The 65,000-nt window shown below is 49.5% G+C and overlaps 1 protein-coding gene across 1 annotated transcript; it reads right to left on the reverse strand.

Annotated features, from left to right (window-relative positions):
* Positions 1-2,196: 2,196 nt before the first annotated feature.
* LOC149429391 (T-cell surface antigen CD2-like) lies at positions 2,197-25,814 on the reverse strand (the record flags this gene model as incomplete). Its single annotated transcript, XM_089666461.1, has 3 exons — positions 25,524-25,814; positions 10,445-10,693; positions 2,197-2,304 (listed from the first exon to the last, which is right to left on the reverse strand). Coding segments are annotated over exons 1-3 (631 nt in total), but the record flags the coding sequence as incomplete, so codon positions are not given.
* Between the last annotated feature and the right edge of the window lie 39,186 nt (positions 25,815-65,000).

Genomic DNA, 65,000 nt, shown 5'->3' on the forward strand with positions numbered 1-65,000 from the left:
GGTGTCATGCGGTGTCACAGGATGCGGTCTCTGCACCGGATATTCATGTTTTCTCTCTATGAGAATTCTTCTACATTTTATCAGTGGTCTCATCTCCAGCACCTGCTGCCCCTCCCCCGCCAATTCTTAGTAGCGGTGCCAAGATCCCCCAACAACTCTGCCATGCGGGGGGCTACGTGGCGGGATGTACACGGGATCGGTATGGGGGGCTATGTGGTGGGATGTACACGGGATCTATGGCAGATGATCTATGGAGGAAGGTCTATGGAGGAGGATCTGTAATGGAGGGTCTATGGTGGAGGGTCTATGGTGGAGGAAGATCTATGGAGGAGGCTCTATGAGGACGATCTATGGAGGAGGATCTATAGTGGATGATCCATGGAGGAGGATCTATGGTGGATGATCTATGGGGAGGATCTATGGTGGAGGATCTATGGTGGGTGATCTATGGTGGGTGATATATGGTGGGTGATCTATGGTGGGTGATCTATGGTGGGTGATCTATGGAGGAGGATCTATGGAGGAGGATCTATGGTGGAAAATATACAGTTGCAAGCAAAAGTATGTGACCCCCTTGGGGATTACGTGGAGTTTTGCATGAATTGGGCATAAAATGTGCTCTGAACGTCATCTAAGTCCACAACAATAGAAGAACACAGTCTGCTGAACATAATACTACACAAACATTAGATGTTGCCATGGTTTCATTGCACATAACATGTAAACATTCACAGTGCAGGGAGGAAAAGTATGTGAACCTTTGGACTTAATAACTGGTTGACCCTCCTTTGGCAGCAATAACCCCAACCAAACGTTTCCTGTAGTTGCAGATCAGACCTGCACAACGATCTGGAGTCATTTTGGACCACTCCTCTTCACAAAACTGTTTCAGTGTAGCAATATTCTTGGGATGTCTGGTGTGAATCGCTCTCTTAAGGTCATGCCACAGCATTTCAATGGGGTTGAGGTCAGGACTCTGACTGGGCCACTCCAGAAGGCGTATTCTGTGCTGTTGCAGCCATTGTTTTGTTGAATGACTTGTATGCTTTGGGTCATCATTGTCCTGTTGCATCACCCATCCTCTGCGGAGCTTCAGTTGGCGGACAGATGGTCGTACGTTTTCCTGCAAAATGTCTTGATAAACTCTGGAATTCATTTTTCCCATCAATGACAACAATCCGTCCAGGCCCTGAGGCAGCAAAGCAGCCCCAAAACCATGATGCTCCCTCCGCCATGTTTCACAGTGGGGATGAGGTTTTGATGTTGGTGTGCTGTGCCTTTTTTTTCTCCACACATAGTGTTGTGTGTTCTTCCCAAACAACTCAATCTTGGTGTCATCTGTCCACAGTATATTCTGCCAGTAGTGCTGTGGAACATCCAGGTGCTCTTTTGCAAACTTCAAACGTGCTGCAATATTCTTTTTGGACAGCAATGGCTTCCTCCGTGGTGTCCTCCCATGTACTCCATTCTTGTTTAATGTTTTCCTTATTGTAGATGTGTCAACAAAAATGTTAGCATGTGCCAGAGATTTCTGTAGGTCTTTAGCTGACACTCTGGGATTCTTCTTTACCTCATGCAGCATTCTGCGCTGAGCTCTTGCAGTCATTTTTACAGGACGACCACGCCTAGGGGAGAGTAGCAACAGTGCTAAACTTTCTCCATTTGTAGACAGTCTGTCTTACCGTGGACACATGAACATCAAGGCTCAAGGAGATACTTTTGTAACCCTTTCCAGCTTCATGCAAGTCAACAATTCTTGATGGTAGGTCTTCTGAGAGCTCTTTTCTGCGAGGCATGGTTCACATCAGACAGTGCTTCTTGAAACCAGTAAACCCAAAACAGGTGTCAGCAACGCACCCAATATCATCACACTGATTGGAGTCAAGGTTGGCTCACTCCTGGCTCCAATTAGCTCTGGGAGAAGTCATTAAGCTAGGGCCTCACATACTTTTTCCTCCCTGCGCTGTGAATGTTTACATGTTATGTGCAATTAAACCATGGCAACATCTAATGTTTGTGTAGTATTATGTTCAGCAGACTGTGTTCTTCTATTGTTGTGACTTAGATGACGTTCAGAGCACATTTTATGCCCAATTCATGCAAACTCCATGTAATCCCAAGGGGTTCACATACTTTTTCTTGCAACTGTATGGTGGATGATCTTTGGTGGCGGATCTATACACGGGTGGCGCTCACCTGGCCTTGGGCACGATCTCACGCTGTATATGATGAGGACGATAAAGATGATGAAGGCCACGCCTCCCGCCGCCACAGCCAGGTACAGGTACCAATCCCATCCTTCTGCTGGGAAAAAGTCGAGGGACAGAGATTGGAAAAACGCTAGTGTTATCAGGAGTCAGATCTTTATAAATCCCCCCCTACAGATCGCATTCCACTCCCCTCCCCCCTACAGATCGCATTCCACTCCCCCCCCCTCTACAGATCGCATTCCACTCCCCTCCCCCCTACAGATCGCATTCCACTCCCCTCCCCCCTACAGATCGCATTCCACTCCCCTCCCCCTCTACAGATCGCATTCCACTCCCTCCCCCCTACAGATCGCATTCCACTCCCCTCCCCCCTACAGATCGCATTCCACTCCCCTCCCCCCTACAGATCGCATTCCACTCCCCTCCCCCCTACAGATCGCATTCCGCTCCCCTCCCCCTCTACAGATTGCATTCCGCTCCCCTCCCCCCTACAGATCGCATTCCACTCCCCTCCCCCCTACAGATCGCATTCCACTCCCCTCCCCCTCTACAGATCGCATTCCGCTCCCCTCCCTCCTACAGATCGCATTCCACTCCCCTCCCCCCTACAGATCGCATTCCACTCCCCTCCCTCCTAAAGATCGCATTCCGCTCCCCTCTCCCTACAGATCGCATTCCGCTTCCCTCCCCCCTACAGATCGCATTCCACTTCCCTCCCCCCTACAGATCGCATTCCACTCCCCTCCCCCCTCCAGATTGCATTCCACTCCCCTCCCTCCTAAAGATCGCATTCCGCTCCCCTCTCCCTACAGATCGCATTCCACTCCCCTCCCCCCTACAGATCGCATTCCACTCCCCTCCCCCCTACAGATCGCATTCCACTCCCCTCCCCCCTACAGATCGCATTCCGCTCCCCTCCCCCTCTACAGATTGCATTCCGCTCCCCTCCCCCCTACAGATCGCATTCCACTCCCCTCCCCCCTACAGATCGCATTCCACTCCCCTCCCTCCTAAAGATCGCATTCCGCTCCCCTCTCCCTACAGATCGCATTCCGCTTCCCTCCCCCCTACAGATCGCATTCCACTTCCCTCCCCCCTACAGATCGCATTCCACTCCCTCCCCCCTCCAGATTGCATTCCACTCCCCTCCCTCCTAAAGATCGCATTCCGCTCCCTCTCCCTACAGATCGCATTCCACTCCCCTCCCCCCTACAGATCGCATTCCACTCCCCTCCCCCCTACAGATCGCATTCCACTCCCCTCCCCCCTACAGATCGCATTCCGCTCCCCTCCCCCTCTACAGATTGCATTCCGCTCCCCTCCCCCTACAGATCGCATTCCACTCCCCTCCCCCTACAGATCACATTCCACTCCCCTCCCCCTACAGATCGCATTCCACTCCCCTCCCTCCTAAAGATCGCATTCCGCTCCCCTCTCCCTACAGATCGCATTCCGCTTCCCTCCCCCTACAGATCGCATTCCACTCCCCTCCCCCCTACAGATCGCATTCCACTCCCCTCCCCCCCTACCGATCGCATTCCACTCCCCTCCCCCCTACAGATCGCATTCCGCTCCCCTCCCCCTACAGATCGCATTCCGCTGCCCTCCCATTAACATTACCCCACCACTGCGTCTACACTTCTCAAAATTCCCCCACCACTGCGTCTACACTCCTCAACATTCCCCCCACCCACTGCGTCTACACTCCTCAACATTAACCCACCACTGCATCTACACTCCTCCAACATTACCCCACCACTGCGTCTACACTCCTCAATGGTACCCCACCACTGCGTCTACACTCCTCAACATTCCCCCACCACTGCGTCTACACTCCTCAACATTCCCCCACCACTGCGTCTACACTCCTCAACATTACCCCACCACTGCATCTACACTCCTCCAACATTACCCCACCACTGCGTCTACACTCCTCAATGGTACCCCACCACTGCGTCTACACTCCTCAACATTCCCCACCACTGTGTCTACACTCCTCAACATTCCCCCACCACTGTGTCTACACTCCTCACATTACCCCACCACTGCATCTACACTCCTCCAACATTACCCCACCACTGCGTCTACACTCCTCAACATTACCCCACCACTGCGTCTACACTCCTCAACATTCCCCCACCACTGCGTCTACACTCCTCAACGTTACCCGACCACTGCGTCTACACTCCTCAACATTCCCCCACCACTGCGTCTACACTCCTCAACATTCCCCCAACACTGCGTCTACACTCCTCAACATTCCCCCACCACTGCGTCTACACTCCTCAACATTCCCCCACCACTGCGTCTACACTCCTCAACATTCCCCACCACTGCGTCTACACTCCTCAACATTACCTGACCACTGCATCTACACTCCTCAACGTTACCCGACCACTGCGTCTACACTTCTCCAACATTACCCTACCACTGCGTCTACACTCCTCAACATTACCCCACCACTGCGTCTACACTCCTCCAACATTACCCCACCACTGCGTCTACACTCCTCAACATTACCCCACCACTGCGTCTACACTCCTCAACATTACCCCACCACTGCGTCTACACTCCTCAACGTTACCCCACCACTGCGTCTACACTCCTCAACATTACCCCACCACTGCGTCTACACTCCTCAACGTTACCCCACCCACTGCGTCTACACTCCTCAACATTACCCCACCACTGCGTCTACACTCCTCAACATTCCCCCACCACTGCGTCTACACTCCTCAACATTCCCCCATCACTGCGTCTACACTCCTCAACATTACCCCACCACTGCGTCTACACTCCTCAACGTTACCCGACCACTGCGTCTACACTCCTCCAACATTACCCCACCACTGCGTCTACACTCCTCAACGTTACCCCACCACTGCGTCTACACTCCTCAACATTACCCCACCACTGCGTCTACACTCCTCAACATTACCCGACCACTGCATCTACACTCCTCAACATTACTGACCACTGCATCTACACTCCTCAACGTTACCCGACCACTGCGTCTACACTCCTCAACATTACCCCACCACTGCATCTACATTCCTCAACATTACCCCACCACTGCATCTACACTCCTCAACATTCCCCGACCACTGCGTCTACACTCCTCAATGTTACCCCACCACTGCGTCTACACTCCTCAACGTTACCCCACCCACTGCGTCTACACTCCTCATTCCCCGATGTGACGGGAGTGACTTTTGGGGGTGGGGGGACCTCTGTATCATCTCCCCAAATCATTATGTTTAAGGCACCCTGTGCCTGTTAAGGGGTATATATCCTGTGTTTTGTGTTAAATAAAGAAAGTTGGCTTTCTGTTTAAGAAGAGCTGGGTGCTGTCTATTTCCTGAGGGATTTCAGGGTGTGGTCCGTGGATAATGTTCAGACAGTGGAAGCTGCGGGATAACGGAATATACCCAAGTGTAGTCTGGGGTCGGTTCCGTTACATTGGTGGCAGCGGTGGGATTTTGCTTCCAAGCTGTGAACACATCCAAACCACCTCCGGATCTAAGATCAGGAAAGTAGACGTTGGTCACCCCAGTGGAGATATGGACCTGGTATCAGAGTTCCCAGGGCTGCTACAGACTGTTCTTGCATCATACCCCAGGACTGTGTCTACGGATCAGTACCTGGAGCTCAGGCAACGGATTTGGGAGGTGCTTTGGAGAGGGGCTGTCCAGGCTGCTGGTATGGACAAAGGCAAGTGCTATCCAACCCCAGGGGAACGGGTCAGCGACCATCGGAATTTTACGGATGCCATTCCTGGGAGAGCACCCCAGGAGCAATGGGTGACTGAGTTGGACAGGCTGGTCCAGCAGGAAATACAACTGGACAATAGATATTGGGCTCTGCGGTGCTACGCAGAGCAGGAAATATTTAGGGGTGTCAACAGAGTGCTCTCCTGAGGGACATGACTTTGGTGGGCCTGGATTGTTGTGGGAGAGCCTTACAGATCTTTTTGTGTTTGGCGATAGAGGAGAACCTACTCTGGAGGGAGTTGCGGGAAGGCAGAGAGGCTATGTTCGGTCTCAGAGGGGTCTCAGAGCTTGAGCCAGATCTGCAATACCTGCTGAAGAAAGAACTGGATCTAGAAAGGGCATACAGGCAGCTGCTAGGACATGTTCGGCAGCATGCCCAAGAGTCAGCAGTGGAAATTCCAGAGACTGGGGATCTGATAGACCTCTCAGCTGAGGAGAACCAGCAGTAGACCTGGCAACAGGGCCAAACAGTACTGAAGTCTGCCCAGCACTGGTAATGTCTCCTGAATTCCACAGACAGGAGATGGTGAGCCCCGATCCCCAAACCCCAGTTCCAGAGGCTGGGGATTTGATTGATTTTTTTTCTGAGGAGGAACCAGCCGGGGAGCCGCCAGCTGAAGCGCTGACAACCGGACAGAAGGTCCAGGACCTCTGCCCCATGCCTGTGGTAGTTTCAGAGGCCCAGGGTGAGAAGGTAGAGGAGGTTGTTGTCCTCTCTCCCACATAGTCAGCCAGAGCGGAGGAAACTGTTTTCCCTCCCAAGCCAGGATCTGTGCACCAGGGGGACAGTGACAGAGGAATGCCATCCCAGCAGCAGATCCACAGTCTGGGAGTGGAGGAAGCCGGCCTCCCTCCCCTATGGTTAGCCGGAGCAGATGTGGGGTCCCCAGCAGAAGCGCTGGCACCAGGGCAGAGCGCCACTGGCCTCTGCCTAGCAACTACAGCCACAACCTGGATACCCCAGGGATGCTGAGCAGTTGGCCCAGATCCCCCACAGAAGGATGGAGTCGGCCCAGCCACCCTGTCTTCTCTCCAGCGGCTGAGAGGACTTCAGGGAGAAGGACCAGTCCGTACTTCTTCCCAGCGGCGGGTATGTTATACAGGAGAGGCAGAGGTTGGCTGGGTGAGTAACGCTTGGTGTGGGACAATTTGCATGGGGTACTGTGTGGGTGCCGGCATTGAGGGACTGGAAGTACAGACTAACTTCAGAGTACATCCGTCTGGGATCTACTCCTGTGTTAGTCTCCTGCCGAAAGGGGAGATATGTGACGGGAGTGACTTTTGGGGGTGGGGGGACCTCTGTATCATCTCCCCAAATCATTATGTTTAACCCACCCTGTGCCTGTTAAGGGGTACAGGGTGTGTATGTGAATGTCTGAGTCTTGTGTATAGTGTGTTGTCCCTTGTTCTGAGTCACATGGTTGTCCATTGTCTGTTTGCCATGTGCTCCCCCCATTGTGCTGTGTCTTCCTGTCCAGCCAACTATTATGGGATGCACTGTTTGTGTATTGGTGTGGGGGTTGGTCAATGTCCTTTGCCATGTGCTTCATCCCATTGTTCTGTGTCTTGGTGGGATGGGGAGGGGTGATGATGTATTTCCTGTTCCTGGTTGTGTTTCCCCGCCCTCTGTATATATCCTGTGTTTTGTGTTAAATAAAGAAAGTTGGCTTCCTGTTTAAGAAGAGCTGGGTGCTGTCTATTTCCTGAGGGATTTCAGGGTGTGGTCCGTGGATGGTGTTCAGACAGTGGAAGCTGCGGGATAACGGAATATACCCAAGTGCGGTCGGGTACCGGTTCCGTTACACCCGACCACTGCGTCTACACTCCTCAACATTACCCCACCACTGCGTCTACACTCCTCAACATTACCCCACCACTGCATCTACACTCCTCAACATTACCCGACCACTGCGTCTACACTCCTCAACATTACCCCACCACTGCATCTACACTCCTCAACATTACCCGACCACTGCGTCTACACTCCTCAACATTCCCCGACCACTGCGTCTACACTCCTCAACATTACCTGACCACTGCATCTACACTCCTCATTGTTACCCGACCACTGCGTCTACACTCCTCCAACATTACCCCACCACTGTGTCTACACTCCTCAACATTACCCCACCACTGCATCTACACTCCTCAACATTACCCGACCACTGCATCTACATTCCTCAACATTACCCCACCACTGCATCTACACTCCTCAACATTACCCCACCACTGCGTCTACACTCCTCAACATTCCCCGACCACTGCGTCTACACTCCTCAACATTCCCCGACCACTGCGTCTACACTCCTCAACATTACCCCACCACTGCGTCTACACTCTTCAACATTACCCGACCACTGCATCTACACTCCTCAACATTACCCCACCACTGCGTCTACACTCCTCAACATTACCTGACCACTGCGTCTACACTCCTCAACATTCCCCCACCACTGCATCTACACTCCTCAACATTACCCGACCACTGCGTCTACACTCCTCAACATTACCCCACCACTGCATCTACACTCCTCAACATTACCCGACCACTGCGTCTACACTCCTCAACATTCCCCGACCACTGCGTCTACACTCCTCAACATTACCCGACCACTGCATCTACACTCCTCAACATTACCCGACCACTGCGTCTACACTCCTCAACATTCCCCGACCACTGCATCTACACTCCTCAACATTACCCCACCACTGCATCTACACTCCTCAACATTACCCGACCACTGCGTCTACACTCCTCAACATTCCCCGACCACTGCGTCTACACTCCTCAACATTCCCCGACCACTGCGTCTACACTCCTCAACATTCCCCGACCACTGCATCTACACTCCTCATCTTCCCCCCACCACTGTGTCTACACTCCTCAACATTACCCGACCACTGCGTCTACACTCCTCAACATCCCCCCACCACTGCGTCTACACTCCTCAACATTACCCCACCACTGCATCTACACTCCTCAACATTACCCGACCACTGCGTCTACACTCCTCAACATTCCCCGACCACTGCGTCTACACTCCTCAACGTTCCCCGACCACTGCGTCTACACTCCTCAACATCCCCCCACCACTGCGTCTACACTCCTCAACATTACCCGACCACTGCGTCTACACTCCTCATCTTCCCCCCACCACTGCGTCTACACTCCTCAACATTACCCGACCACTGCGTCTACACTCCTCAACATCCCCCCACCACTGCGTCTACACTCCTCAACATTACCCGACCACTGCGTCTACACTCCTCAACATTACCCGACCACTGCGTCTACACTCCTCAACATCCCCCCACCACTGCGTCTACACTCCTCAACATTACCCGACCACTGCGTCTACACTACTGCGTCTTCATCTGCTGGCTGAATCTTTTTTTTTTTCCTCCATTGGTCCATGTTCCCTATGGCAGTGCCCACCCCCAAGCTATTTTTTTACCACCCCCTCGCATTGTAGTCCACATTAGCCTTTTTTATCTGACAGATTTGGCTCCCATTGGGTTCAGTCAGGTTCAGATTCGGCATTTGAACGTCGTGAAATTTTATCAAATACCTGCCAGACTGAACTCAGAGCAGTTTAGGTCATCACTGGCTTCCATCAGCTATATAAAGGAATGGGCGTGGCCATGACCATATCTGGGTGGTGATGTCACTGCTATGTCACTGCTATCCCCGCCCCTTTTCATTACAGATTCCTGACCATGTAAGCAATCTTCGGTGATGTTGGCGGTTGCTAAGCATGCGGCGATTGCTAAGCATGCAGCAGTTGCTAGGGATGCAGCAGATTCCAGGGAAGCTGTTTATATAGAGAAGAGATAGAAATGCCGCTTCTATGTATGATGATCGGCTCCCGCCAGACAAGAGGTGGCCATTGTGGTAGGAGGAGCCATGATCAGACTGGTGTCAGAGGAGTACGTCAGGTTCACCTGACGCCTCAGCTTCCTCTATCCTGTTGCCTGGAAAGTTCATTGAATGCGATCAGCGGGGCCCCTAGGGTGAAGGGTCCCTGAATAAACACAGCCTGGGGCCCAAGGTACACCGTAACGAATGACGGAGTCCCCCTTATCATAGCTATAACATGGAAACAATGTAACAAATGACTGACTCCCCCTTATCACAGCTATAACGTGGAAACAATGTAACGAATGACTGACTCCCCCTTATCACAGCTATAACGTGGAAACAATGTAACGAATGACTGACTCCCCCTTATCACAGCTATAACGTGGAAACAATGTAACGAATGACTGACTCCCCCTTATCACAGCTATAACGTGGAAACAATGTAACGAATGACTGACTCCCCCTTATCACAGCTGTAACGTGGAAACAATGTAACGAATGACTGACTCCCCCTTATCACAGCTGTAACGTGGAAACAATGTAGCGAATGACTGACTCCCCCTTATCACAGCTGTAACGTGGAAACAATGTAGCGAATGCCTCACCCTTGTCACCACATTTGATTATGGTGGACTCCGTTGTTTCTCGGACGCGGTTCCTGGCGGTACACGTGACGTTCATATCTGGCTGGAAGGTGAATGAGGCGCTGAGGGATTTCCCTCCCCCCTTCCTCTGTAGTGCGCCATCTTGTTTCAGAGATAATTCCGGCTCCGTTCCCTGAGAGATCACGCAATACACCTCCACCCTTTTATTAGTTTTACACGTGTAATTCATGAATGGCGTGTCCACGGGATCTGCAACACATGAGAACATATCTGTCATCTGTTATGTACACGGTGCCTCCACCCATAACATGACCTGTACACAGAGCACACGCCTCGCCATCATGCATCTGCCCCATAACTCTACAGACACGGCATGAGTGGGAGAGCGACACCGAGCCACGATCTACACCATGAGAAGACACCGAGCCACGATCTACACCATGAGAAGACACCGAGCCACGATCTACACCATGAGAAGACACCGAGCCACGATCTACACCATGAGAAGACACCGAGCCACGATCTACACCATGAGAAGACACCGAGCCACGATCGACGCCATGGGAAGACACCGAGCCACGATCGACGCCATGGGAAGACACCGAGCCACGATCGACACCATGGGAAGACACCGAGCCACGATCGACGCCATGGGAAGACACCGAGCCACGATCGACACCATGAGAAGACACCGAGCCACGATCCACACCATGAGAAGACACCGAGCCACGATCCACACCAGAGGAGCTTGCACTCTAATGTCCCCTCCCCCCGCAGTCCCATCAGTCTCTGTACCAGAGGAGCTTACACTCTAATGTCCCCTCCCCCACAGTCCAATAAGTCTCTGTACCAGAGGAGCTTACACTCTAATGTTCCCTCCTCCACAGTCACATCAGTCTCTGTACCAGAGGAGCTTACACTCTAATGTCTCCTCCCCCACAGTCACATCAGTCTCTGTACCAGAGGAGCTTACATTCCAACTACAAATTTGGGAGGCAATGCAGACAACATACAGGCAGAATAAAAAAAATGTATCTGAAAGTACCCTATTGGCAATTTCTCCTGCCACAAAAAAATGTATAAACATCGATCAGACGGGAGATGGAGAGATACAAAGTAACATTGTTTATAAACATCGATCAGACGGGAGATGGAGAGATACAAAGTAACATTGTTTATAAACATCGATCAGACGGGAGATGGAGAGATACAAAGTAACATTGTTTATAAACATCGATCAGACGGGAGATGGAGATACAAAGTAACATTGTTTATAAACATCGATCAGACGGGAGATAGAGATACAAAGTAACATTGTTTATAAACATCGATCAGACGGGAGATAGAGAGATACAAAGTAACATTGTTTATAAACATCGATCAGACCGGAGAGAGAGATACAAAGTAACATTGTTTATAAACATCGATCAGACGGGAGATGGAGAGATACAAAGTAACATTGTTTATAAACATCGATCAGACGGGAGATAGAGAGATACAAAGTAACATTGTTTATAAACATCGATCAGACGGGGGATGGAGAGATACAAAGTAACATTGTTTATAAACATCGATCAGACGGGAGATAGAGATACAAAGTAACATTGTTTATAAACATTGATCAGACGGGAGATGGAGAGATACAAAGTAACATTGTTTATAAACATCGATCAGACGGGAGATGGAGAGATACAAAGTAACATTGTTTATAAACATCGATCAGACGGGAGATAGAGAGATACAAAGTAACATTGTTTATAAACATCGATCAGACGGGAGATGGAGAGATACAAAGTAACATTGTTTATAAACATCGATCAGACGGGAGATGGAGAGATACAAAGTAACATTGTTTATAAACATCGATCAGACGGGAGATGGAGAGATACAAAGTAACATTGTTTATAAACATCGATCAGACGGGAGATAGAGAGATACAAAGTAACATTGTTTATAAACATCGATCAGACCGGAGAGAGAGATACAAAGTAACATTGTTTATAAACATCGATCAGACGGGGGATGGAGAGATACAAAGTAACATTGTTTATAAACATCGATCAGACGGGAGATGGAGAGATACAAAGTAACATTGTTTATAAACATCGATCAGACGGGAGATAGAGAGATACAAAGTAACATTGTTTATAAACATCGATCAGACGGGGGATGGAGAGATACAAAGTAACATTGTTTATAAACATCGATCAGACGGGAGATAGAGATACAAAGTAACATTGTTTATAAACATCGATCAGACGGGAGATAGAGAGATACAAAGTAACATTGTTTATAAACATCGATCAGACGGGAGATAGAGGGATACAAAGTAACATTGTTTATAAACATCGATCAGACGGGAGATAGAGGGATACAAAGTAACATTGTTTATAAACATCGATCAGACGGGAGATAGAGGGATACAAAGTAACATTGTTTATAAACATCGATCAGACGGGAGATAGAGATACAAAGTAACATTGTTTATAAACATCGATCAGACGGGAGATAGAGAGATACAAAGTAACATTGTTTATAAACATCGATCAGACGGGAGATAGAGATACAAAGTAACATTGTTTATAAACATCGATCAGACGGGAGATAGAGAGATACAAAGTAACATTGTTTATAAACATCGATCAGACGGGAGATATAGAGATACAAAGTAACATTGTTTATAAACATCGATCAGACGGGAGATAGAGATACAAAGTAACATTGTTTATAAACATCGATCAGACGGGAGATATAGAGATACAAAGTAACATTGTTTATAAACATCGATCAGACGGGAGATATAGAGATACAAAGTAACATTGTTTATAAACATCGATCAGACGGGAGATGGAGAGATACAAAGTAACATTGTTTATAAACATCGATCAGACGGGAGATAGAGAGATACAAAGTAACATTGTTTATAAACATCGATCAGACGGGAGATAGAGATACAAAGTAACATTGTTTATAAACATCGATCAGACGGGAGATGGAGAGATACAAAGTAACATTGTTTATAAACATCAATCAGACGGGAGATGGAGAGATACAAAGTAACATTGTTTATAAACATCGATCAGACGGGAGATAGAGAGATACAAAGTAACATTGTTTATAAACATCAATCAGACGGGAGATGGAGAGATACAAAGTAACATTGTTTATAAACATCAATCAGACGGGGGATGGAGAGATACAAAGTAACATTGTTTATAAACATCGATCAGGCGGGGGATACAGAGACACAAAGTAACATGGCAGGTATTGATGTGCCATCCTGGAGGAGTTGGACTGCCTGTGTGACCTCTGTAGGGTCCAGGTATGGCCTCATGCTACCAGTAGTGACACTGACTCGAGCCAAATGCAAAACTAGTGAAAACCAATCAGAAAAGATGAGGAGGGAAAAAATGTCAGCAGCTTCCACCTGTAAAACCATTCCTGTTTTGGGGGTTGTCTCATTGTTTCCCATCTGTTGGTAATTTCATGAACACCAAAGCAGCCGAAACCGATGAACATCCCCCTCTACGACTTACCTGACCAGATCCATATCCTAGGAGGTTCATCGACTTGGTGCCAGACTCGGATTACAAAGTCGCCCTGTCATTGGTCGGAGCCGTGTATATAACTGATCAGGGAAGATGTATCTGGATGGTCCACAAAAGCCCAAAGCAGAATACGAAGGAAGGTCCATTGGCAAAGACAGCAGAAAGTTAGAAATCTTCAGCCACAACGAGTTTGAGCGACACCATGCAAAGTGTTACCAGGAAAAGGCCCGCCTAAAGGAGTGTAACTGTCACAGTCAGGGGTCGGGGGTCAGAGGTCAGGGGTCAGAGGTCAGGCTTGGAGACCAGTAGTTATAGCAATAAGGAGGCTCTCACCGACCAGCAGGACGAGTACACAGGCAGGTCACCCTGATGGATGATGTGGGCTCACCTGAGGTGCGGAGTCTAAGCACAAAGCGGTAATCACCGGAGCTCCTGGTGGTGGGGATGGGTTTTGCATGTTAGCACCAGGTCACGGTCCTCAGGATCGCCCCACCAGGAGGTCAACCAATCCGGGGTCCAGTAGCAGATATAACAGGTTGGGATCAATCAGAAGCGTAGCCAGTAAGCAGGCCAAAGTTGGTAACAACTGCTTGCAGGTCTGGATCATATCGGTCTTGAAGAAGGAGCTCCGAAACGCGTCACTTCCGGGTGTGGTCTTCTGGACAATGTGCACTCCAGTGTGCATTCCATGGAACCTGCAGTGGCCATCTTGGACATCTGATCCTCAGCTCCCCTGGCACAGCCTGTTCTCGCATGGCGGATTGACCATCTGCACTCTGGCAATTCCATTGGGCCTGTTCTAACCACGAGTTTGTACCCGTCCCAATTAAAGATTCTTCTGGATATACTGCACTTAGAAGCGCCATCTTGTTCTATCCTCTTCCATATACAGAGTTTGCTTCAACTCCTAGAAGTACTGCCCGGTGCCTGTTGTCCGGTGTCTCCTCCATCCCCAGCTGACATCTCTTGGTCCACATCTCCTCCATTGATGCGCTCTATACCCAGGGGCGGACTGACAACTCGTGTGGCCCCCGGGCAATAGGGGATCATGGAGCCCCTGTGTCCTCGCCCACGCTCAAACCACACCCAAAAAAGACTATGAAAGGTACCAGGGGCATCTCATGGGGCCCCCTACTGACCCCGGACCCTTGGGCAGTGCCAGAGTTCCCGAATGGTCAGTCCGCCCCTGCCTATACAGTCATGGCCGAAATTGTTGGCACCCTTGATATTTCTCCAGGAAATCATGTATTTCTCACGAAACGTATTGCATTAACACATGTTTTGCTATACACATGTTTATTCCCTTTGTGTGTATTGGGACAAAACAAAAAAAGGGAGGAAAGAAAGCAAATTCGACATAATGTCACACAAACCTCCAAAAATGGGCTGGACAAAAGTATTGGCACCCTTTCACAACTGCGGATAAATAAGAATGTTACAAGCATGTGATGCTCCTGTAAACTCACCTGGGGCAAGTAACAGGTGTGGGCAATATAGAAATCACACCTGAAAGCAGATAAAAAGGAGAGACGTTCACTTAACCTTTGCATTGTGTGTCTGTCTGTGCCACACTAAGCATGGACAACAGAAAGAGGAGACGAGAACTGTCTGAGGACCTGAGAACCAAAATTGTGGCAAAATATCAACAATCTCAAGGTTACAAGTCCATCTCCAGAGAACTAGATTTGCCTTTGTCCACAGTGCGCAACATTATCAAGAAGTTTGCAACCCATGGCACTGTAGCTAATCTCCCTGGTCGTGGACGGATGAGGAAAATTGATGAAAGATTGCAACGCAGAATAGTCCGGATGGTGGATAAGCAGCCCCAAACATGTTCCAAAGACATTCAAGCTGTCCTGCAGGCTCAGGGAGCATCAGTGTCAGCGCGAACTATCCGTCGACATTTAAATGAAATGAAACGCTATGGCAGGAGACCCAGGAGGACCCCACTGCTGACACAGAGACATAAAAAAGCAAGACTACAGTTTGCCAAAATGTACTTGAGTAAGCCAAAAGCCTTCTGGGAAAACGTCTTGTGGACAGATGAGACCAAGATAGAGCTTTTCGGTAAAGCACATCATTCTACTGTTTACCGAAAACGGAATGAGGCCTACAAAGAACAAAACACAGTACCTACGGTAAAATATGGTGGAGGTTCAATGATGTTTTGGGGTTGTTTTGCTGCCTCTGGCACTGGGTGCCTTGACTGTGTGCAAGGCATCATGAAATCTGAGGATTACCAAAGGATTTTGGGTCGCACTGTAGGGCCCAGTGTCAGAAAGCTGGGTTTGCGTCCAAGATCCTGGGTCTTCCAGCAGGACAATGACCCCAAACATACGTCAAAAAGCACTCAGAAATGGATGGCAAAGAAGCGCTGGAGAGTTCTGAAGTGGCCAGCAATGAGCCCAGATCTAAATCCCATTGAACACCTGTGGAGAGATCTTAAAATTGCTGTTGGGAAAAGGTGTCCTTCCAATAAGAGAGACCTGGAGCTGTTTGCAAAGGAAGAGTGGTCCAAAATTCCGGGTGAGAGGTGTCAGAAGCTTATTGATGGTTATAGGAAGCGACTGATTTCAGTTATGTTTTCCAAAGGGTGTGCAACCAAATATTAAGTTAAGGGTGCCAATACTTTTGTCCAGCCCATTTTTGGGGTTTTGTGTGACATTATGTCATATTTGCTTTTCTGCCTCTGTTTTATATTTGTTCCAATACATACAAAGGGAATAAACATGTGTATAGCAAAACATGTGTTAATGCAATACCTTTTTTGTGTGAAATACTTGATTTTCAGGAAAAATATCAAGGGTGCCAACAATTTCGGCCATGACTGTACTTATCCTGTACAGGTTGGGATCAAGCAAAAGCTTAGTCGGGGAACAAGTCGAAGGTCGGTAATGATCCAGACAGCAGCAGGAGTGACAAGAGCGAGACATTGGCTGGAGAGAGCAAACCAGAAGTGCAAAGCCATGGCTTAAATAAGAAGTTCATGGGAAGAGCAAAGGGTTCAAGAAGAACAAGACACAAGTCAAGGTTGTCTAAGAAATCAGGCAGAGAGCTGTCTAGAATCTTGGGTGGATCAGCAAGAAGAGATACTACCAGACACAGCAGAGGTTGCAGGTTTAGATCGGGGTCCTGGCAGCAACACATGGATGGTGTCCCACCAGGTAGATAATAAGTCAAGACTGATATCAGACAACATGAAGTAAGTAGTTACGTGGAATAACCACCCCTCATGCACATCATCCAAAAGAGCTACAGAACAGGTGAGAATCTGCTACCTTCGAGTGGCTTCACTGAGGACAGTAGACCATCCATGCACAATACAACCGCAGTAGAGCTGAAAAGAAGAGAGAGCTACCAAAGTCTGAAGATTAGGTTCACATGGTGGTGCTGTAGGAGTTGGTGCTAGGCCTCGTTGGCGAGCAGATAAGATCAGAAATTAACAACTGAGTGAGCAGAAGCACCATTATTTCTGCAGTTGAGGTGGACCCAAAGGTCTTTGGGTCTTGATGGACAGTGGCCAGTAGGGAACAAAGATCTCCCGGCAGATACAGTTGCAAGAAAAAGTATGTGAACCCCTTGGGATTCCGTGGAGTTTTGCATGAATTGGGCATAAAATGTGCTCTGAACGTCATCTAAGTCACAACAATAGAAGAACACGGTCTGCTGAACATAATACTACACAAACATTAGATGTTGCCATGGTTTCATTGCACATAACATGTAAACATTCACAGTGCAGGGAGGAAAAAGTATGTGAACCTTTGGACTTAATAACTGGTTGACCCTCCTTTGGCAGCAATAACCTCAACCAAACGTTTCCTGTAGTTGCAGATCAGACCTGCACAACGATCTGGAGTCATTTTGGACCACTCCTCTTCACAAAACTGTTTCAGTGTAGCAATATTCTTGGGATGTCTGGTGTGAATCGCTCTCTTAAGGTCATGTCACAGCATTTCAATCGGGTTGAGGTCAGGACTCTGACTGGGCCACTCCAGAAGGCGTATTCTGTGCTGTTGCAGCCATTGTTTTGTTGAATGACTTGTATGCTTTGGGTCATTGTCCTGTTGCATCACCCATCCTCTGCGGAGCTTCAGTTGGCGGACAGATGGTCGTACGTTTTCCTGCAAAATGTCTTGATAAACTCTGAAATTCATTTTCCCATCAATGACAACAATCCGTCCAGCCCTGAGGCAGCAAAGCAGCCCCAAACCATGATGCTCCCTCCGCCATGTTTCACAGTGGGGATGAGGTTTTGATGTTGGTGTGCTGGGCCTTTTTTTCTCCACACATAGTGTTGTGTGTTCTTCCCAAACAACTCAATCTTGGTGTCATCTGTCCTCAGTATATTCTGCCAGTAGTGCTGTGGAACATCCAGGTGCTCTTTTGCAAACTTCAAACGTGCTGCAATCTTCTTTTTGGCCAGCAATGGCTTCCTCCGTGGTGTCCTCCCATGTACTCCATTCTTGTTTAATGATTTCCTTATTGTAGATGTGTCAACAAAAATGTTAGCATGTGCCAGAGATTTCTGTAGGTCTTTAGCTGACACTCTGGGATTCTTCTTTACCTCATGCAGCATTCTGCGCTGTGCTCTTGCAGTCATTTTTACAGGACGACCACGTCTAGGGAGAGTATCAACAGTGCTAAACTTTCTCCATTTGTAGACAGTCTGCCTTACCGTGGACACAGGAACATCAAGGCTCAAGGAGATACTTTTGTGACCCTTTCCAGCTTCATGCAAGTCAACAATTCTTGATGGTAGGTCTTCTGAGAGCTCTTTTCTGCGAGGCATGGTTCACATCAGACAGTGCTTCTTGAAACCAGTAAACCCAAAACAGGTGTCAGCAACACATCCAATATCATCACACTGATTGGAGTCAAGGTTGGCTCACTCCTGGCTCCAATTAGCTCTGGGAGAAGTCATTAAGCTAGGGCCTCACATACTTTTTCCTCCCTGCACTGTGAATGTTTACATGTTATGTGCAATTAAACCATGGCAACATCTAATGTTTGTGTAGTATTATGTTCAGCAGACTGTGTTCTTCTATTGTTGTGACTTAGATGACGTTCAGAGCACATTTTATGCCCAATTCATGCAAAACTCCATGGAATCCCAAGGGGTTCACATACTTTTTCTTTCAACTGTAAGCAGATAGTGCTGGTTGCCGAGGAGGTGAACAAAGTACAAAAAGGCGTGCCTTGCTTGCGGATTATCAAGTGGAAAGGGTAGCCCCACTTGTGAGATGCAACGGGTCTTTGGGTTCTTTTCCAGGAAAGGTTTCATGAGGTGCTGCATGCATAGCGAATGGCAGAAAGATCAGAGAGGATATGAATTTGGGCTCCATCAATAGACGTACAACCCTGTTGCCACACTTGGCACAGAATCTCCTTGTTCATGGCAAAGGACATCCTTCACATGGTTAGGAGAGGAGTTTCCTGGGCTTGTGGTTCACTGGGGCTCCATTGGTGGTTCCTCCAATTAGAAAAGACATTACAGTAGCGGTTCTCTGCATCGTAGCTGGAATTGGGAGAACCACCGTTAGCGGTTGTGGTGCAAAGCTTCCAGAGAGTTCCGATGTTCTTCTGTAGAAAGATGTCCACCCTTCAGGTTGGTGACCCTGCTGTCTATATCGGAATTACTGTCCACCCCAGCCTTGAAGTTGGACTCCATCTTGCTGACCATAGTTTCAAGTTCTGTTCTAGTAGGGAGGAAAGTGATAAGGAGGTTGGACTTTTGCCTGCAGAGATGATCAGGTGCCTGAAGAACCTGAACCTGTGGGAGAGCTAGTAAGGTGGAGGGACGGAGAAGGTGACACTGGACTTGCTTCCTGTTACTCTGTGCTATGGAATCATCAGGGTTGGCTCTCATCCACACTTATCTCCCTCTCAGGCCCATTGCGGCAGAGTCTAGGTCAGCAGGGTTGGCTTTTAACTATGAAGAAGAGAAGAACTATCGGATGTCTGACCTAGGTGGGGTCAATTCGGTCAATATTTCTGTCCTCTTTATTTTTTTTGTCATTGGTGAGAAGTAGCCCTGGTGCAGTTTCGTGAAAGGTTTTCCCTCCCGGTAATGCAGAGGTCTGGTGGTGTGTAGCTTTACTCCACCGCTAAGCCACACATCCCCTGCTGTAATATTTACCTTCAACCCAAAGATTCCCCCCCTGCAGTACTTTTTTTCTGCCATTAGATGTCCTCAGATCCTAAAATCATTTGAACCACTTTCTCTGAGCCCGGGTCTCATGGACCTGCCCCCCCAGCCTGTGAAAGATGAAGCACAGTCATGAGCTTGCCTCTCCTTCATGAACTCTCTCCCCCATTCAGCATGTTTCTTGTCGACGTATGGACTGCTTATATAATGACAGGGGTGGTGCTGCTACCCCAAAAGGTGACTGCCTTCGGAAGTCACCTGATTAGTACATAGAGCCCCCCCCCCCTCAGTGTGTCATGTGATCTCAGTATAAATCCAGCTGTTCTGTGAAGTCCTCAGAGGTTTGTTAGAGAACATTAGTGAACAAACCGCATCATGAAGGCCAAGGAACACACCAGACAGGTCAGGGATAAAGTCGTGAAGAAGTATAAAGCAGGGTTAGGTTATAAAACATCTCCCAATCTTTGCCCATCTCACGGAGCGCTGGGTTCAATCCATCCTCCGACAACGGGAGGAGTACGGCACAACTGCCAAACTACCAAGACATGGCCGTCCACCTAAACTGACAGGCCGGGCAAGGAGAGCATTCATCAGAGAAGCAGCCAAGAGGCTCATGGGAACTCTGGAGGAGCTGCAGAGATCACAGCTCAGGGGGGGAATCTGTCCTCAGGACAACTATTAGTCGTCACTCCACAAATCTGTCCTTTATGGAGGAGTGACAAGAAGGAGCCATTGTTGGAGGAAAGCCATAAGAAGTCCCGTTTGCAGTTTGCAAGGAGCCATGTGGGGGAAACAGCAAACATGTGGAAGAAGGGGTTCTGGTCAGAGGAGACCAACATGGGACTTTACGGCCTAAAAGCAAAATGCTATGTGTGGGAGAAAACTAACACTGCCCATCCCCCTGAACACACCATCCCCACCGTGAAACATGGTGGTGGTAGCATCATGTGGTGGGGATGCTTCTCTTCAGCAGGGACAGGGAAGCTGGTCAGAGTTGATGGGAAGATGGATGGAGCCAAATACAGGGCAATCTTAGAAGAAGACCTGTTAGAGTCTGCAGAAGACTTGAGACCGGGGCGGAGGTTCCCCTTCCAGCAGGACAACAACCCGAAACATCCAGCCAGAGCTACAATGGAATGGTTCCGATCAAAGCATCTTCATGTGTTAGAATGGCCCAATCACAGTCCAGACCCAAATCCAATGGAGAATCTGTGGCCTGACCTGAAAATTGCTGTTCCCAGACGTCCTCCATCCAATCTGACTGCTTGAGGGATTCTGCAAAGAAGAACGGGCAGAAATGTCCCTCTCTAGATGTGCAAAGAGACATCCCCAAAAAGACTTGCAGCTGGAATGGCAACCAAAGGGGGTCCTACAAAGTATTGACTCCGGGGGGCCGAATAAAAATGTTCCCCACACTTCTCACAGATTTATTGGTCACAAATGTTGGAACCATTTCTCATATTCCTTCCACTTCACAATTATGTGCCGCTTTGTGTTGGTCCATCACATCCAATCTCAATAGATACATTGTAACATGACAACATGGGGGGGGATACATTGTAACATGACAACATGGGGGGGATACATTGTAACATGACAACATGGGGGGGATACATTGTAACATGACAACATGGGGGGGGGATACATTGTAACATGACAACAAGGGGGGGATACATTGTAACATGACAACATGGGGGGGATACATTGTAACATGACAACATGGGGGGGATACATTGTAACATGACAACATGGGGGGATACATTGTAACATGACAACATGGGGGGATACATTGTAACATGACAACATGGGGGGATACATTGTAACATGACAACATGGGGGGATACATTGTAACATGACAACATGGGGGGATACATTGTAACATGACAACATGGGGGGGGATACATTGTAACATGACAACATGGGGGGGGGATACATTGTAACATGACAACATGGGGGGGGATACATTGTACCATGACAACATGGGGGAGGGATACATTGTAACATGACAACATGGGGGAGGGATACATTGTAACATGACAACATGGGGGGATACATTGTAACATGACAACATGGGGGGATACATTGTAACATGACAACATGGGGGGGGATACATTGTAACATGACAACATGGGGGGGGATACATTGTACCATGACAACATGGGGGGGGGATACATTGTAACATGACAACATGGGGGGGATACATTGTAACGTGACAACATGGGGGGGATACATTGTAACGTGACAACATGGGGGGGATACATTGTAACATGACAACATGGGGGGGATACATTGTAACATGACAACATGGGGGGGATACATTGTACCATGACAACATGGGGGGGATACATTGTAACATGACAACATGGGGGGGATACATTGTAACATGACAACATGAGGGGAATACATTGTAACGTGACAACATGGGGGGGGGATACATTGTAACATGACAACATGGGGGGGATACATTGTAACATGACAACATGGGGGGGGATACATTGTAACATGACAACATGGGGGGGATACATTGTAACATGACAACATGGGGGGGGGATACATTGTAACATGACAACATGGGGGGGATACATTGTAACATGACAACATGGGGGGGATACATTGTAACATGACAACATGGGGGGGGGATACATTGTAACATGACAACATGGGGGGGATACATTGTAACATGACAACATGGGGGACATTTCTGGGGGGGGGGGGCTTTTCCAGGATCTGCTGATTTTGTCATTTTATACACCCAAATCTAAGCCCCGGATCCACACTGCTGATCAGAAAGACTGTAATACTTGTGTCAGGCCAGTAGGCAACCAGGAGGCACTCTTTGTTCCACTGACACCAATGATGGGGCACTATTCCTCCCACTGACACCAATGATGGGGCACTATTCCTCCCACTGACACCAATGATGGAGCACTATTCCTCCCACTGACACCAATGATGGGGCACTATTCCTCCCACTGACACCAATGATGGGGCACTATTCTTCCCACTGACACCAATGATGGGGCACTATTCCTCCCACTGACACCAATGATGGGGCACTATTCCTCCCACTGACACCAATGATGGGGCACTATTCCTCCCACTGACACCAATGATGGAGCACTATTCCTCCCACTGACACCAATGATGGGGCACTATTCCTCCCACTGACACCAATGATGGGGCACTATTCTTCCCACTGACACCAATGATGGGGCACTATTCCTCCCACTGACACCAATGACGGGGCACTTTTCCTCCCACTGATACCAATGATGGGGCACTATTCTTCCCACTGACACCAATGATGGGGCACTATTCCTCCCACTGACACCAATGATGGGGCACTATTCCTCCCACTGACACCAATGATGGGACACTATTCCTCCCACTGACACCAATGATGGGGCACTATTCCTCCCACTGACACCAAGGATGGGGCACTATTCCTCCCACTGACACCAATGATGGGGCACTATTCCTCCCACTGACACCAATGATGGAGCACTATTCCTCCCACTGACACCAATGATGGGGCACTATTCCTCCCACTGACACCAATGATGGAGCACTATTCCTCCCACTGACACCAATGATGGGGCACTATTCCTCCCACTGACACCAATGATGGGGCACTATTCTTCCCACTGACACCAATGATGGGGCACTATTCCTCCCACTGACACCAATGACGGGGCACTTTTCCTCCCACTGATACCAATGATGGGGCACTATTCCTCCCACTGACACCAATGATGGGACACTATTCCTCCCACTGACACCAATGATGGGGCACTATTCCTCCCACTGACACCAATGATGGGGCACTATTCTTCCCACTGACACCAATGATGGGGCACTATTCCTCCCACTGACACCAATGATGGGACACTATTCCTCCCACTGACACCAATGATGGGACACTATTCCTCCCACTGACACCAATGATGGGGCACTATTCCTCCCACTGACACCAAGGATGGGGCACTATTCCTCCCACTGACACCAATGATGGGGCACTATTCCTCCCACTGACACCAATGATGGAGCACTATTCCTCCCACTGACACCAATGATGGGGCACTATTCCTCCCACTGACACCAATGATGGAGCACTATTCCTCCCACTGACACCAATGATGGGGCACTATTCCTCCCACTGACACCAATGATGGGGCACTATTCCTCCCACTGACACCAATGATGGGGCACTATTCCTCCCACTGACACCAATGATGGGACACTATTCCTCCCACTGACACCAATGATGGGGCACTATTCCTCCCACTGACACCAATGATGGGGCACTATTCCTCCCACTGACACCAATGATGGGGCACTATTCCTCCCACTGACACCAATGATGGGACACTATTCCTCCCACTGACACCAATGATGGGACACTATTCCTCCCACTGACACCAATGATGGGGCACTATTCCTCCCACTGACACCAATGATGGGGCACTATTCCTCCCACTGACACCAATGATGGGGCACTATTCCTACCACTGGCACCAATGACGGGACACTATTCCTCCCACTGACACCAATGATGGAGCACTATTCCTCCCACTGACACCAATGACGGGGCACTATTCCTCACACTGACACCAATGATGGGACACTATTCCTCCCACTGACACCAATGATGGGACACTATTCCTCCCACTGACACCAATGATGGGGCACTATTCCTCCCACTGACACCAATGATGGGGCACTATTCCTCCCACTGATAACAATGATGGGGCACTATTCCTCCCACTGACACCAATGATGGGGCACTATTCCTCCCACTGACACCAATGACGGGACACTATTCCTCCCACTGATACCAATGATGGGGCACTATTCCTCCCACTGACACCAATGACGGGGCACTATTCCTCCCACTGACACCAATGACGGGGCACTATTCCTCCCACTGACACCAATGATGGGGCACTATTCCTCCCACTGACACCAATGACGGGACACTATTCCTCCCACTGACACCAATGATGGGGCACTATTCCTCCCACTGACACCAATGATGGGGCACTATTCCTCCCACTGACACCAATGATGGGACACTATTCCTCCCACTGACACCAATGACGGGGCACTATTCCTCCCACTGACACCAATGATGGGGCACTATTCCTCCCACTGACACCAATGACGGGACACTATTCCTCCCACTGACACCAATGATGGGGCACTATTCCTCCCACTGACACCAATGATGGGGCACTATTCCTCCCACTGACACCAATGATGGGGCACTATTCCTCCCACTGACACCAATGATGGGGCACTTTCCGATCATTATGATCCGGTCTGGAGGATGAGCTCCCCTCTGCGGTAATACCTGTAGTCATAGCCATCATTTGGTGTCACTCACATTGGCCGATGACGGTCATGGACTCGTTACACTTCAGCAGTCCCCCCTTGTCATGCACCAGCACGGCGTAGATCGCCTCTCCTTCCCTCTCCAGGCGTTGGAGGTGCAGCGCTCCGTTGGAAAGGATTCTGCAGCCACACGCCGGGTCCGGGTCCGTCTGCAGAGTATCTGTCGGCCTCTTCCTGCGCAGACGTACGTTGTCCCGCTTCCACTCCACAGAGTCCGCCTCCAGGAAGTGGCAGTTGGGGATGTCCAGCTGCACCGCGGTATCCATGGCGTAGGGTTTCGGTGTCGCTGTCACCACGGCCGCTCCTATTGGAGGAATTAAAGCGGGTGAGGGGAGAGATTTATCCTCAGCATCCTCCCACCCCCACAGGAGCCCCCAAATCAACCATTTCACTGCAGGGTCTGCGGCCCCGTGCCGCCATTATGGGCAGCGGGAACTAGACACGTGCGACTGTCATGGATTCCCCACACGCCACGCCCACAGCGACTAGCTAACCGAGGAGCGCACGTGCGGCCGTGACTGGGGGTACGAGGGAATAAAGGGGACGCAACTGAATATATAAAACCGTATGTAAGATCAGCCGTGATATCCTTCCACAGCCGCACTACCTCTGCCCACCACCGGAGGGAGACTCCACTCCAATCCAGATGGCTGACCACACACTGGCAGATACAAATCTTACATACAATCTGGTGCACTGATTAGAGTTGAGGAGCAGCTTAGTAATTACACCCTTCTAGAGTCCCTCCAGCTATCCTACAGCTTGAACCCCGGTGTTATCACCCTTCCACTGTCCACACCCCTCCCCCGCACCAGACACACCCCTCCCCCACACACCCCCTCACCAGACACACCACAAAATGTAGCCTGCCACAACCCAACAGATTATCCACAGAACGGTCTGCTGGGACACCACACACACAGATCTACATCTGGTCGATCTGTTACCTTTACAATCTGCACGCAATCTGCCCACACACAGTGCAATTGCATACAGATTGGCAATGAGCTTGACCGAGCGTTTAAAGGCACTAGTACGATACAATCTAATCTCTCCAATCCAATCTCTCCAATCTAATCTCTCCGGAGATATGAGCCCGAGCTTAAATACACAGATGTCACTAATTAATTTTAAGATTTAATTTCCCGAAAGTGGGCGGAGCATAAAATACGTACAAAGTATAAAAAGTTACAGAAATACGAGAAGACACACAAATGACTTCACTATAAAATAAAAAGGGAATAAAACAGAATAAAACGTTTACCGAGGTCTATCCTGCGACTGGAGCAAGTCAGAGCGTCAGCAATCCGTCAGTCGATCGACCAGCTCCGTACGAATCACAAATGTCCCAGTGTCCGGGTACTCCATTTATGGGGATATGGACGTAGGCGGGACATTAGTCCTTGGCCAATTGCTTCTGGGGGGTGTTCCTGTACCCCCCCACAGGATGCTCTGGGTGCTGACCTGCCCAAGTTCAATCGGACCAAGACCGTCTTGAAACACCAAGTCGGGGATTGGATTTCCGACACCAGCGCATCGGCCCGATCACGACAGTACCAATCACTGTTCGGCTGTCGCACTCCAGCGCCACCTAACCATTTCCTGCATTTTTCTGGCATTCTACCTAATCCACAAATACGGTTTTTATATGCCGATGTAACCCAGAGAGTGTCCCATCAGAAGGAAGTAGTTTCATCTCTCTGCAACTAATATTTTAGCTTTTATGAGAGATGAAACATTTCCTTTGATCCCCCGATATACTTCAAAGCTCTGGTCTCCCGCGGTCATGAAGCCAACCTGTCTCCAATCATTTCCTTCCCGGTTTCCCCAGAACGTGACAAACCTTATTGGCCCCCAGGTTTCACTTCCAGCCTGAGGAAGCTGCTCTGTCTTTTCAGATGCTAATTGGTGACCATCTGTGTCTGAGTACCTAGGACTGAATATTTCTTTAATGACACGGAATGAACTAGATTTACGTTGTCATATTTTCTACAGGTCACATCTTATCTACTCAGATCTGTACATTTATGTCACAGCGACATGTTTCGTTACGAATCGAAAATCGCACAAAATTTCCGTCATTCGGAGAGTCGGATGCATCCAAATTTCCAAACCACCATAGTACACATTCCAACCAATCCAAAATAAATACAGATGATGATTCATGCTTAGGCTGCTATATAGAATATAATAAAATAGAAGAGAATAGAATAGAAAATAACAGAATAAAACAGAATAGAAGCTACTAAAATAGAAAAGAATACAATATAATAATATAGAATGGAAAAGAATAAAATGGAATAGAAAGAGATAGAATATACTAGAATAAAACAGAATAGAATAGTAAAGCATAGGTTAGAACACAATAGAATATACTAGAATAGAATAGAAAAATATAGAATGGAAAGAATGAAATACAATAGAATGGGATAGAACAGAACTAAATAAAACAGAATAGAATAATAAAGCATATATTAGAACTGAATAGAATATACTAGAGTAGAATAGAAAAATATAGAATGGAAAAGAATAAAATACAATAGAAAGGGATAGAATAGAATTCAATTAAATAGAAAAGAATAATAAAGAATAGATTAGAACAGAATATAATAGAATAATATAGAACGGAAAAGAATAAAATGGAGCAGAAAGGAATAGAATAGAATACAACCGAATAGAATACTATAGAATGGAAAATAAAATATAATAGAAAGGGATAGAATAAAACAGAATAGAATAATAAAGAATAGATTTGAACAGAATAGAATACACTAGAATAGAATAGAATAATATAGAATGAATAAATAAAATGAAATAGAAAGGGATAGCATAGAAGAGAATAGAACAGAATAGAATAGAATACTATAGAATGGAAAATAAAATGCAATAGAAAGGGATAGAATAGAATTAAATAAAACAGAATAGAATCGAAAAATAAAGAATAGATTAGAATAGAATAAAATAATATAGGATGGAAAAGAATAAAATGAAACAGAAAAGAATAGAATACTATTGAATGGAAAAAAATAAAATAGAATAGAAAGGGATAGAATAAAAAGAATAGATTAGAACCGCATAGAATATACTAGAATAGAATAGAATAATATAAAATGGAAAAGAATAAAATACAATAGAAAGGCATAGAATAGAATTAAATAAAACAGAATAGAATACAAATAATAAAGAATAGATTAGAATAGAATAAAATACTATAAAACGGAAAAGAATAACATGGAACAGAAAGGAATAGAATAGAATACTATATAATGGAAAAGAATAAAATAGAAGAGAAAGGGATAGAATAAAAGAGAATAGAATAATAAAGAATAGAATAAAATAATATAGAATGGAAAAGAATAAAACGGAACAGAAAGGAATAGAATAGAATACAACAGAATAGAATACTATAGAAAGGAAAAGAATAAAATAGAATAGAATAATAAAGAATAGATTATAGCCGAAAAGAATATACTAGAATAGAATCAAATAATATAGTATTGAAAATAATAAAATAGAATAGAAAGGGATAGGATAGAATAGAACAGAATAGAACAGAATACTATAGGATAGAAAGAAATAGACTATGTGTTGATCCTGCCAGACATCCACTGCCCTTGTCACTTCCTGTGAGCTGAACTGATATCACAAACATCGGTGTCTTCCTATCCCCCCCCCCCACCCCCCATGTAATGGGGAAAATGAGGTGATTGCAGAGTGGGGGTCCATGCTGGGGTGACAACGCTGCTCCTCCATGGATACAGCGCAGTGAGTGTTGTCACCCTAAGAGAGGAAGTGTGTTACTGGCAGGATCACCAGGAGAAAAGGAATGCAGGCGCCATACCTGGGGCCCGGTCAGCTGCAATGTATGTCTTTAACCCTTCACCTACCAGGCACTTCTACCCCCTTCCTGCCTACAGGGCACTTCTACCCCCTTCCTGCCTACAGGGCACTTCTACCCCCTTCCTGCCTACAGGGCACTTCTACCCCCTTCCTGCCTACAGGACACTTCTACCCCCTTCCTGCCTACCGGACACTTCTACCCCCTTCCTGCCCACTAGGCACTTCTACCCCCTTCCTGCCTACAGGGCGCTTCTACCCCCTTCCTGCCTACCGGGCGCTTCTACCCCCTTCCTGCCCACCGGGCACTTCTACCCCCTTCCTGCCCACCGGGCACTTCTACCCCCTTCCTGCCTACAGGGCGCTTCTACCCCCTTCCTGCCCACCGGGCACTTCTACCCCCTTCCTGCCCACCGGGCGCTTCTACCCCCTTCCTGCCCACCGGGCACTTCTACCCCCTTCCTGCCTACAGGGCGCTTCTACCCCCTTCCTGCCCACCGGGCACTTCTACCCCCTTCCTGCTTTCCGGACACTTCTACCCCCTTCCTGCCTACCGGCACTTCTACCCCTTTCCTGCCTACTGGGGACGTCTACCCCATTCCTGCCCACCGGGCGCTTCTACCCCCTTCCTGCCCACCAGACACTTCTACCCCCTTCCTGCCTACCGGACACTTCTACCCCCTTCCTGCCTACCGGGCACTTCTACCCCCTTCCTGCCTACCGGGCACCTCTACCCCCTTCCTGCCCACTGGACACTTCTACCCCCTTCCTGCCTACAGGGCGCTTCTACCCCCTTCCTGCCTACCGGGCACTTCTACCCCCTTCCTGCCTACAGGACACTTCTACCCCCTTCCTGCCCACCGGACACTTCTACCCCCTTCCTTCTTTCTGGACACTTCTACCCCCTTACTGCCTACAGGGCACTTCTACCCCCTTCCTGCCTACTGGACACTTCTACCCCCTTCCTGCCTACAGGGCGCTTCTACCCCCTTCCTGCCTACAGGGCACTTCTACCCCCTTCCTGCCTACCGGACACTTCTACCCCCTTCCTGCCTACAGGACACTTCTACCCCCTTCCTGCCTACCGGGCGCTTCTACCCCCTTCCTGCCTACCGGGCACTTCTACCCCCTTCCTGCCTACAGGACACTTCTACCCCCTTCCTGCCCACCGGACACTTCTACCCCCTTCCTGCCTACAGGGTGCTTCTACCCCCTTCCTGCCCACCGGACACTCCTACCCCCTTCCTGCCCACTGGACACTTCTACCCCCTTCCTGCCTACAGGGTGCTTCTACCCCCTTCCTGCCCACCGGACACTCCTACCCCCTTCCTGCCCACTGGACACTTCTACCCCCTTCCTGCCTACAGGGCACTTCTACCCCCTTCCTGCCTACTGGACACTTCTACCCCCTTCCTGCCTACAGGGTGCTTCTACCCCCTTCCTGCCTACCGGGCACTTCTACCCCCTTCCTGCCTACCGGACACTTCTACCCCCTTCCTGCCTACAGGACACTTCTACCCCCTTCCTGCCTACCGGGCGCTTCTACCCCCTTCCTGCCTACCGAGCACTTCTACCCCCTTCCTGCCCCCCAGGGACTTCTACCCCCTTCCTGCCTACCGGGCGCTTCTGCCCCCTTCCTGCCCCCCAGGCAGCTTCTACCCCCTTCCAGCCTACTGGGCGCTTCTACCCCCTTCCTGCCCCCCAGGCACTTCTACCCCCTTCCTGCCTACCGGGCGCTTCTACCCCCTTCCTGCCTACAGGAAACTTCTACCCCCTTCCTGCCTACCGAGCGCTTCTGCCCCCTTCCTGCCCCCCAGGCACTTCTACCCCCTTCCTGCCTACAGGGCGCTTCTACCCCCTTCCTGCCTACCGGGCACTTCTACCCCCTTCCTGCCTACCGGACACTTCTACCCCCTTCCTGCCTACCGGACACTTCTACCCCCTTCCTGCCTACAGGACACTTCTACCCCCTTCCTGCCTACCGGGCGCTTCTACCCCCTTCCTGCCTACCGAGCACTTCTACCCCCTTCCTGCCCCCCAGGGAATTCTACCCCCTTCCTGCCTACCGGGCGCTTCTGCCCCCTTCCTGCCCCCCAGGCACTTCTACCCCCTTCCTGCCTACTGGGCGCTTCTACCCCCTTCCTGCCTACAGGGCGCTTCTACCCCCTTCCTGCCCACCGGGCACTTCTACCCCCTTCCTGCCCACCGGGCACTTCTACCCCCTTCCTGCCTACAGGGCGCTTCTACGCCCTTCCTGCCCACCAGACACTTCTACCCCCTTTCCTGCCCACTGGGCACTTCTACCCCCTTCCTGCCCACTGGGCACTTCTACCCCCTTCCTGCTTTCCGGACACTTCTACCCCCTTCCTGCCTACCGGCACTTCTACCCCTTTCCTGCCTAACGGGGACGTCTACCCCCTTCCTGCCCACCGGGCGCTTCTACCCCCTTCCTGCCCACCAGACACTTCTACCCCCTTCCTGCCTACCGGACACTTCTACCCCCTTCCTGCCCACCGGGCACTTCTACCCCCTTCCTGCCTACTGGGCACTTCTACCCCCTTCCTGCCTACCGGGCACCTCTACCCCCTTCCTGCCCACTGGACACTTCTACCCCCTTCCTGCCTACCGGGCACTTCTACCCCCTTCCTGCCCACCAGGCACTTCTACCCCCTTCCTGCCTACAGGGTGCTTCTACCCCCTTCCTGCCCACCGGACACTTCTACCCCCTTTCCTGCCCACCGGGCACTTCTACCCCCTTCCTGCCTACAGGGCGCTTCTACCCCCTTCCTGCCTACAGGACACTTCTACCCCCTTCCTGCCTACCGGGCGCTTCTACCCCCTTCCTGCCTACCGAGCACTTCTACCCCCTTCCTGCCCCCCAGGCACTTCTACTCCCTTCCTGCCTACTGGGCGCTTCTACCCCCTTCCTGCCCCCCAGGCACTTCTGCCCCCTTCCTGCCCCCCAGGCACCTCTACCCCCTTCCTGCCTACCGGGTGCTTCTACCCCCTTCCTGCCTACCGAGCACTTCTACCCCCTTCCTGCCCCCCAGGGACTTCTACGCCCTTCCTGCCTACCGGGCACTTCTACCCCCTTCCTGCCTACAGGGCACTTCTACCCCCTTCCTGCCTACAGGGCACTTCTACCCCCTTCCTGCCTACAGGACACTTCTACCCCCTTCCTGCCTACAGGACACTTCTACCCCCTTCCTGCCTACCGGGCGCTTCTACCCCCTTCCTGCCTACCGGGCACTTCTACCCCCTTACTGCCTACCGGGCACTTCTACCCCCTTCCTGCCTACAGGACACTTCTACCCCCTTCCTGCCTACATGACACTTCTACCCCCTTCCTGCCTACAGGACACTTCTACCCCCTTCCTGCCTACCGGGCACTTCTCCCCCCTTCCTGCCTACAGGGCACTTCTACCCCCTTCCTGCCCACCGGGCACTTCTACCCCCTTCCTGCTTTCCGGACACTTCTACCCCCTTCCTGCCTACCGGCACTTCTACCCCTTTCCTGCCTACTGGGGACGTCTACCCCATTCCTGCCCACCGGGCGCTTCTACCCCCTTCCTGCCCACCGGGCACTTCTACCCCCTTCCTGCTTTCCGGACACTTCTACCCCCTTCCTGCCTACCGGCACTTCTACCCCTTTCCTGCCTACTGGGGACGTCTACCCCATTCCTGCCCACCGGGCGCTTCTACCCCCTTCCTGCCCACCAGACACTTCTACCCCCTTCCTGCCTACCGGACACTTCTACCCCCTTCCTGCCTACCGGGCACTTCTACCCCCTTCCTGCCTACCGGGCACCTCTACCCCCTTCCTGCCCACTGGACACTTCTACCCCCTTCCTGCCTACAGGGCGCTTCTACCCCCTTCCTGCCTACCGGGCACTTCTACCCCCTTCCTGCCTACAGGACACTTCTACCCCCTTCCTGCCCACCGGACACTTCTACCCCCTTCCTTCTTTCTGGACACTTCTACCCCCTTACTGCCTACAGGGCACTTCTACCCCCTTCCTGCCTACTGGACACTTCTACCCCCTTCCTGCCTACAGGGCGCTTCTACCCCCTTCCTGCCTACCGGGCACTTCTACCCCCTTCCTGCCTACCGGACACTTCTACCCCCTTCCTGCCTACAGGACACTTCTACCCCCTTCCTGCCTACCGGGCGCTTCTACCCCCTTCCTGCCTACCGGGCACTTCTACCCCCTTCCTGCCTACAGGACACTTCTACCCCCTTCCTGCCCACCGGACACTTCTACCCCCTTCCTGCCTACAGGGTGCTTCTACCCCCTTCCTGCCCACCGGACACTCCTACCCCCTTCCTGCCCACTGGACACTTCTACCCCCTTCCTGCCTACAGGGCGCTTCTACCCCCTTCCTGCCCACCGGACACTTCTACCCCCTTCCTTCTTTCTGGACACTTCTACCCCCTTACTGCCTACAGGGCACTTCTACCCCCTTCCTGCCTACTGGACACTTCTACCCCCTTCCTGCCTACAGGGTGCTTCTACCCCCTTCCTGCCTACCGGGCACTTCTACCCCCTTCCTGCCTACCGGACACTTCTACCCCCTTCCTGCCTACAGGACACTTCTACCCCCTTCCTGCCTACCGGGCGCTTCTACCCCCTTCCTGCCTACCGAGCACTTCTACCCCCTTCCTGCCCCCCAGGGACTTCTACCCCCTTCCTGCCTACCGGGCGCTTCTGCCCCCTTCCTGCCCCCCAGGCAGCTTCTACCCCCTTCCAGCCTACTGGGCGCTTCTACCCCCTTCCTGCCCCCCAGGCACTTCTACCCCCTTCCTGCCTACCGGGCGCTTCTACCCCCTTCCTGCCTACAGGAAACTTCTACCCCCTTCCTGCCTACCGAGCGCTTCTGCCCCCTTCCTGCCCCCCAGGCACTTCTACCCCCTTCCTGCCTACAGGGCGCTTCTACCCCCTTCCTGCCTACCGGGCACTTCTACCCCCTTCCTGCCTACCGGACACTTCTACCCCCTTCCTGCCTACCGGACACTTCTACCCCCTTCCTGCCTACAGGACACTTCTACCCCCTTCCTGCCTACCGGGCGCTTCTACCCCCTTCCTGCCTACCGAGCACTTCTACCCCCTTCCTGCCCCCCAGGGAATTCTACCCCCTTCCTGCCTACCGGGCGCTTCTGCCCCCTTCCTGCCCCCCAGGCACTTCTACCCCCTTCCTGCCTACTGGGCGCTTCTACCCCCTTCCTGCCTACAGGGCGCTTCTACCCCCTTCCTGCCCACCGGGCACTTCTACCCCCTTCCTGCCCACCGGGCACTTCTACCCCCTTCCTGCCTACAGGGCGCTTCTACGCCCTTCCTGCCCACCAGACACTTCTACCCCCTTTCCTGCCCACTGGGCACTTCTACCCCCTTCCTGCTTTCCGGACACTTCTACCCCCTTCCTGCCTACCGGCACTTCTACCCCTTTCCTGCCTAACGGGGACGTCTACCCCCTTCCTGCCCACCGGGCGCTTCTACCCCCTTCCTGCCCACCAGACACTTCTACCCCCTTCCTGCCTACCGGACACTTCTACCCCCTTCCTGCCCACCGGGCACTTCTACCCCCTTCCTGCCTACTGGGCACTTCTACCCCCTTCCTGCCTACCGGGCACCTCTACCCCCTTCCTGCCCACTGGACACTTCTACCCCCTTCCTGCCTACAGGGCGCTTCTACCCCCTTCCTGCCTACCGGGCACTTCTACCCCCTTCCTGCCCACCAGGCACTTCTACCCCCTTCCTGCCTACAGGGTGCTTCTACCCCCTTCCTGCCCACCGGACACTTCTACCCCCTTTCCTGCCCACCGGGCACTTCTACCCCCTTCCTGCCTACAGGGCGCTTCTACCCCCTTCCTGCCTACAGGACACTTCTACCCCCTTCCTGCCTACCGGGCGCTTCTACCCCCTTCCTGCCTACCGAGCACTTCTACCCCCTTCCTGCCCCCCAGGCACTTCTACCCCCTTCCTGCCTACTGGGCGCTTCTACCCCCTTCCTGCCCCCCAGGCACTTCTGCCCCCTTCCTGCCCCCCAGGCACCTCTACCCCCTTCCTGCCTACCGGGTGCTTCTACCCCCTTCCTGCCTACCGAGCACTTCTACCCCCTTCCTGCCCCCCAGGGACTTCTACGCCCTTCCTGCCTACCGGGCACTTCTACCCCCTTCCTGCCTACAGGGCACTTCTACCCCCTTCCTGCCTACAGGGCACTTCTACCCCCTTCCTGCCTACAGGACACTTCTACCCCCTTCCTGCCTACAGGACACTTCTACCCCCTTCCTGCCTACAGGACACTTCTACCCCCTTCCTGCCTACCGGGCACTTCTCCCCCCTTCCTGCCTACAGGGCACTTCTACCCCCTTCCTGCCCACCGGACACTTCTACCCCCTTCCTGCCTACCGGGCACTTCTACCCCCTTCCTGCCTACAGGACACTTCTACCCCCTTCCTGCCTACCGGGCACTTCTCCTCCCTTCCTGCCTACAGGGCACTTCTACCCCCTTCCTGCCCACCGGGCACTTCTACCCCCTTCCTGCCTACAGGACACTTCTACCCCCTTCCTGCCTACAGGGCACTTCTACCCCCTTCCTGCCTACAGGGCACTTCTACCCCCTTCCTGCCTACAGGGCACTTCTACCCCCTTCCTGCCTACAGGACACTTCTACCCCCTTCCTGCCCACCGGGCACTTCTACCCCCTTCCTGCCTACAGGGCACTTCTACCCCCTTCCTGCCCAGGCCAATTTCCAGCTTTCAGCGCTGTTGCACTTTGAATGACAATTGCGCGGTCATACAAGATTGTACCCATATGAAATTTTTATCATTTTTTTTTCACACAAATAGAGCTTTGTTTTGGTGGTATTTCCTCCCCGCTGGGGGGGGGGGGGGGGGGGGGGGGGGGTTACTTTTTGCGCTATAAGCAAAAAAAGATTAAAAAAATTTGGAAAAAAAAAAGGTTTCTTTGTATCTATTATAAAAGTTTGCAAACAGGTAATTTTTCTCCTTCACTGATGTGCGCTGATGAGGCAGCACTGATATGTGGCACTGATGGGCACTGATAGGCAGCACTAATGAGGTGGGTGGCACGGATAGGCGGCACTGATAGGTAGAACTGCTGGGCACTGACTGGTGGCACTGACTGGCGCAACTGCTGGGCTGCACTAATGGGCACAGGTGGGTGGCAGTGATGGGCACAGGTGGGTGACACTGATGGGCACAGGTGGGTAACACAGGTGATTGGCCCTTATGGGCACAGGTAGGTGACACAGGTGGGTGGCACTGATGGGCACAGGTAGGTGACACAGGTGGGTGGCACTGATGGGCACAGGTAGGTGACACAGGTGGGTGGCACTACTGGGCACAGGTGGGTGGAAGTGGTGGGTGGCACTGCTGGGCACAGGTGGGTGGAAGTGGTGGGTGGCACTGCTGGGCACAAGTGGGTGGAAGTGGTGGGTGGCACTGCTGGGCATAGTTGGGTGGAAATGGCGGGCTGCACTGCTGGGCACAGGTGGGTGGCACTGATGGGCACAGGTGGGTGACACGGGTGGGTGGCACTGATGGGCACAGGTGGGTGGAACTGGTGGGTGCACTGCTGGGCACAGGTGGGTGGCACTGATGGGCACAGGTGGGTGACACGGGTGGGTGGCACTGATGGGCACAGGTGGGTGGCACTGGTGGGTGGCACTGATGGGCACAGGTGGGTGACACGGGTGGGTGGCACTGATGATCGGTACCCATCCCTGCTCTGCGGGTTCTCGGCAGTACTTTCCCCACATTCTGACAGCACAAGGAAAACGCAGCAATTGCATTTCCCGGTGATCTGCTGTCATTGGACACGGCTGATCACGTGGTAAAAGGCCGCTGTGATTGGCCTTTTACCACATCATGTGATCAGCCGTGTCCATAGGAGATCTCCGGGGGCACTCAGGAGAGCGCGTTCTGGGAGGACGTCATATGACCCCCTCCCAGGACTGGCCGGCCGCAGTGTAGCTGTCGTTCGGCTATCTGCGGTCAGCAACTAGTTAAGCAGCGTGGAGCCGATTGCGCTGGGCCCTGTCCGGCGGGGGAGGGGTGCAGACTTGGTTGGAAACAGGAAGACGGCGCTGAGTTCAGACATGACTTTCCAACCTCAATACCGGCAGCATCATCGCCTGCCTCCCCCGCCTCGCCCCATACACCCCGTCTGTGCGCTGCAATCTCACCTGCCATACCAGACCACAGACTGCAGAGCCCTTCCTGTGTGAAACGTGGCCTGTCTGAGCTGCACAGAGCTGGAAGGAGATATGAGCCCTGACACCTGCAGACCACCGTACTGCGCCACAGCTATGGGCGGGACCATAATACCGACCTGTGTGCCACCGTACTGCGCCACAGCTATGGGCGGGATCATAATACCGACCTGTGTGCCCCCATACTGCGCCCCAGCTATGGGTGGGATCATAATACCGACCTGTGTGCCACCGTACTGCGCCACAGCTATGGTGGGATCATAATACCGACCTGTGTGCCACCGTACTGCGCCACAGCTATGGGCGGACCATAATACTGACCTGTGTGCCACCGTACTGCGCCCCAGCTATGGGTGGGATCATAATACCGACCTGTGTGCCCCCGTACTGCGCCACAGCTATGGTGGGATCATAATACCGACCTGTGTGCCACCGTACTGCGCCACAGCTATGGGCGGGATCATAATACCGACCTGTGTGCCCCCGTACTGCGCCCCAGCTATGGGCGGGATCATAATACTGACCTGTGTGCCCCCGTACTGCGCCCCAGCTATGGGCGGGATCATAATACTGACCTGTGTGCCCCCGTACTGCGCCACAGCTATGGGCGGGACCATAATACCGACCTGTGTGCCCCCGTACTGCGCCACAGCTATGGGCGGGATCATAATACCGACCTGTGTGCCCCCGTACTGCGCCCCAGCTATGGGCGGGATCATAATACTGACCTGTGTGCCACCGTACTGCGCCACAGCTATGGGCGGGATCATAATACCGACCTGTGTGCCCCCGTACTGCGCCCCAGCTATGGGCGGGATCATAATACTGACCTGTGTGCCCCCGTTCTGCGCCACAGCTATGGGCGGGACCATAATACTGACCTGTGTGCCACCGTACTGCGCCACAGCTATGGGCGGGATCATAATACTGACCTGTGTGCCCCCGTACTGCGCCACAGCTATGGGCGGGACCATAATACCGACCTGTGTGCCCCCGTACTGCGCCACAGCTATGGGCGGGACCATAATACTGACCTGTGTGCCACCTTACTGCGCCACAGCTATAGGCGGGATCATAATACTGACCTGTGTGCCACCGTACAGCGCCACAGCTATGGGCGGGATCATAATACCGACCTGTGTGCCCCCGTACTGCACCACAGCTGTGGCGGGATCATAATACCGACCTGTGTGCCACCGTACTGCGCCACAACTATGGGTGGGATCATAATACCAACCTGTGTGCCCCCGTACTGCTCCCCAGCTATGGGCGGGATCATAATACTGACCTGTGTGCCCCCGTACTGCGCCCCAGCTATGGGTGGGATCATAATACCGACCTGTGTGCCCCCGTACTGCGCCACAGCTATGGCGGGATCATAATACCGACCTGTGTGCCCCCGTACTGTGCCACAGCTATGGGTGGGATCATAATACCGCCCTGTGTGCCCCCGTACTGCGCCACAACTATGGGTGGGATCATAATACCGCCCTGTGTGCCACCGTACTGCGCCCCAGCTATGGGCGGGACCATAATACCGACCTGTGTGCCCCCGTACTGCGCCACAGCTATGGGCGGGATCATAATACCGACCTGTGTGCCCCCGTACTGCGCCACAGCTATGGGCGGGATCATAATACCGACCTGTGTGCCCCCGTACTGCGCCACAGCTATGGGCGGGATCATAATACCGACCTGTGTGCCCCCGTACTGCGCCACAGCTATGGGCGGGATCATAATACTGACCTGTGTGCCACCGTACTGCGCCACAGCTATGGGCGGGATCATAATACCGACCTGTGTGCCCCCGTACTGTGCCACAGCTATGGGCGGGATCATAATACCGACCTGTGTGCCTCCGTACTGCGCCACAGCTATGGGCGGGACCATAATACCGACCTGTGTGCCACCTGACATACTGGGACTACATGGCGGGCCCCCTAGCTGCTCTACACTGAGGGCCCCCTAGCTCTTCTACACTGAGGGCCCCCTAGCTATTCTACACTGAGGGCCCCCTAGCTATTCTACACTGAGGGCCCCCTAGCTCTTCTACACTGAGGGCCCCCTAGCTATTCTACACTGAGGGCCCCCTAGCTATTCTACACTGAGGGCCCCCTAGCTATTCTACACTGAGGGCCCCCTAGCTATTCTACACTGAGGGCCCCCTAGCTATTCTACACTGAGGGCCCCCTAGCTAGTCTACACTGAGGGCCCCCTAGCTAATAATCGATGCCGCCACTCTGGGACACCTCACTGCGACTTCCGCGCCGTCAGCATCTGCTGTGTCATATTGGGGGGGGGGGGTCCGTGGCCCCGCGTGGGAAAATTGTACCCGACATCTGCATTCCTCAGAATGATTTCCCTCCATGGTGGGAGATGTGAAGCCACAGCGACGGCTCCGCCCCCTCCCCCCCCCCCCTCCGTGTTACACACATTTGTTTCTTTTTCACATCGATACAAAAAAACAGAAACCAACAAATGGAGGAAAATGTTACATCGACTTGTAAAACGCAACAAATAATTTCTCTCCACTTCCCATCCCACATGGAGGAAAATATATATTTTTTAAATATATTTGAAAAATATTCTACCCAAACATATTGACATATATATAAAATATATCTAAAATACTACAATTTTGGCCGTATTTAATTATATTTAATATATATACACACACTGCATGTTGAAATGCGTTTTTTAAATATTACAATATATATGAAAAATATTTTTAAAAATATGTTTTTTTAAATATATTCTTCAGATTTTGTTTAACATATAAAAAAGTCATTTTAAGATATATTTTTTCATATATCTGTAAATGCATTCCAAAAATGTAGATTAAATGTATTTTTAATGACATACAGTGTATTGGAAAATGTATTTTTAAAAATACTTTTCATATATTTTGTAATAATATATTTTAAAAATATTCTTCCCAAATATATTGACACATCTTTGAAATATAAAAATTTTGGCCGTATTCAATATGTTTAAAATAAATAAATAAATACATTTAATATATACTGTATTTTGAAATGCATTTTTATATATTACAAAATATATGAAAAATATTTTGAAAGACTACTATTTTGGCCGTATTCCATATATTTATACACACACACATATATATATATATATATATATATATATATATATATATATATATATATATATATAAAATATATATATAATATATTTTTAAATATATTGAATACGACCAAAATTGTAGTGTTTCGAATATAAGTCATTATATTTGGGAAGAATATTTTTAAAATACATTATTACAAAATATATGAAAAATATTTTTAAAAATACATTTTCCAATACACTGTATGTCTTTAAAAATACATTTAATTTACATTTTGGGAAAGCATTTACAAATATATGTAAAAATATGTGTTAAAATGACCTTTTTATATGTAAAAAAAAAATTTGAAGAATATATTTTACAAATATATATTTTAAAAAATATTTTTCATATATTTTGTAATATATAAAAAACACATTTCAACATACAGTATATATATATTAAAATATATTGAATATGGCCAAAATTTTAGTGTTTCAAATATATGTCACTATATTTGGGAAGAATATTTTTTAAATATATTATTACAAATTATATGAAAAATATTTTTAAAAATACATTTTCCAATATATATATGTATGTCTTTAAAAATAAATTTAACTTACATTTTGGGAAAGCATTTACAAATATAGGTAAAAATATGTGTTAAAATGACCTTTTTATATGCAAAAAAAATTTGAAGAATATATTTTACAAATATATATTTAAAAAAATATTTTTCATATGTTCTGTAATATATAAAAAACACATTTCAACATACAGTATATATATTGAATACGGCCAAAATTGTAGTATTTCAAATATATGTCAATATATTTGGGAAGAATATTTTTAAAATATATTTTTCTTCAATGTGGATATTTCTGAACGGTTTCTGAAAGTGACAAAATTCGATGAACTGATATTTATAGAAAACCAGCGAACCCCAAATATCGGAGATGATGGAGAGACAGACAACGAACAAAACAAAAAAAAGGCAGAACGTTTTTTTCCTTTTATACTTCTTTTTCCTTTTTTACATTTTGTCGTTTTTTTTTTCAAATAAATGTTCCCTAAATTATACGTGGCACATTGACCTCACATTCCCTGGAGGGGGGGGCTAGTGGGAGTGCACCCCTCTGGCTGAGGCTTCTGGTTTACTGCCCTTTTTTTTTTGGAATGTCCAAAATGTTGGTCTGATGGGCACTCCAGGCACCCCCCCCCCCACATGGTGTTTAGTTCCAAATCAAAATTCGGACAAATTATTCATTATCGGGAGATTCGGATCTATCAGAATTTCTGAATTACAATAGTAACGGATTTAAACAAATTCAAAATTATTTATAGGGAAAGTAGATCCGGGGAAAATCCTCTCGGGGGGTCAGGAAGGAGTTTTTTTCCCCTGCAGGAGGAGATTGGATCGTGCTTTGCTGTTTTTTTTGCCTTCCTCTGGATACACTGTGGGTGTCGGATTATAACGATTTTTTTTAATGGTTTAACTGGATGGACTTTTGTCTTTTTTCAGCCAGACTAACTATGTAACTAAAATAATGAAAGGAAATTCAAACTGAATTTGAAAACGAGATCGAGTTAAAAAACATTAAATAATAAAATTTAATTAAAAATAAAGGAATAGAACAGAATAGAAAATAATTGAAAGTAACAGAATATAATAAAATAGAATAAAAAAAAATAAAAGACTAAAATAGAATATAAAAGAATAGAATAGAAGAAAATAGAATAATAAATAATAAAATAGAATAGAACAAAATAGAACATAGCTGCCTTCCAAAATTCAAAAAATTTCAAAAAGAATAGAACAGAATGAAACAGAATAGAATAGAAAATAAAATAATAGAAGAGAATAGAAAAAAAGGAATATAATAGAAAAGAACAGATTAGAATAGAATAGTAAAGAAAATAATAGAATAGAATAAAATAGAATATAACTGTACTCCGAAAGTTAAAATTCCAATAGAATAGAATAAAAAAAGAACAGAAATTTTAAAAGGAATATAAAATAATAGAATATAATAAAATAGAATATAAAATAATAAAACAGAAGAGAAGAGAAGAGAAGAGAAGAGAAGAGAGGACCACCATGGGAGGAGAAGAGAAGAGAAGAGAGGACCACCATGGGAGGAGAAGAGAAGAGAAGAGAGGAAAAGCCATGGGAGAAGAGAAGAGCAAATAATAACAGAATATAAAATAATAGAATAAAATAGAATATATCCGCCTTCCAAAAAAGAATAGAATAGAATAAAACAGAATAGAATAGAAAATAAAAGAATAGAACAAAATGGAATAGAAACTAAAGAAATAGAATATAAAAGAGTAGATTAGAAAATAATAGATAAGAATAGAATAGAAAAGATTAGAATAGAAAAGAATAGAATAGTAAAAAATAGAATAGCATTTAAAATAAAATAATAGAATAGAAAATAAAAGACTAGAACAAAATTGAATGGAAAATAAAGGAATAAAATAAAAAAGAACAGAATAGAAAAGAATAGAAAATAAAAGCATAGAATAGAATAAAATAGAATATAACCATTTTCTCAAATTTGAATAAAATTGAAAATAAAATAATAGAAATAATATAATAATTAATAAAATAATTTGAATTGAATAGATTAGTATAGAATAGAAAAAATATGAATAAAATAAAATAGAAAGAATATAACGAAATTTGAATTTTGAATAGTACAAATTCGAATTAGCATGCTGATTCAAATTCTCCGAATTCAGTCAAATTTAATTCAATTCAACCAAATTCTGAAAATTCCAGTCGAATTAAAAAATGAATAAACAAATTCCGAATACGAATGTAACAAATGTGATCGCACAAAATGATTTAAATTACGAAACGAAACGAATGCTTTTGTTCTGCACATGTCTATGTTATGGCGCCAGATACGTAAAAAGATCAAATTTTAATTTCTGAATATTAAAATCACAAAACAGTATATCAAAAATGATTTTTTTTTTTTTTGCACGACAAATACTCAGAAGTGGATCCATCGTCCCGCTGTCTAGGCTCCGGATCGCCTTATTGATTAGTACAACTGATATCATCAATTTTCCACTTGTTCAATTCGGTTCGCACACCAAGTGTGGGCTCCTCCCACTCATCCCATGAAGGGCAACCCGTTCATTTCAGTGTCTTCCCTACATGTGAGAAATGCGGGAAAGACGTCCTTTTTCTGAAAAATGCGCCACAACGCAAACACGCATGTTTTGTCACGAGCCCCGCCACATGCTGCAGCACCCCGCAGTTCGATGCGCCCTCATTTTGGACAAAAGTCCGGGACTTCAATATTAGACATCGAAGTTTAGACAAAATTATCGTTATTAGGAGATTCGCATGTATCAGTAACAAATTTATATTATTAGTAGCAGATTTAAATGACTCCGAATAAGAAATCATTTGAATCAAATTTAAATCAAATTCAAAAACAAATTTTAAATATAAACACATTGCTGACTATTATTGATTTCACTTTGTGTATCAGTGTTAGAATATAGCCGTCTTCCAAAATTTGAATTTACAAAAGAATAGAATAGAATAAAACAGAATAGAATAGAAATGAATAGAAAATAATAAACTAGAAATAAAATAGAATAGATCTGAATAGAATAGAAGAGGAGAGAATAAAATGGAATAGAACAGAATGCATAGAGCCATCTTCTGAAATTCGAATTTAGAAAAGAATGTAATAAAATAAATGAGAACAGAATACAATAAAATGTTATTGAGTAGAATATAAATGAATAGAATAGAGAAGAATAAAATAAAACAGAATAGAAAAGAATAGAACAGAAAAAAACTAGAATAGATTATAAGAGAATAGAATAAAAAGGAATAGTATAGAATATAAAATAATAGAACAGAGAAGAATAAAATAAAAATAGAATAGAACAGAAAAAACTAGAATAGATTAGAAAAGAAGAGAATAGAATAAAAAAGAATAGAGTAGAAATATAAAGGAATAGAATAGAGAAGAGAAGAATAAAACATAATAGAATAGAAAAAAACTAGAAAAGATTAGAATAGAAGAGAATAGAATAAAAAGGAATAGCGTAGAATATAAAAGAATAGAATAGAGAATAATGAAATAAAACAGAACATAAAAGAATAGAATATAAAAAAAGCTAGAATAGATTAGAAGAGAACAGAACAAAAAGGAACGGTGTGCAATATAAATGAATAGAATAGAGAAGAATAAAATAAAAACAGAATAGAAAAGAACAGAATAGAAAAAACTAGAATAGAATAGAAGAGAATAGAATATAGCTGTCTTTCAAAATTCAAATAGAATAGAACTAGCTAGTGTTCACAATGAATTCAGATTTATGCTAAATGTTTAATTTGATTCAAATACTTCAAATCTGTTGGAAATGTGAATTTTGAATAGAATAGAACGAATATAGACATCTTCTGAAATTTGAATTTTGAACAGAATAGAATAAAACAGAAGAAATATAGCCGTCTTCTGAAAGTCAAATCGCGAATAGAATAGAAACAGCTGTTCTTCACAACGAATTCGGATTGATTCGATATTTTCGATTTGAATTAGATTCAAATACTTTGAATGTATTGGAAATTCGAATTTGGACAGAATAGAGTAAAGCAGAATAGAATAGAAAATAGAATACAAAAAAAAATAGAATAAACTACAAAGAATTTAGCCGTCTTCTGAAATTCGGTTTTGAATAGAATAGAACCAGATATTGCTCACAATGGATTTGGATCGATTTGATATTTGAATTCGATTCGAATACTTTAACTCCACTGGAAAAGTTTCAATCCGGTCAAAAACGAGCAAACAAAACGAAACCGATTTTGGTACGAATGCAACAAAACATTAGTCACCCAACGAATCGACACAAAATGAAACCAAACAAACGTTTCCCTTCCGCCCGTCTGTTCAGATCCGTGTTTCTTGCATGTAGAGCCACTGATATACTGTATGTAGGCCGCCCCACACGTGACATATGTGACATGCGTGACAGGCCGGGGCACAAAGAAACCGCATGGAAATGATGACACAGATCGGAAATATGAGCAACACAAATATATTTATAGAGATATTGATTATATATTTATTATTCAGGAATATTCTATGTAATAATTCTAAAAGATCTATATAGTGAGGTGTGGAGGTGAGCAGAGAGGGGTTTGGGGTGTGGAGGTGAGCAGAGAGGGGTTTGGGGTGTGGAGGTGAGCAGAGAGGGGTTTGGGGTGTGGAGGTGAGCAGAGAGGGGTTTGGGGTGTGGAGGTGAGCAGAGAGGGGTTTGGAGTGTGGAGGTGAGCAGAGCGGGGGTTTGGGGTGTGGAGGTGAGCAGAGAGGGGTTTGGAGTGTGGAGGTGAGCAGAGCGGGGGTTTGGGGTGTGGAGGTGAGCAGAGAGGGGTTTGGGGTGTGGAGGTGAGTAGAGAGGGGTGTGGGGGTGAGCAGAGAGGGGTTTGGGGTGTGGAGGTGAGTAGAGAGGGGTTTGGGGTGTGGGGGTGAGCAGAGAGGGGTTTGGAGTGTGGAGGTGAGCAGAGAGGGGTTTGGGGTGTGGAGGTGAGCAGAGAGGGGTTTGGAGTGTGGAGGTGAGCAGAGCGGGGGTTTGGGGTGTGGGGGTGAGCAGAGAGGGGTTTGGGGTGTGGGGGTGAGCAGAGAGGGGTTTGGGGTGTGGAGGTGAGCAGAGAGGGGTTTGGAGTGTGGAGGTGAGCAGAGCGGGGGTTTGGGGTGTGGGGGTGAGCAGAAAGGGGTTTGGGGTGTGGAGGTGAGCAGAGAGGGGGTTTGGGGTGTGGGGGTGAGCAGAGAGGGGTTTGGGGTGTGGAGGTGAGCAGAGAGGGGGTTTGGGGTGTGGGGGTGAGCAGAGAGGGGGTTCCGGGTGTGGAGGTGAGCAGAGAGGGGGTTTGGGGTGTGGAGGTGAGCAGAGAGGGGTTTGGGGTGTGGGGGTGAGCACAGAGAGGGGGTTTGGAGTGTGGAGGTGAGCAGAGAGGGGGTTTGGGGTGTGGAGGTGAGCAGAGAGGGGGTTCCGGGTGTGGAGGTGAGCAGAGAGGGGGTTTGGGGTGTGGAGGTGAGCAGATAGGGGGTTTGGGGTGTGGGGGTGAGCAGAGAGGGGGTTTGGGGGTGAGCAGAGAGGGGTTTGGGGTGTGGAGGTGAGCAGAGAGGGGGTTTGGAGTGTGGGGGTGAGCAGAGCGGGGGTTTGGGGTGTGGGGGTGAGCAGAGAGGGTTTTGGAGTGTGAGGGTGAGCAGAGAGGGGGTTCGGGGTGTGGAGGTGAGCAGAGAGGGGGTTTGGGGTGTGGAGGTGAGCAGAGAGGGGGTTTGGAGTGTGGAGGTGAGCAGAGCGGGGGTTTGGGGTGTGGGGGTGAGCAGAAAGGGGTTTGGGGTGTGGAGGTGAGCAGAGAGGGGTTTGGGGTGTGGAGGTGAGCAGAGAGGGGTTTGGGGTGTGGAGGTGAGCAGAGAGGGGGTTTGGGGTGTGGGGGTGAGCAGAGAGGGGGTTTGGGGTGTGGAGGTGAGCAGAGAGGGGGTTCCGGGTGTGGAGGTGAGCAGAGAGGGGGTTTGGGGTGTGGAGGTGAGCAGAGAGGGGGTTTGGGGTGTGGAGGTGAGCAGAGAGGGGGTTTGGGGTGTGGAGGTGAGCAGAGAGGGGGTTTGGGGTGTGGAGGTGAGCAGAGAGGGGTTTGGGGTGTGGGGGTGAGCACAGAGAGGGGGTTTGGAGTGTGGAGGTGAGCAGAGAGGGGGTTTGGGGTGTGGAGGTGAGCAGAGAGGGGGTTCCGGGTGTGGAGGTGAGCAGAGAGGGGGTTTGGGGTGTGGAGGTGAGCAGAGAGGGGGTTTGGGGTGTGGAGGTGAGCAGAGAGGGGGTTTGGGGTGTGGGGGTGAGCAGAGAGGGGGTTTGGGGGTGAGCAGAGAGGGGTTTGGGGTGTGGAGGTGAGCAGAGAGGGGGTTTGGAGTGTGGGGGTGAGCAGAGAGGGGGTTTGGGGTGTGGGGGTGAGCAGAGAGGGGGTTTGGAGTGTGGGGGTGAGCAGAGAGGGGGTTTGGGATGTAGCGGTGAGCAGAGAGGGGTTTGGAGTGTGAGGGTGAGCAGAGAGGGGGTTTGGGGTGTGGAGGTGAGCAGAGAGGGGGTTTGGGGTGTGGAGGTGAGCAGAGAGGGGGTTTGGAGTGTGGAGGTGAGCAGAGAGGGGGTTTGGAGTGTGGAGGTGAGCAGAGAGGGGGTTTGGAGTGTGGGGGTGAGCAGAGAGGGGGTTTGGGGTGTGGGGGTGAGCAGAGAGGGGGTTTGGGATGTAGCGGTGAGCAGAGAGGGGTTTGGGGTGTGGAGGTGAGCAGAGAGGGGGTTTGGAGTGTGAGGGTGAGCAGAGAGGGGTTTGGGGTGTGGAGGTGAGCAGAGAGGGGGTTTGGGGTGTGGAAGTGAGCAGAGAGGGGTTTGGGGTGTGGAGGTGAGCAGAGAGGGGTTTGGGGTGTGGGGGTGAGCAGAGAGGGGGTTTGGGGTGTGGGGGTGAGCAGAGAGGGGTTTGGGGGTGAGCAGAGAGGGGGTTTGGGGTGTTGGGGTGAGCAGAGAGGGGGTTTGGGGTGTGGGGATGTGCAGAGAGGGGTTTGGGGTGTGGGGATGAGCAGAGAGGGGGTTTGGGGTGTGGGGATGTGCAGAGAGGGGTTTGGGGTGTGGGGATGAGCAGAGAGGGGGTTTGGGGTGTGTAGGTGAGCAGAGAAGGGGTTTGGGGTGTGGAGGTGAGCAGAGATGGGGTTTGGAGGGAGTAAATACATTAGATTTGCCGGCCCCTTCCTCTTCTGAATGAACCCGATCGGTGCTGATCACTCGCTGTGTTCATTCAAAAGTGAAGCATAGTCAGCTCTGTTTACTACTCTTCAGTCTGTAAGAAGCTCTTCCTGTCCATTCATTGTGTCCCTCCCAGGCTGCAGAGATTCGGGGCCGTGTCCTCAATCACTTTCTGTGTCTCCAAAGATCCTGCTTAGACCCCTCATGTGTCACCGACGCCCCTCCTACATGTAGCACCGGGTGGGGCAGGAAGTGACGTGGAGGAAACGCAGGGAGGTAAGAATTTCAAGCCATATTTTGTCAATTTTTGAGGAGAAAAAAATTTCACCCGGGCGTTCCGTATGTCTGTTTTTCATCTGTCCGTTTATGGACCAGAATGGATGAAAAACGGCTATAGGGGGATAAAAACAGATGTAAACATACCAAAAACGGACCCCCATGTATCTCTATGGACTAGCGGATGTAAATGAACAAAAAAGGATGAAAATTTTATGTAAACGGACAAAACCGGATGAATAACGGATGTGAACTGATTGATGTTTCTCTTGGAAGGAACGTTACGGAACTGATGACACAATGTAACACCCGTGTGAAGGGACCAATGACCGGGTTGTAGAGCCGTGTTGAGGCCGGGAATGTGGAGGGACCAATGACCGGGTTGTAGAGCCGTGTTGAGGCCGGGAATGTGGAGGGACCAATGACCAGGTTGTAGAGCCGTGTTGAGGCCGGGAATGTGAAGGGACCAATGACCGGGTTGTAGAGCCGTGTTGAGGCTGAGAATGTGAAGGGACCAATGACCAGGTTGTAGAGCCGTGTTGAGGCCGGTGAAGGGACCAATGACCGGGTCACAGAGCCGTGTTGAGGTTGGGAATGTGAAGGGACCAATGACCAGGTTGTAGAGCCGTGTTGAGGCCGGGAATGTGGAGGGACTGCGAGGCTTTAATAATCGATCGATGGTGCAGAGGAGTTGCTGAGATTTTCTTCGATGGCGCGGGGAAGGCGTGTGATCTCACCCGTCCCAATGTGACCCCTATAGACACACCTATGATCTGATAGTGAACAGTTCGATGAGAACGGCGCCCCCTATGCTCAAGTCTCCAGATTGCCTTCATCGATCGTCAGTGAGGATACCATGGAGCCGGGCGGGAGAATCGGTTCGAGTATTTAATGAGGGTGAAGGTGTCGGGAAGATGAAAGCGCCCAATTCAGGGCATCTATTGTCTCCACAAGGGTGTCAGAGGAGGGTCCAATCAGTAGCAGCTCAGCCGGTACCGGTGGGGCCCATTTATCCACTCAGGACCGGTGGTGGGCTCTATCTTTGGGTCGAACCTCAGTGCTATGTACCCCCAGACTCATTCACATGGGAGGGCAGTGTACCCCCAGACTCATTCACATGGGGGGGGGCGGTGTATCCCTAGACTCATTCACATGGGAGGGCAGTGTACCCCCAGACTCATTCACATGGGGGCAGTGTACCCCCAGACTCATTCACATGGGAGGGCAGTGTACCCCCAGACTCATTCACATGGGGGCAGTGTACCCCCAGACTCATTCACATGGGGGCAGTGTACCCCCAGACTCATCCAGATGGGGGGTGGTGTATCCCCCAGACTCATTCACATGGGGGGGCGGTGTACCCCCAGATTCATTCACATGGGGGGGGCGGTGTACCCCCAGACTCATTCACATGGGGGGGCGGTGTATCCCTAGACTCATTCACATGGGAGGGCAGTGTACCCCCAGACTCATTCACATGGGGCAGTGTACCCCCAGACTCATTCACATGGGGGCAGTGTACCCCCAGACTCATTCACATGGGGGGTGGTGTATCCCCCAGACTTATTCACATGGGGGGGCGGTGTATCCCTAGACTCATTCACATGGGGGGGGCGGTGTACCCCCAGACTCATTCACAGGGGGGGCGGTGTATCCCCCAGACTCATTCACATGGGGGGGGCGGTGTACCCCCAGACTCATTCACATGGGGGGCGGTGTATCCCCCAGACTCATTCACATGGGGGCAGTGTACCCCCAGACTCATTCACATGCGGGGGCTGTACCCCCAGACTCATTCACATGGGGGGGCTGTACCCCAGACTCATTCACATGGGGGGCGGTGTATCCCTAGACTCATTCACATGGGGGGGCGGTGTATCCCCAGACTCATTCACATGGGGGGGCTGTACCCCAGACTCATTCACTTGGGGGGGCGGTGTATCCCCAGACTCATTCACAGGGGGGGCGGTGTATCCCCAGACTCATTCACATGGGGGGGGCGGTGTATCCCCAGACTCATTCACATGGGGGGGCGGTGTATCCCCAGACTCATTCACATGGGGGGGGGCGGTGTATCCCCAGACTCATTCACATGGGGGGGTGGTGTATCCCCAGACTCATTCACATGGGGGGGCGGTGTACCCCCAGACTCATTCACATGGGGGGGGACTGGGGGATGAAGAGAAATATACCTACCCGGGTTATGAGGGAAAGGACCTAAATACATGCAGGTCAGATCCAGGAGGTGAGAGTACATACAGTACATACGTGTGCGGGGGATGGGGGAGGAGCGCACACGGGGGATTTTCAACACGGCAGGAAGATGTATGAATATTTATGAGAACATACTGACCTTGTATAGAGGAATGTGCACATTGGATGGCCATACGGGTCACATGTGGCAGGCCAATCATACTGTACATGTGATGTGTGGCCTTGTACATGTGATGTGTGGCCTTGTACATGTGATGTGTGGCCCTGTACATGTGATATGTGGTGCTGTACATGTGATATGTGGCCCTGTGCATGTGATGTGTGGCCCTGTGCATGTGATGTGTGTCCTTGCACATGTGATGTGTAGCCCTGTACATGTGACGTGTGGCCCTGTACATGTGACGTGTGGCCCTGTACATGTGACGTGTGGCCTTGCACATGTGATGTGTAGCCCTGTACATGTGATGTGTGGCCCTGTACATGTGATGTGTGGCCCTGTACATGTGATGTGTGTCCTTGTACATGTGATGTGTGGCCCTGTGCATGTGATGTGTGGCCCTGTACATGTGATGTGTGGCCCTGTACATGTGATGTGTGGCCCTGTACATGTGATGTGTGTCCCTGTACATGTGATGCGTGGCCCTGTACATGTGATGTGTGTCCTTGTATATGTGATGTGTGGCCCTGTACATGTGATGTGTGGCCCTGTACATGTGATGTGTGGCCATGTACATGTGATGTGTGTCCTTGTATATGTGATGTGTGGCCCTGTACATGTGATGTGTGGCCTTGTACATGTGATGTGTGGCCCTGTACATGTGATGTGTGTCCTTGTACATGTGATGTGTGGCCCTGTACATGTGATGTGTGGCCCTGTACATGTGATGTGTGGCCCGGAGGTCACTATATGAGGAGTTAGGTGGAACGTTATGTAAGATTGCATATTTGCACACGCACTGCATTGTGAGGATCACGTATGTTATGCACTATAGCGAACTGGAACGCAGCGTGTAACACGTCAACATGGCGGCACTCGTCTGCAAAGTCTGCCTGTATATGTGGGGGCGGCGGCAGCACATTGGAGGCGGGACTTGTAATGGCGCTGAAGTATTCCGCAGTTATTGGGTCCAACTTATGTCTGCAATACGGTCCAAAATAAGGAGTCCATCCATCCATCTGTCCATCCGTCCGTCCGTCCGTCCATCCCTCCCTCCATCCGTCCATCCGTCCCTCCATCCATCCGTCCTTCCCTCCCTCCCTCCATCCATCCATCCCTCCATCCATCCCTCCATCCATACATCCATCCCTCCATCCATCCATCCCTCCATCCCTCCATCCATCCGTCCATCCGTCCATCCCTCCATCCATCCGTCCATCCCTCCATCCCTCCATCCCTCGCTCTATAAATAATGATACATAGTTCCAGTTAGTCTGGCTGAAAAGATAAAAGTCCATCCAGTTCAACCATAAAAGAAAAAAAGTTATAATCCTCCACCCACAGTTGATCCAGAGGAAGGCAGAAACCCAGCAAAGCACGATCCAATCTCCTCCTGCAGGGGAAACATTCCTTCCTGACCCCCCGAGAGGCAATCGGATATTCCCGGGATCAATAATCGGATATTCCCTGGATCAATAATCGGATATTCCCTGGATCAATAATCGGATATTCCCGGGATCAATAATCGGATATTCCCTGGATCAATAATCGGATATTCCCGGGATCAATAATCGGATATTCCCTGGATCAATAATCGGATATTCCCTGGATCAATAATCGGATATTCCCGGGATCACCTTTCCCTATAAATGTTACATCCAGTTATATTCTGTGTATCCAAGAAAGGATCCAGGACTTTCCTACAGCAATCCACTGAGCTGCCACACCCAACTCTGGAGGGAGTCTATTCCACATTCTCACAGCTCTTACTGTGAAGAAACCTTTCCGTGGTTGGAGATGACATTTCTTTTCCTCCAGACGTGAAGAGCGCCCCCTTGTCCTCATTCGCACAGGCGCACCAAAGCATGCATCCATGTGAAGGGCTGTGTTTACTCTCATGGGGTGTACAGGTGCTCCATACATCCCCCATGCAGACAGTCCCATTCATGCCTGTTGGGACACAGACACAGCCGCTGCTCCCAATCTGACATCCAGGTGGGTGGGGGTGCCAGTGTGGGTGCAGATCTGGGTGCTGGTGGGGGTGCAGGTGTGGGTGGTGGTGCAGACCTGGGTGCAGGTGGGGGTGCAGTTGGGGGTGCGGATAGGGGTGCAGTTGGGGGTGCAGGTGGGGTGCGGGTCCCCTGGACACAGAGTTGTAGGACACACAGCGGCCCTCACCTGCACAGACACAGCCGCTGCTTCCAATCTAACATCCATGTGGGTGGGGGTGCAGGTGGGGGTGCAGATGGGGGTGCGGATGGGGGTGCAGTTGGAGGTGCGGATGGGGGTGCAGGTGGGGTGCGGGTCCCCTGGACACAGACAGTGCGGGTTGTAGGACACACAGCGGCCCTCACCTGCAGAGACACAGCCGCTGCTCCCGATCTAACATCCATGTGGGTGGGGGTGCAAGTGGGGGTGTGGGTGGGGGTGCAGTTGGGGTGCGGATGGGGGTGCAGTTGGGGGTGCAGGTGGGGTGCGGGTTCCCTGGACACAGGCAGTGCGAGTTGTAGGACACAGAGCGACCCTCACCAGCACAGACACAGCCGCTGCTACCAATCTAACATCCATGTGGGTGGGGGTGCAGGTGTGGGTGCAGGTGGGGGTACGGGTGCAGGTATGGGTGCAGGTGGGGGTGCAGGTGGGGGTGAGGATGGGGGTGCAGGTGGAGGTGCAGGTCCCCTGGACACAGACAGTGCGGGTTGTAGGACACACAGCGGCCCTCACCTTCACAGATGGCAGCTGCGATCAGAGGCCATGCAGCCGCTGCATCTCAATAGACGTGAATGGGACTGTCTGTACATCCAGGCTACACAGCGCAGTAGGGGGACTCTCCTGTTGCACATATTGGATTCTATCAGCCAGCCCCGCCGGCCCTCCAGACACCAGATCTGATTGGATGCAGCTGCTGTTCTGCTGAGAGTTTTCTGCCCCAAAGTCTTGATCCCGGGCGGGGGCGACATTCGCACCGTCGTGAGGGGGGGGGGGATGCTCTAAAAGTTCAAAGAGGCCGATTTGCAGAAAATGTCACTTTTGTTTTCCAGGTTCCATTTCTTCTTCTGCTTTTTTTTAAATTCCAAGAAATCACAAAAATGTAACAGAGGAGCACGGTGGGCACGGGGGGGGGGGGGGGAGGGTGGTGGTCACGGGGGGGTCCTTACCTGAGATGAGGAGGAGGCTCAGGCTGGTCCACCAGGAGAGCCGTGCTGCACCTCTCGCCTCCATGGCCAGCAGAATGTGAGTGATGAGCGACTGATCGGGGAGGAAGGAGGAGGGAGAGCATCTCCTGTGACCTCCCCACACATCTCGCAGCACACACACCACAGGCAGAGCGATCTTCACAGGGGGGGGGGGGGGGGACAGGAGACCACGGAGCCGGCCACAGACCCCCATTGCGAGGAGTTTCGGGGGACTTTTTATTGGATCTGTATTTTGTTTTTTAAGAAGCTGGCGATGAATTGTCATTTGTCGGCGATTTTTGTATTCTTTGTAAATAGCGCATCCTACAGAACGACAAAAACATTTCCACAGAGTCCCCCCCTCCCCCCCCCCCAATGCATATCAGGCCCTTTAACCCCTTTCCCCCTGAGAGGGAAACAAATGTTAACACCTAAGCACAATTTTACAACTTTGACTCGTGTTTGTAAAACCGTCCGAATCATCGCTGCTACTTCGTAGATCCAGGCAGATTATAACGCTTTTTTTTTTTTCAGGACAAAATTGGACTTTTATTTGGTGGTAAATGGGAGCGGAGATCTCCGGAATGTTTTTTTTTTATTTATCAAAGGAAAACTGAGCCAAAATAGTAAAAAAAACTTTCCTTTTTTTTCATTTATCTGTGTTTCTTGTTACTACCATAACCTACCGCCAACAAACGACCCGGAATACATTCTCCCGCTCCTGACGATCGCAGCCACACCATAGATGTGTGTTATTTATTGTTTGGACCCGGAGTACCACCCAGAGGCAATAGGGCGCTTTTTGAGGGTTTTTTTTTTACCTAAAGCACATTGACACCAATTTGAAAAAAAAAAATATCCTGACCTTTGACCCTGGCCTTGACCTTGACCCCGACCCAAACACTAACCCCGGCACTGAACTAGATCAAACCTTCATCTGGGGATTTTGTCTTTATTTTATTTTTTTATATTTATTTATCTTCATCTTTTTTTTTTTTAACAGTTTGTTTTCTATACAAGAAGAGAGAGAGATACAATGTATAATGGGATGTATATAATGATACAATGTATAATGGGATGTATATAATGATACAATGTATAATAGGATGTATATAATGATACAATGTATAATAGAATGTATATAATGATACAATGTATAATAGGATGTATATAATGATACAATGTATAATAGAATGTATATAATGATACAATGTATAATAGGATGTACAGTGAAGAAAATGTGTATTTGCTCCCCCCTGATGCTGAATGTTCGCCCCTCACACAGAAATGATTGGTCTAACAATGGAATGTTCGCCCCTCACACAGAAATGATCGGTCTAACAATGGAATGTTCGCCCCTCACACAGAAATGATCGGTCTAACAATGGAATGTTCGGTGTAACACTGAGAGACAGAATACAACAACAAATTCAGCAGAAATGCGTCTAACAAATGATGACTGATCTGCATGTTCATGAGGGAAAGAAGGATTTGATCCCCTTCACAAAACATGACTTAGTACTTGGTGGCCAATCCCTTGTTGGCAATCACAGAGGTCAGACGTTTCCTGGAGTTGGCCCCCAGGTTCACACACATCTCAGGAGGGATTTTGGCCCACTCCTCTTGGCAGATCCTCTCCAAGTCATTAAGGTTTGGTGGCTGACGTTTGGCAACTCGAACTTTCAGCTCCTCCACAGATTTACAATCGGATGAAGGTCTGGAGACTGGCTAGGCCACTCCAGGACCTTAATGTGCTTCTTCTTGAGCCGCTCCTTTGTTGCCTTGGCCGTGTGTTTTGGGTCATTGTCATGCTGGAACACCCATCCACCACCCATTTTCAATGCCCTGGCTGAGGGAAGAAGGTTCTCACCCAAGATTTGAGGGTACATTGCCCCATCCATCGTCCCTCTGATGCGGTGCAGTTGTCCTGTCCCCTTAGCAGAAACCCCCCCCCAAAGCAGAATGTTTCCACCACCATGTTTCACAGTTGGGATGGTGTTCTTGGGGTCATAGGCAGCATTCCTCCTCCTCCAAACACAGCGAGTTGAGTTGATGCCAAAGAGCTGGATTTTGGTCTCCTCTGACCACAACACTTCCCACCAGTCCTCCTCTGCATCATTCAGATGTTCAGTGGCAGACTTCAGACGGGCCTGGACATGGGCTTTCTTGAGCAGAGGGACCTTGCGGGCACTGCAGGATTTCAGTCCTTGTCGGCGTAGTGTGTTACCAATTGTTTTCTTGGTGACTGTGGTCCCAGCTGCCTGGAGATCATTGACAAGATCCTCACGTGTAGTTCTGGGATGATTCCTCACTGTTCTCATGATCATTGACACTCCACGAGGTGAGATCTTGCATGGTGCACCAGACCTAGGGAGACTGACACTTGTTTTGTGTTTCTTCCATTTGTGAATGATTGCACCAACTGTTGTCACCTTCTCACCAAGCTGCTTGGCCATAGTTTGGTAGCCCAGTCCAGCCTTGTGTAGGTCTACCATCTTGTCCCTGACATCCTTGGACAGCTCTTTGGTCTTTGCCATGGTGGAGAGTTTGGAATCTGATGGTTTGATGGCTCCTGTGGACAGGTGTCTTTTATACAGGTAACACAATGAGATTAGCAGCACTCCCTTTAAGAGACTGCTTCTAATCTCAGCTTGTTACCTGTATGAGAGACACCTGGGAGCCAGAAATCCTGCTGAATGATAGGGGATCAAATCCTTCTTTCCCTCATGAACATGCAGATCCGTCATCATTTGTTAGACGCATTTCTGCTGAATTTGTTGTTGTATTCTGTCTCTCAGTGTTACAGCGAACATTCCATTGTTAGACCGATCATTTCTGTGTGAGGGGCGAACATTCCATTGTTAGACCGATCATTTCTGTGTGAGGGGCGAACATTCCATTGTTAGACCGATCATTTCTGTGTGAGGGGCGGACATTCCATTGTTAGACCGATCATTTCTGTGTGAGGGGCGAACATTCCATTGTTAGACCGATCATTTCTGTGTGAGGGGCGAACATTCCATTGTTAGACCGATCATTTCTGTGTGAGGGGCAGACATTCCATTGTTAGACCGATCATTTCTGTGTGAGGGGCGAACATTCCATTGTTAGACCGATCATTTCTGTGTGAGGGGCGAACATTCCATTGTTAGACCGATCATTTCTGTGTGAGGGGCGGACATTCCATTGTTAGACCGATCATTTCTGTGTGAGGGGCGAACATTCCATTGTTAGACCGATCATTTCTGTGTGAGGGGCGGACATTCCATTGTTAGACCGATCATTTCTGTGTGAGGGGCGAACATTCAGCATCAGCCGGGGAGCAAATACACATTTCCTTCACTGTATGCCCTGTTGTTGGTGTCAGTGGCAATTTTAAGGAGGCCGGATTATGTCCAGTGGCAGGAGTTATGCCCCATTGTTAGTTTCAGTGGCAGGAATTATGCCCTGTTGTAGGTGTCAGTAGTAGGAATTATGCCTCAAGGGCCAGATAAAGTCAAGCAAAGGGCCAAAGTTTGGGCAACACTCCAAAGTCTTATTATTTGACAGGAGAACCTGGACCATTAGGAGGAAAGAGGGGGAGAATGTATTATGTCTTCTGACATAATTGGGTCCAATGGGACGTGAACCTGAAGTGCTGCTCTTGGCTCCGGCCACACATGTTGGCCCCAGGATCACAGTGAGAGACCCATTTTTGGCCACTGTGGCCACGTAGCAGATCAGCTCTGTCGGAGATGTGGAGATAGCTGGATATTTCCCAACACAACGCATTGAAGGTTCTCCTCATGGTGTCATGGTGGAGTGTGGTGGATGTCTTCTGCAGCAGATGACACAACTTACCGCGCAGAATAACGGGTCAGCTTCACTTTTGTAACTATAGTCATTGCAACCAGTTCAACTGCTATGGGGCCAAGGACAGGAGGAGGGCCCCCATAGGGAGGCTGTTATGGAAGTCTAAATGGGGGGGGGGGGGGCTTCCAGAATAGATTGGCCGTCACAGGCTCAGACATGTTCCATCCATGTGTGAGGGTCATCCTGTGTCCGACATACAACCCACAGACCCACCACAAATGGCATTTCATGTGTTATGTATGTAATGCTCACTGCCTCTTGCATGCGTGTGGATATGCTGCACGCCTCCGGCACCAGGAGTGTTCTGCACCACATTTGTGCGTGTTCCAGGACCCCCTGGTATCTGAGCGGAGGGGGCTAAGATACCTATCAAGAGCCCCTGTACTGTGCCCTCCTGACTCCCCCCTGTACTGTGCCCTCCTGACCCCCCCTCATACTGCACCCTCCTGACTCCCCATGTATTGCGCCCTCCTGACTCCCCCCGTACTGAGCCCTCCTGACTCCTCCCGTACTGTGCCCTCCTGACCCCCCCCTGTACCATGCCCTCCTGACCCCCCCTGTACCGTGCCCTCCTGACTCCCCTGTACCGTGCCCTCCTGACTCCACCCTTTACCGTGCCCCCCAGACTCCCCCTGTACCGTGCCCTCCAGATTCCTCCTGTACCGTGCCCTCCTGACTCCCCCTGTACTGAGCCCTCATGACTCCCCCCTGTACCGTGCCCTCCTGACTCCCCCTGTACTGTGCCCTCCTGACTCCCCCCTGTACTGTGCCCTCCTGACTCCCCCCTACAAGAGGGATAGGAGGGCCTGATCCTGGGAGCTTACAATCTAGGAGGGAGGGGCTAGTGGTATAAAAGGTAGTAACTGTGGGGGATGGGCTGGTAGGAGGAGTAGAAGATTCCAGTATTAGCTGAGGGCAGGATAGGCTTCCCTGAAGAGATCGGTTTTCAGAGATCACCTAAAAGTGGGATGAGTAGGCGATAGTCTGATAGATTGGGGTAGAGAGTTCCAGAGGATGGGGGAAGCTCTAGAGAATTCCTGGAGATGATTATGGGAGGAGGAGACAAGGGAGCTAGAGAGCAGGAGGTTGTGCGAGGAGCGGAGAGTACGGTTTGGGTGGTATTTGGAGATAAGATCGGTAATGTAATTTGGGGCGGAGTTATAAATGGCTTTATATGTTATTGTTAATGTTTTGAATTTTATCCGTTGGGCAACTGGGAGCCAGTGGAGGGATTGGCAGAGAGGGGTGGAGGACACTGAATGGAGGCCAGTGGAGGGATTGGCAGAGAGGGGTGGAGGACACTGAGTGGAGGCCAGTGGAGGGATTGGCAGAGAGGGGTGGAGGACACTGAGTGGAGGCCAGTGGAGGGATTGGCAGAGAGGGGTGGAGGACACTGAGTGGAGACCACTGGAGGGATTGGCAGAGGGGGGTGGAGGACACTGAGTGGAGGCCAGTGGAGGGATTGGCTGAGAGGGGTGGAGGACACTGAATGGAGGCCAGTGGAGGGATTGGCAGAGGGGGGTGGCTGATACAGAACGGTTAGTAAGGTGGATGAGTCTAGCAGCAGCATTCATGATAGACTGAAGAGGGGATAGCCTGCGATGAGGTCGGCCAATGAGAAGGGAGTTACAATAGTCAAGGTGAGAGATAACAAGGGAGGGAATAAGTTGCTTAGTGGTTTCCAAGGTTAGGAACGGGCCTATCTTGGAGATGTTGCGGAGGTTGGAGATGTTGCGGAGGTTGGAGATGTTGCGGAGGTTGGAGATGTTGCGGAGGTTGGAGATGTTGCGGAGGTTGGAGATGTTGCGGAGGTTGGAGATGTTGCGGAGGTTGGAGATGTTGCGGAGGTTGGAGATGTTGGAGGTTGGAGATGTTGCGGAGGTGAAGTCTACAAGATTTGGACAGTGATTGGATTTGGAGCTGAAAGGACAGATGGGAGTCTAGGATTACACCTAGTACCCTGGCATGAGGGGAGGGACTGATTGTAGTGTTATTGATCTTGATGGAGAAGTCGGGGGAGGGGGCACGGGCTGGAGGGAATACTAAGAGCTCAGTTTTGGAAAGATTGAGTTTGAGGAAGTGGAGTGACATCCATGCAAATATGTTGCTTAGTAGGTTAGTAATGCGAGAGGAGACTGAAGGGGTGAGGTGAGGAGGAGACTGAAGGGGTGAGGTGAGGAGGAGACTGAAGGGGTGAGGTGAGTAGGAGACTGAAGGGGTGAGGTGAGTAGGAGACTGAAGGGGTGAGGTGAGGAGAAGACTGAAGGGGTGAGGTGAGGAGAAGACTGAAGGGGTGAGGTGGGGGGTAGACAGATTTGTGTGTCATCAGCATAGAGGTGGTAGTTGAAGCCGTGGGAGTTTATCAAGTGACCAAGGGAGGAGGTGTAGATGGAGAAGAGAAGGGTTCAAGGACAGAACCTTGAGGGACCCCTACAATGAGAGGGACTGAAGAGGAGGAGGCAGCGTTATAGGTAACACTGAAGGAGCGCTGCGATAGGTAGGAGGAGAACCAGGAGAGAACGGAGTCTCTGAGGCCAAGAGAGTGGAGTTTTTTGAGGAGGTGGGGATGGTCAACCATATCAAAAGCCACAGAGAGGTCAAGTAGTAAGAATATGGAGTAGTGGCCATTGGTTGGGATGAGTACGGAGTAGTGGTCATTGGTTGGGATGAGTACGGAGTAGTGGTCATTGGTTGGGATGAGTACGGAGTAGTGGCCATTGGTTGGGATGAGTACGGAGTAGCGGCCATTGGTCGGGATGAGTACGGAGTAGTGGCCATTGGTCGGGATGAGTGCGGAGTAGTGGCCATTGGTTGGGAGGAGTACGGAGTAGCGGCCATTGGTTGGGAGGAGTACGGAGTAGCGGCCATTGGTCGGGATGAGTACGGAGTAGTGGCCATTGGTCGGGATGAGTGCGGAGTAGCGGTCATTGGTTGGGATGAGTACGGAGTAGTGGCCATTGGTTGGGATGAGTACGGAGTAGCGGCCATTGGTTGGGAGGAGTACGGAGTAGCGGCCATTGGTCAGGATGAGTACGGAGTAGTGGCCATTGGTCGGGATGAGTGCGGAGTAGTGGCCATTGATTGGGAGGAGTACGGAGTAGCGGCCATTGGTTGGGAGGAGTACGGAGTAGGGGCCATTGGTTTGGATGAGTACGGAGTAGTGGCTATTGGTCGGGATGAGTACGGAGTAGTGGCCATTGGTCGGGATGAGTGCGGAGTAGTGGCCATTGGTTGGGAGGAGTACGGAGTAGCGGCCATTGGTTGGGAGGAGTACGGAGTAGTGGCCATTGGTTGGGATGAGTACGGAGTAGCGGCCATTGGTTTGGATGAGTACGGAGTAGTGGCCATTGGTCGGGATGAGTACGGAGTAGTGGCCATTGGTTTGGATGAGTACGGAGTAGTGGCCATTGGTCGGGATGAGTACGGAGTAGTGGCCAGTGGTCGGGATGAGTACGGAGTAGTGGCCATTGGTCGGGATGAGTACGGAGTAGTGGCCATTGGTCGGGATGAGTACGGAGTAGTGGCCATTGGTCGGGATGAGTACGGAGTAGTGGCCATTGGTCGGGATGAGTACGGTGTAGTGGCCATTGGTTGGGATGAGTACGGTGTAGTGGCCATTGGTTGGGATGAGTACGGTGTAGTGGCCATTGGTTGGGAGGAGTACGGAGTAGTGGCCATTGGTTGGGAGGAGTTGGGAGGAGTACGGAGTAGTAGCCATTGGTTGGGAGGAGTACGGAGTAGTGGCCATTGGTTTTAGCAGTTAGTAGATCATTAGTGAGGTTTAGTAGGGCGATGTCAGTGGAGTGTAGTGAGTGAAAGCCAGACTGTGAAGGGTGAAGAAGGTTGTTGTCGGTGAGGGAGGAGCTCAGGTGATTGTAGACTAAGCGTTCTAGGCGTTTAGAGTTAAATGGCAGCAGGGAGATGGGTCTTATGTAGTTCAGGTTGGTGGGGTCCAGGGAGGGCTTGTTAAGTATGGGAGTGATGTGCGCATGCTTTAGAGGGGAGGGGAAGGCACCAGTAGAGAGGGAGAGATTGAAGATGTGAGTGAGGGAGCGTAGGATGGAAGAAGAGGGTGACCGTAGTAGTTGTGAGGGGACAGGATCCAGGGGGCAGGTGGGGAGACGGGCTTCTGAGAAAACCTTAGTGACCTCTTCGGTAGTAGAAGGTCAGAAGAGGAAAGTGTTGGGGGAGGTTTAGTATAAGGTATGCTAAGTGGGATGGATGTCTGTGCAGTGGAGATGCCCCTACAAATTGCATCAATCTTGTTTTTGAAATGATCTGCAATCTTGTGAGCAGTGAGTGAGGTACTGGGTGGAGGTGCTGGGTGGGGGTGGAGGTGAATGAGATGCTGGGTGGAGGTGGAGGTGAATGAGATGCTGGGTGGAGGTGGAGGTGAATGAGATGCTGGGTGGAGGTGGAGGTGAATGAGATGCTGGGTGGAGGTGAGTGAGGTACTGGGTGGAGGTGGAGAAAGTAGAGAGTTAAAAGTAGAGAAGAGATGACGAGGACTGGATGACAAGTTATTGATGAGAGTGACAAAGTTGGCTTGTTTGGCAGCATGGAGGGAGGAATTGTATGAGAAGAAAGCAGATTTATATCGGGTGAATACTTGCTGGGATTTATTTTTACGCCACAATCGCTCCAGCGCACGACTATGTCATTTAAGATGTCCGGTGTGGTCAGTCTGCCGTGGTTGTAACGGTCGGGGCCTGATGCTTCGTGTTGTTAGAGGACCAAGTGAGTCTAATGTGGATGAAAGTGAACTGTTGTAGACAGCAGTGGCCAGATCAGGGCAGGACAGGGGAGAGATTCTGTCATAGAGTTGGTCAGTTGCAGAGTGGAAAGGAGCCGGGTTCAAGTTGTGAAGTTGTGATTTCTCATTGTCTGTGGACGTTCCTTTCTCATTCTCGGCCTTCTGGTCGGAGGAGGCGTTCCCCCGTGTGATTGGAGGGTCCACTGCTGTCGGGGGGGGGGGGGGCACAACGGTCTATTCTGTAAGCGCTGAACTTGCTACATTGTAATTCATGATTTCCTGTTCGTCTGTCCGTGTATCTCTTCTAGATATATGATTGGCCCCGAGGAAGGGACTGTGGCCCCGCAACATGGCAGGCGTTCTCTTCAGTCTTTCAATGTTCCCGGCCCCCCCTACAGGATGACTTTGGTGGTAACTTCTGCGCTGTATCACGGGTTGTCATCCTTGTGAGCACACGTCAGGGCGATTGTTGCGGGAACACCGTACAGCAACATTGTATCCAAAATTGTCTGCGTGTGACGTGATGATCAATAAAGGATCTGACTGTCCTGTGTATGTGGTCTGTGTGCCTAGAAGGCCATTTATATCTTCTCCTCTTCTATACAGAGTATATACCGGGGAGTAGTATGCCAAATACAGTATATATATATAAAAAAATCTGAAGACTATATTTAAAAAAATATTTTTCATATATTTTGTAATATATAAAAAATATGCATTTCAACATGCAGTGTATATATATATATATGGAAATATATTGAATACGGCCAAAATGTTTGTATTTCAAATATATATATTAAAAAAAAATCTGAAGAATATATTTTAAAACAATATACTTTTAAAAATATTTTTCATATATTTTGTAATATATATATATATATAAATATATATAATAAATAATTTCAACATGCAGTATATATATATATATATATATATATATATATAAAATATACACTGAAATATATTTTGAAATATATTGAATACGGCCAAAATTTTGGTATTTCAAATATATATATAAAAAAAAAATCCGAAGGATATATTTAAAAAATATATTTTTCATATTAAAAAATGCATTTTTAATATATTTTAATAGTCAGCAAGGTAAGTATCATTGGTGTCAGTGGGAGGGATAGTGCCCCATCATTGGTGTCACTAATACCAACGATGGGGCACTATTCCTCCCCCCACTGACACCAACGATGGGGCACTATTCCTCCCCCCACTGACACCAACGATGGAGCACTATTCCTCCCCCCACTGACACCAACGATGGGGACACTATTCCTCCCCCCACTGACACCAACGATGGGGCACTATTCCTCCCCCCACTGACACCAACGATGGGGCACTATTCCTCCCCCCACTGACACCAACGATGGGGCACTATTCCTCCCCCCACTGACACCAACGATGGGGCACTATTCCTCCCTCCACTGACACCAACGATGGGGCACTATTCCTCCCCCTGGCACCCACAATGGGGCACTATTCCTCCCACTGACACCAATGATGGGGCACTATTCCTCCCACTGACACCAATGATGGGGCACTATTCCTCCCACTGACACCAATGATGGGGCACTATTCCTACCACTGACACCAATGATGGGGCACTATTCCTCCCACTGACACCAATGATGGGGCACTATTCCTCCCACTGACGCCAATGATGGGGCACTATTCCTCCCACTGATGCCAATGATGGGGCACTATTCCTCCCACTGACACCAATGATGGGGCACTATTCCTCCCACTGACACCAATGATGGGGCACTATTCCTCCCACTGACACCAATGATGGGGCACTATTCCTCCCACTGATACCAATGATGGGGCACTATTCCTCCCACTGATACCAATGATGGGGCACTATTCTTCCCACTGACACCAATGATGGGGCACCATTCCTCCCACTGACACCAATGATGGGGCACTATTCCCCCCACTGATACCAATGATGGGGCACTATATCTCCCACTGATGCCAATGATGGGGCACTATTCCTCCCACTGACACCAATGATGGGGCACTATTCCTCCCACTGACACCAATGATGGGGCACTATTCCCCCCACTGATGCCAATGATGGGACACTATTCCTCCCACTGACACCAATGATGGGGCACTATTCCTCCACTGA

This window comes from Staurois parvus, unplaced genomic scaffold (assembly GCF_062004578.1).
Source record: "Staurois parvus isolate SC_StPar_1 unplaced genomic scaffold, SC_StPar_1.0 ptg002721l, whole genome shotgun sequence".
In the NCBI taxonomy this organism is placed as follows: Eukaryota; Metazoa; Chordata; class Amphibia; order Anura; family Ranidae; genus Staurois; species Staurois parvus.